At 44.0% G+C, this 71,914-nt stretch overlaps 1 protein-coding gene across 4 annotated transcripts; it reads right to left on the minus strand.

Moving 5' to 3' along the window:
• Positions 1-10,167: 10,167 nt before the first annotated feature.
• Positions 10,168-48,415, minus strand: TMEM192 (transmembrane protein 192). Of its 4 annotated transcripts, XM_009448512.4 has the most exons (7): positions 48,237-48,388; positions 47,142-47,172; positions 38,459-38,605; positions 36,140-36,404; positions 23,670-23,804; positions 20,773-20,875; positions 13,611-14,990 (listed from the first exon to the last, which is right to left on the minus strand). In XM_009448512.4, the coding sequence occupies exons 3-7, from the start codon at positions 38,480-38,482 to the stop codon at positions 14,852-14,854; spliced, it is 666 nt and encodes a 221-aa protein (XP_009446787.1). In that variant the 5' UTR covers positions 38,483-38,605; positions 47,142-47,172; positions 48,237-48,388; the 3' UTR covers positions 13,611-14,851. The 4 variants fall into 4 exon arrangements, with proteins under 4 accessions (XP_526719.3, XP_009446787.1, XP_063666057.1 ...); XM_526719.9 differs by lacking the exon at positions 47,142-47,172 and having other exon boundaries at positions 10,168-14,990; positions 48,237-48,415; XM_063809987.1 differs by lacking the exon at positions 47,142-47,172 and having other exon boundaries at positions 20,762-20,875; positions 48,237-48,376.
• Positions 48,416-71,914: the final 23,499 nt, after the last annotated feature.

Raw genomic sequence — 71,914 nt, forward strand, 5'->3', positions numbered from 1 at the left:
TCAGGGGTTCAAGACCAGCCTGGCTAATATGGTAAAACCCCACCTCTACTAAAAATACAAAAATCAGCCGGGCATAGTGGCACGCACCTGTAGCTACTCAAGAGGCTGGGGCAGGAGAATGACTTGAACCCGGGAGGCGAAGGTTGCAGTGAGCCAAGATTGAGCCACTGCACTCCAGCCTGAGCATCACAGTGAGACGCTGTCTCAAAACAACAAAAAAAGTGAAAACTACAACTTTAAAGTCCCAGAAGCAGAGAGGATGGTATACAGATCACAAGAGGAATGTTCAACCTTTGACATGTGGAGAGGTAATTCCTTGATTTTAAAAAATGTTCCTGGCTGAGGGCCGTGGCTCACACCTGTAACCCCAGCACTTTGGGAGGCCAAGGAGGGCAGATCACCTGAAGACATGAGTTCAAGACCAGCCAGGCCAACATGGTGAAACCCTGTCTCTACTAAAAATACAAAAATTAGGCCAGGCACAGTGGTTAACGCCTGTAATCCCAACACTTTGGGAGGTCGAGGTGGGCGGATCACGAGGTCAGGAGTTTGAGAGCAGCCTAGCCAACATGGTGAAACCCTGTCTCTACCAAAAGTACAAAAAAATTAGCCGGGTATGGTGGCACATGCCTGTAATCCCAGCTACTTGGGATACTGAAGCAGGAGAATCACTTGAACCTGGGAGGTGGAGGTTGCAGTGAGCCGAGATCGCGCCATTGCACTCCAGCCTGGGCAACAAGAGCGAAACTCCATCTTAAAAAAAAAAATAGCTGGGCGTGGTGGCATGGGCGTGTAGTCCCCAGCTACTGGAGAGGCTGAGGCAGGAGAATCACTTGAACCCAGGAGGTAGAAGTTGCCCCACTGCACTCCAGCCTGGGTGACAAAGCAAGACTCCATCTCAAAAAAATAAAAAATAAAATAAAAAAGGTTCCAGTGGAATTGTAAAAACATAAATAATAGAAAATTTAAAAAGGTAAGGAGGAGTGGATGGGATCAATACAGGTCTCATAAATTCCTTATGAGAAGTTGAGGGACTTCCCATCTCATGACCTCTTTTTTGTTTTTGAGACAGAGTTTCACTCTTGTTGCCCAGGCTGGAGTGCAATAGTGTGATCTCGGCTCACTGCAACCTCTGCCTCCCAGGTTCAAGCGATTCTCCTGCCTCAGCCTCCTGAGTAGCTGGGGTTACAGGTGTGCACCACCACGACCGGCTAATTTTTTTATTTTAGTAGAGACAGGGTTTCACCATGTTGGCCAGGCTGGTCTCAAACTCCTGACCTCAGGTGATCCACCCTCCTCGGCTTCCCAAAGTGCTGTGATTACAGGCGTGAGCCACCACGTCCGGCCTCATGACCTCTATTTTTAATCCTGATACACACAATTTTTTTCAATTAAAAATTTTTTCTTGGTGTAAATTACTACAAAACATTATACATATTGTGGATCTGGTTTCAAGTCATATAGAAAGTCATTTCCTATACCACGATTGTAAAAATGGTCTCCAATATTTTCTCGTATCTTCATGCTTTTTAGAAGCATGCTTTTGGATGGGCATGGTGGCTCATGCCCGTAATCCCAGCACTTTGGAAGGCCAAGACCGGAGGATCACTTGAGGCCAGGAGTTCCAGACCAGCCTGGACAACATAGTGAGACCTCATGTCTACAATAAATAAATAAATAAATTTTAAAAATAAACAGAAAAAGGACCTTTTAGATTACTGTGGGCCCAGAGAGCTGATTAAAGAAAATCTCACTATCTCTCTTGATTCCTAATTTAATCACACTGCAAATTCTCTTGCTATGTAAATTAAAATATTCACAGGTTCTTGGGATTAAGACATGAACATCTTTGGGGCCGGGACATGATTTTGTCTACTACAGTCCATCTTCTGGTCCCAAACATGCACATCTGTCTTACATGCAAAATACTTTCACCTCATCTCAACATCTCCAAAGTCTCAACCTGTTACTATTGTAATATTGGTCACACAACTTTATGACCATTTTTCAAAAATCATAGAACTATATACCAACAGTGAATTTTATTGAATATAAACATTAAAATGGGTATAGAAAAAGAGGAAACAGCAAAGGAGACTGAGAAGTCACCAATAAGGTGGGAAGAAACCAAGAGATTGTGCTGACCTGGAAGCCAAATAAAGAAAGTATATTAAGGAGGGTGTAATATGGTCGGGCAAGGTGGGTCATGACTGTAATCCCAGCATTTTTGGAGGCCGAGGTGGGCGGATCACCTGAGATGGGGAGTTCGAGACCAGCCTGACCAACATGGCGAAATCCCGTCTCTACTAAAAATACAAAATGAGCTGGGTGTGGTAGCACACACCTGTAATCCCAGCTACTTGGGAGGCTGAGGCAGGCGGATCTCCAGAGGTAGGGAGTTCACGACCAGCCTGACCAACACACAGAAACCCTGTCTCTACTAAAAATACAAAATGAGCCGGGCATGGTGGCACGTGCCTGTAATCCCAGCTGGTCAGGAGGCTGAGACAGGAGAATTGCTTGAACCCAGGAGGCAGAGGTTGCGGTGAGATGAGATCACACCATTGCACTCCAGCCAGGGCAACAAGAGCAAACTCCCTCTCCAAAAAAAAAAAAAAAAAAAAAAAAAAACACTTTTTTTTTTTTTTTTTGAGACGGAGTCTTGCTCTGTCTCCCAGGTTGGAGTGCAGTGGCGCGATCTCGGCTCACTGCAAGCTCCGCCTCCCGGGTTCACGCCATTCTCCTGCCTCAGCCTCCCAAGTAGCTGGGACTACAGGCGCCCGCCAACACGCCCGGCTAATTTTTTGTATTTTTAGTAGAAACGGGGTTTCACCGTGTTAGCCAAGATGGTCTCGATCTCCTGACCTCGTGATCCGCCCGTCTCGGCCTCCCAAAGTGCTGGGATTACAGGCGTGAGCCACCGCGCCCGGCCTGTTTTGTTTTTTTTGAGACAGAGTCTGGCTCTGTCGCCCAGGCTGGAGTGCAGTGGCGCGATCTCGGCTAACTGCAAGATCCACCTCCCGGGTTCATGCCATTCTCCTGTCTCAGCCTCCCGAGTAGCTGGGACCACAGGCGCCTGCCACCACACCCAGCTAATTTTTTGTATTTTTAGCAGAGACGGGGTTTCACCGTGTTAGCCAGGATGGTCTCAATCTCCTGACCTTGTGATCTGCCTGCCTCAGCCTCCCAAAGTGCTGGGATTACAGGCTTGAGCCACCGTGCCCGTTTTTTTTTTTTTTTTTTTTTTTTTTTTGAGGAAGAGTCTCATTCTGTCACCCAGGCTGGAGTGCAGTGGCACAATCTTGGCTCTCAGTAACCTCTGCCTCCCGGGTTCAAGCGATTCTCCTGCCTCAGCCTCCCGACTAGCTGGGACTACAGGCACGCACCACCACGCCCGGCTCATTTTTGTATTTTTAGTAGAGACGGGGTTTCACCATATTGGTCAGGCTGGTCTCAAACTCCTGACCTTGTGATCCACCCACTTTGGCCTCCCAGGGCTGAGATTACAGGTGTGAGCCACCGTGCCCAGCCTGAAACAACATCTTTTATATACTAAAGTCTCATATACACTTTGGTCTATTTCTAAATTTACTATTTTGTTTCATTGATGTAATTATTCAGGGGCAGTAGCACACTGTTTTAATTATTATATTATTATAATACACTTAATACCTTGTAGAATTAATCCTCTCATACATAGATTGAGAGAGAATTGCCATGTTTATGACGTCAAGACTTTCCATCCAAGGACACAGCATACCATTTCAAGTCTTCTTTTTATTCTTCAGTGGTGTTTTAAAGTTTTCTTCAAAAAGATCTGGGTACTTCATCTTTTTTGTTATTATTGTAAATGGGGCCTTTTCTTCAATTGTGTCTTCTAACTGGTAGTTGCTTGTATTAAAGCAACTGATTTTTACCTATTAATTTCGCACCCAGAACCTTACTGAATACTCTTATTTATATATTTTTGTGATAGTTTATCTTTTCTTTTCTTTCTTTTTTTTTTTTTTTGAGACAGTCTCGCTCTGTTGCCCAGGCTGGAGTGCAGTGGTGCAATCTCGGTTCACTGCAACCTCTGTCTCCCAGGTTCAAGCAATTCTCCTGCCTCAGCCTCCCAAGTAGCTGAGATTACAGGTGCCTGCCAACACACCCAGCTAATTTTTTTATTTCTCGTAGAGATGAGATTTCACTATGTTGGCCAGGCTTGTCTTGAAATCGTGACCTCAAGTGATCCGCCCCCCTCAGTCTCCCAAAATGCTGGGATTATAGGCGTGAGACACCACACCCAGCCTGTGATAGTTTTTCTACTTAGGTTCTTTGGAGTTAGCTGGTAGTCAATCCTTATTTGATAAGAAAATGCAATCTATATAACTCCATATACTTTTTCTTATCTAAATGTTTTGTTGGATCTTCCAGAACAATAAGAAATAGCAATAATGAGTGAATATTTTTATGAACATGTCTGGTGTTTCCTACTAACTTTATCCATTTATTTTATTTTATTTTAATATTATTTTTTAAAAGATAAAGAGATGGGGCCTCACTAAGGTGCCCAGGCTGGTCTCAAACTCCTGGGCTCAAGCAATCCTCATACCTCGTCCTCCCAAAGTGCTGGGATTATAGGCATGAGCCACCATGATTGGCCATCTGTTTTCTTTTTTTTTTTTTTTTCCTTTTTTTTTTTTTTTTTTTTTTTGAGACGGAGTCTTGCTCTGTCACCCAGGCTGGAGTGCAGTGGCACAATCTCAGCTCACTGCAAGCTCCGCCTCCCGGGTTCACGCCATTCTCCTGCCTCAGCCTCCCGAGTTGCTGGGACTACAGGCGCCCGCCACCACGTCCAGCTAATGTTTTGTATTTTTAGTAGAGGCGGGGTTTCACCATGTTAGCCAGGATGGTCTCGATCATCTGAGCTCGCGATCCACCCACCTCGTCCTCCCAAAGTGCTGGGATTACAGGCGGCCACCGCGCCCGGCCATGGCCATGTGTTTTCTAATAGGTTATTTTTATCTTATTCATTTAAATTACAAATGTGGGCTGGGCGTGGTGGCTCACGCCTGTAATCTCAGCACTTTAACAGGAGTTCCAGACCAGCCTGGCCAACCTGGTGAAACCCCGTCTCTACTAAAAATACAAAAATTAGCTGGGCGTGGTGGCAGGCACCTGTAATCCCAGCCACTAGGGAGGCTAAGGCAGGAGAATCGCTTGAACCTGGGAGGCAGAGATTACAGTAAGCAGAGTTTGTGCCACTGTACTCCAGCCTGGGCGACAGAGTGAGACTCCATCTCAAAAAAAAAAAAATTTTTTTTTCAACGGAGAGAGGGTCTTCGTATGTTTCCCAGGCTGGTCTCCAACTCCTAGGCTCAAGAGATTCTCCAGCAGTGGCCTCCCAAATTGCTGGGATTACAGAAGTGAGCCACCCTGCCCCGCCCCAATTTGAAATTTCTATCTGAACATCTAGTTCCTCTATAATAACAGAAATGTCTTAAATATTTATTAATATGGGACTGGATTAGTAGGAGCAGAGCTCTAAAAGGTTAACAAATATTCCTGAATATATGTTTATATGCAATCGGCAATGGTACCTTTCCAATTGTATTTTAAACTGGTTCTTTTTGGTATGTAAGAAAATTGTTATCTTCATGTTTTACAGTTTGCCACCCTTGCTTTCTAATGGTTTTTCTTAAATTCTCTAGATGTCTAATGGTTAATTCTTAAATTTTCTAGATATTCATATATAACCATCCCATGCACAAATTAATCCTGCTCCTTTATCCAACTGTATTGATGGGCACTTTTGGACAATAGTAAATAGCAGTGATTATAAAAACTAGCAGTCTTATCTCTTTTATTTCTGATATATTGTTATTTTTTAGTGTATCCTAGACATAAACTTTTAAACAAGACCTTAAAAAAATAATCTCTCAGTTCAGGACATCATAAACAGAAAGTGAAAACAGAGCCCAGGTTACAGCTGGATTACAGGAACAGGCTTTGAGCATGTGTGAGCATAGTTTTTCTACTACAATTCCAGTAGTGAAATCACTGAAGTTAGTGACATTAATTCATCAACGGATACTGAGTGCCTACTTTGTGCCAGACACTGTTCTATGTATGAAGGACACAGTAGTAAGCAAAAGATAGAGCTTACATTCTATCAGGAGACACAGACAAAGTAAACAAGTAAGTTACATGCAATATTTTCCCCTTATCTACAGGGGAAACATTACAAGACCTCAGGTGATGCCTGGAGCCACAGGTCTGCAGGGGAATCATTGCAAGACCTCAGGTGATGCCTGGAGCCACAGATAGTACTAAACCCTACGAACACTATATTTTTTCCTATCCACACATAACTACAATAAAGTTAAATTTATAAATTAGGCACAGAGAGTAACAACATTAATAACAAAATAGAACAATTATAACAATATACTATAATAAAAGTTATGTGTGGTGTTGTGGTGCACATCTATAATCCCAGCTACTCAGGAGGCTGACTGAAGTGGGAGGATTTTTTTTTTTGGAGGGGGGACGGATTCTCACTCTGTCACCCAGGCTGGAGTACAGCTGTGCGATCTTGGCTCACTGCAACCTCCACCTCCCAGGTTCAAGTGATTCTCCTGCCTCAGCCTCCTGAATAGCTGGGATTACAGACAGGTGCCACCACGCCTGGCTAATTTTTGTATTTTTAGTAGAGACAGGGTTTCATCGTGTTGGCCAGGCTGGTCTCCCAACTCCTGACCTCAAGTGATCCACCCACCTCAGCCTCCCAAAGTGCTGGGATTACAGGCGTTAGCCACCACACCTGGCCACAAGTGACATTTGAACAAAGATGTGAAAAAGATATATGGGAGTTGATCATTCCAGGCAGAGGGAACAGCAACCACAAAGGTCCTCAGGTAAGAATGTGCTTAGCAATCCAAAAGCCACAATGTGACTGACACAGGGTATACAAAGGAACAGTAGGAGAGAGGAGGTGGGGTGGGGTGGGAAGTGGAGATTTTCTAGGTCCCTGAAGGCCACTGTCCAGGCTTTGGCTTTTACTGAATGAAAAAGGGAACCATCAGAGTAGTGTTTTAGAAGGATATTGTTGGCTGCTTTTTGTGTGTGTGCATGGGGCTGGGGGGTCAGGGTGGAGAGGTAGTAAGAAGCAGAAAGATCACTTAAAAGACTCTTATAGGCCAGGTGTGGTGGCTCATGCCTGTAATCCCAGTACTTTGGGAGGCCAAGGAGGGAGGATCATGAGGTCAGGAGTTCCAGACCAGCCTAGTCAGCATGGTGAAACCTCGTCTCTACTAAAAATAAAAAAAGCACGCCTATAATCCCAGCTACTCAGGAGGCTGAGGAAGGAGAATTGCTTGAACCTGGGCAGTGGAGGTTGTAGTGAGCCGAGACTGCGCCACTGCACTCCAGCCTGTGCGACAGGAGTGAGACTCCATCTCAAGAAAAAAAAAAAGAAAGAAAAAGAAAAAGAAAAACACTATTATAATAGGGCCAGGCACAGTGACTCATGCCTGTAATTGCAGCACTTTGGGAGGCCAAGGCGGGTGAATGACCTGAGGTCCAGAGTTCAAGACCAGCCTGGCTAACATGGTGAAACCCCCTTTCTACTAAAAATATAAAAAAATTAGCTGGGTGTGGTGGTATGTGCCGGTAATCCCAGCTACTCAGAAGGCTGAGGCAAGAGAATCACTTGAACCTGGGAGGCGGAGGTTGCAGTGAGCCCAGATCGCGCCACTGCACTCCAGCCTGGGCAACAGAGCGAGACCCCCTCCCAAAAAAAAAAAAAAAAAACCAAAAAACCGAAAGACTATTATAATAGTCCAGGTGAAGATTATAGTGGCTGGGGAAGTAGCATTGGGGGTGCCAAGAATTGGTTGGACTCTGGGTATGTTTTAAAGGAAAAGCCAGCAGGATTTGCTGATTAATTGTCTATAGGGTTTGAGAGAAAGAGGAGCTGCCATTACAGGGGTGGAAGAGACTGTAGCAGATAGCTCAGCTGGGGACATGTTCTGTTTGAGGTGTTTTTTTATATACCCAAGTAGTGATCTAGAAGGGGCAGTTGGACACATAAGTCTGGAGTTCAGGGAGGAAGGCCTGGCTGAAGATTCACATTTGGAAATTATCAGCTCATAAATTCTATCAAAGTCATGAGATTGTGTGAGACCACCAAGAGAGTGAACGCTGATGGAGAAGCCAAGAGGCCCAGGGGTTGAGCCCTGGAGAATACCAACAAAAAGGAACTTGCAAAGCAGATAAAAGAAGAAGCTAGTGAAGTAGAAGAAAACGAGGAGAATGTAGTGTCCTGGAAGCCAAGCTGAAATAAGGAGTCAAGGAGGAAGTGATCAACTTGGGGAAAAGAGAGAGATCAGATTGTTACTGTGTCTATGTAGAAAAAGAAGACATAAGAAACTCCATTTTGATCTGTACTAAGAAAAATTGTTTCTGCTTTGAGATGCTGTTAACCTATAACTTTAGCCCCAACCCTGTGCTCACAGAAACATGTGCTGTATTGGATCAGTTTAATGGATTTAGGGCTGTGCAGGATGTGCCTTGTTAACAATATGTTTGCAGGTGGTATGCTTGGTAAAAGTCATCGCCTTTCTCCATTCTCGATTAACCAGGGACACAATGCACTGCGGAAAGCCACAGGGACCTCTGCCCAAGAAAGCCTGGGTATTGTCCAAGGTTTTCTCCCACTGAGACAGCCTGAGATACGGCCTCGTGGGAAAGGAAAGGCCTTACCATCCCCCAGCCCGACACCTGTAAAGGGTCTGTGCTGAGGAGGAGTAGTGAAAGAGGGAGGCCTCTTTGCAGTTGAGATAAGAGGAAGGCTTCTGTCTCCTGCTCGTCCCTGGGAATGGAATGTCTCGGTGTAAAGCTGACCATTCCCATTCGTTCTATTCTGAGATAGGAGAAAATTGCCCTGTGGCTGGAGGCGAGATATGCTGGCAGCAATACTGCTCTGTTACTCTTTGCTACACTGAAATGTTTGTGTAAAGAGAAACATAAATCTAGCCTACATGCACATCCGGACACAGTACCTTTCCTTGAACTTATTCATGATACAGATTCCTTTGCTCACGTTTCCCTGCTGACCTTCTCCCCACCTGTTGCCCTGCTACACTCCCCTCGTCAAGATATTAAAAATAATGATCAATAAATACTAACGGAACTCAGAGACCGGCGCCGGTGCCGGTCCCCTGGGCCCACTGTTCTTTCTTTATACTTTGTCTCTGTGTCTTATTTCTTTTCTCAGTCTCTCGTCCCACCTGACGAGAAATACCCACAGGTGTGGAGGGGCAGACCCCCCCTCAATCGACTGAGCCAAGTGTTGCTGATAAGTTAAAAGAGGAGACCTATGCATTCATCTCCAATTTAAGCAATGTGGAAGGAAGCTATTGGTGACCTTGCCAAGAACAGTTTCAGTAGAGTAGTAGAGTGAAAGGTGAGACTGGATAGAGAGGAGGGGAGAAGAATTAGAGATAGGCTTCCCTGGTTTACGAATGAAACAATTTTCCTTAGGAAACCTAGAGAATGTTTTGAGATCTCAAATTTGTGATTGTCACATATTCAAAGTTTGATTCTTCAAGAACTCAAGAGCTTACCAGATGTGAGTTTTGTATTCAAGATTTATTTATTTATTTATTTATTTATTGAGACAGAGTCTCGCTCTGTCACCCAGGCCGGAGTGTAGTGCTGCGATCTCGGCTCACTGCAACCTCCGCCTCCCGGGTTCAAGCAATTCTCCTGCCTCAGCCTCCTGAGTAGCTGGGATTACAGGTGCACTTCACTGCACCTGGCTATTTTGTATTTTTAGTAGAGACGGGGTTTCTCCATGTTGGTCAGGCTGGTCTCGAACTCCTGACCTCATGATCCGCCCGCCTTGGCCTCCCAAAGTGCTGGAATTCCAGGTGTGAGCCACTGCGCCCAGCCTTAATTTTGTATTTTTAGTAGAAATGGGGTTTCTCCATGTTGGTCAGGCTGGTCTCGAACTCCTGACCTCAAGTGATCTGCCTGCCTCGGCCTCCCAAAGTGCTGGGATTACAGGCAGGAGCCACCACGCCCAGCCAGAAGATTCTATTTGTTAAGAAAAAGAATATCCTGGGACAATAATAAGCAAAGGACTTGAATATACATGTCATAAAAGATTTATAAAAGACCATATAATTTGGAAAAAATGTTTAACACTGCATTAGTATCCAAAGAAATACAATTTGAAACAATGACACACTCATCAGATGGGTCAAGACTTAAATAAGGTAACACCCACTATTGGTAAGGGTATGGAGACCAGGTGAGCTGGCTCATGCCTATAATCCCAGCATTTTGGGAGGCCAAAGCAGGTGGATCACCTGAGGTAAGGAATTCAAGATCAGCCTGGCCAACATGGTGAATCCCCGTCTCTACTAGAAATATAATTTTTTTTCTTTTCTTTCTTTCTTTTTTTTTTTTTTTTTGTGATGGAGTCTCGCTCTGCTCTGTCGCCAGGCTGGAGTGCAGTGGCACCATCTTGGCTTACTGCAATCTCTGCCTCCCAGGCTCAAGCAATTCTCCTGCCTCAGCCTCCTGAGTAGCTGGGATTACAGGCGCACACCACCACACCCAGCTAATGTTGCTAATATTTTTGTATTTTTTGTAGAGATAGGGTTTCACCATGCTGGCCAGGATGGCCTCGATCTGCTGACCTCGTGATCTGTCCGCCTCGGCCTCCCAAAGTGCTGAGATTACAGGTGTGAGCCACCGTGCCCAGCCGAAATACAAAATTTTTAGTATTTTTTTTTTTTTTTTTTGAGATGGAGCCTGCTCTGTGGCCCAGGCTAGAGTACAGTGGCGTGATCTTGCCTCACTGCAACCTCCACCTGCTGGGTTCAAGCAATTCTCCTGCCTTAGCCTCCAGAGTAGCTGGGATTACAGGCACCCTGCACCACACCCGGCTGATATTTGTATTCTTAGTAGAGATGGGGTTTCACCATCTTGGCCAGGCTGGTCTCTAACTCCTGATCTTGTGATCCACCCACCTTGGCCTCCCAAAGTGCTGGGATTACAGGCGTAAGCTACCACACCCGGCCCAAATTTTTAATATTTTTGTACTAAAAAATAGTGGCATGCATCTGTAGTACTAGCTACTTGGGAGGCTGAGGCAGGAGAATTGCTTGAACCCGGTAGAAGGAGGTTGCAGTGAGCCCAGATCACACCACTGCACTCCAGCCTGGGAGACAGAGTGAGACTAAAAACAAAAAACAAAACAAAAAAAGTGTACATTGGTATAATCCCTTGGTAGTGAGATTTCAAATAATTGTTTTGCTTTATATTTTTCCATATTGCCATTTTTAAAAAAATGAGCTTTTAACTTTATAGTAAGTCGTGATACTGTTGTCATTTGGAATACATATACATACATATATACCTATATCTATCTATATACCTATACACATACATACTTATAATAAAAGGTTTACTATACCTGCCCTAGTTCAGGGCCATATCTTTCTGCCACACATATTTCCTCCATATTGAACTACCATCTGATCCTGCTGAAACTAAAACTGACGTTGTCACTTCCTTGCTTGAAATGCTTCAGAGGATCCCATTATCAACAAGATAAAGTGCAGTCTTCCAGCATAGTATCAAGGCCCTCCAAGCTCTGACCCTGTCTACCTCTCCACCCAGGTCCTGCCTCACACTTTTGGTTCCAGCTATACACAGTGCTTGTGATATTTTGTAGCTATTTGCCTTCCTACTTTACTCATTGTTTTGTCTGGCATTCTTAAAACCCTCTACCCTCCTGCCCCCAGGGTACCCCCTGACGTGGAGCTCCTACAGCACGTTGGGCCTACTGTCATTACTGCACTTAGCACAGAGTCTGGAAATCTATTCCTCGCTCTCTTTAGAATGTAAGCTGCCAACCAGAGTCTTTAATTTTTGTATCCTCAGTGCTAGCACAATTACCAGCCTGGTGAATAGAATGTTTAACATTTAAATTGTTTTGTTCATTTTTCTGTTTTGTTACTTCTTTTTTTTTTGAGATCGAGTCTAGCTCTGTTGCCCAAGCTGGAATGCAGTGATGCAATTTCAGCTCACTGCAACCTCTGCCTCCTGTGTTCAAGTGATTCTCCTGCCTCAGCCTCCTGAGTAGTTGGGATTACAGATGCGTGCCACCATGCCTGGCTTATTTTGTATTTTTAGTAAAGATGGGGTTTTACTATGTTGGCCAGGCTGGTCTTGAGCTCCTAACCTCAGGTGATCCACCTGCCTCAGCCTCCCGAAGTGCTGGGATTACAGGCGTGAGCCACTGCATCAGCTGTTTTGCTACTTCTGATACTTAGTTTCATTTTCATTTATTGTTTGAAATGTTCATCATTGCATTCAGAAAAATGTTGATGATTATACAACAAACATGTTGATGATTACATAAGAACATAGGCACCCTAACTTTTTAACTACACTGTTCCTTGTAAACCAAAGTTCATCCTATAAATCTCAGATACTGACTATAGATCCAAATTAAATTTTAAAAATAAATAAGAGTTAATCATCTACCACTGGTGTTCCCTTTTGAAAGGAAAACAACTGAAGGCAAAGTTTATAGGCTCTTCCAGAACAGAGAAACAGATTTCTAGAGAAGGCAATGGCTTTGAGATACATACACTTATTAAAAAGAAAGGAAGGCCGGGCACAGTGGCTCATGCCTGTAATCCCAACACTTTGGGAGGCCAAGGAAGGCGGATCAAAAGGTCAGGAGTTTGAGACCAGCCTGGCCAGCATGGTGAAACCCCGCCTGTACTAAAAATACAAAAATTAGCCAGGCATGGTGGCATGTGCCTGTAATCCCAGCTACTCAGCAGGCTGAGGTAGGAGAATTTCTTAATCCCGGGAGGCGGAGGTTGCAGTGAGCCGAGATCATGCTACTGCGCTCCAGCCTGGGCAACAGAGCGAGACTCCGTCTGAAAAAAAAAGAAAGAAAGAAAGAAAGGCACCATTGCACTCCAGCCTGGGCGACAGGGTGAGACTCTGTCTCAAAAACAACAACAACAAAAAAAACCCCAAAAAACAAAAAAAAAACGGAAGGGAGAAAGGAAATTTTAAAAATACAATTTGGCTTTAGTTTGTGAATGTTGTGTGCAGGTGACACACCATCTTTTTTTTTTTTTTTTTGAGAGACAGTGTCTCATTGTTGCCCAGGCTGGTCTCAAACTCCTGGCCTCGAGTGATCCTCCTGCCTCAGCCTCCCAAAGTACTAAGATTACAGGCATGAGCAACTGCTCCCAGCCATACACAATCATCTTTATCTTAGTAGAAAACTTTTAGAATGCCCCGGCAATGCTGTATCTAAAAGAAACAGGTATTTGCCCTCCATAAATCAAATAGATGTGGCCAAATCAATATATCCCTTGCCTATATAGTTATATCGAACACATCCCTATATGGTTACATATCAAATATTGAATATTCAGCTAATGATCAAAAAAGATTAACACAGTCACAAATATCCCCTCCCCTCATATTCAGCCTTCAACCAAAAGTCTTTCTAAGGCAGCATATAACAGTGCTAACAGCAAATTGACAAATTAAAGGGGCATACTAGGAAAAATGGAGAAATAATGCCATTTGCTCTGAAAAATACTTCATTTTTATCTTCAGAATCAGATGTTTAATATCTGCATATAACTTAATATGCATTTCTTCCATTACAATTTTTAAGTATAATCCAAGGCTTTAAAAGGTATCTTTTTTTTACAGTAATTTAAAATTATAGAAGATGCCTTTCCTATAATTGAAGTTATTGATCAATTGAAGGTATAACCAGACTGAAATATACAGCAACTTCTTGAAGAATGGCAAAAATAAAGTGAAAGTTCTAAATTCTTCTCTGAATTTTTCAGCTATTGCTAATGGAAGGTGCTGCCAATATAATAGGCAACACAGGTTTGTCTAACACAGGTCGGTCTAACACTGGTCCAAGTAATCAATCATCATATCTTATTTCTTTTCTTTTTCTTTTTTTTTTTTTTTTGAGACGGAGTCTCGCTCTGTCGCCCAGGCTGGAGTGCAGTGGCGTGATCTTGGCTCACTGCAAGCTCCGCCTCCCGGGTCCACACCATTCTCCTGCCTCAGCCTCCCAGGTGGCTGGGACTACAGGCGCCCGCCACCATGCTCGGCTAATTTTTTTTGTATTTTTAGTAGAGACAGGGTTTCACCGTGTTAGCCAGGATGGTCTCGATTTCCTGACCTCATGATCCGCCGTGCCCGGCCCTTATTACTTAAGAATAGAAAACTGTAGGAGTTTGCATAGTAGATCACCTGGTGAGACCTCAGTCCTATGGTGAGAAAAATTCTCTATAAAAGCTATATGGTTCATGATGTCATCCAACACCACATAAGCATATAAAATACATGATAAGGCTCTCCAGGAAAAAACATTCACAAGAAATAATGACTTCTTTCATCAGCTTAAAAGTGGGAAGAACTTATTTGATTAAAACCCCGTTTAAAATCGATTGTCTTGTTAGACTTCCCCTATCCATAATGAAATCATTACAGGGTTCTAATGTCAGGTGGAAAAGTGTTGACTATGGAGTTCTTTAGCCTCTGATCCTAGGATAAACCAAGCAGTTAAATAATTTCCAAAAGTACAAAACAGACATTCCCCTCAAGTTATCCAGGCTTCTACAGGTACTTTTCAAATGACCCATAAGCCACAGAAGTCAGAACCAAATTCAGGTTTCCAACAAACACTGTAAAATGCTATTCAGCAAAAGCTGCAGTTCCCCGTGGCAGCTTGTCAGGTGGTCAGTCAGTCTCAATTACTCTGGGTTCCTCTGCAATTGCTGTCATGACCGTGAGCCTCTCACGTTCTACTTGGCTGACAGCCCAGGTCTGAGGAAGTGAGAGCCAACAATCGCTTACTCAGCAGCGCATTGTGTCGCTTCAGGTATTCAATGGTGTCTCCTTGCTTTTCAACAATTTCTTCTAGGCTTGAAATAGTTCTGCAAATAATCAAGATATAAATGGGTTACACATATTCACCAATACTCATTAGTGTCTTTGCAAATGAGTACCTACTAGTTTTTAGTAAAGCATATTGTATTTGTCACCTTTTCTTAGATGTCAGAAGCCAGGGTAATATTGCCAAATAAGATTATTTTCATAAATCATTTTAGTAACTTCTACTCTTGAAATAAATTTAAAATGCTATAAACTTTCACACCTCTATGTTTTAAAAAAGGCCATCATTGCTTTAAGAAGGATCCTAATTTGTTAGAGTAAGATAATTGAGTATAAGTAATCAACTTAAATGGCGTTTAAAGATAAATAAAGGCAAAATTCATTCAATATCAGATGACGATTAAAATAGACTACTCTGACCATGGGAAACAATTTTTTAAATGTATGGCATTTGTTTATTTTTGCATTTCTCCTTTTTTCTCCCATACCACAAAAATGTACCTTTTTGCACCTGACACAAATAAAAATATTATATAAGTATATAAAACAAACAAAAAAAATCTAACTCCTTCCTACACTACTGCCCCAACCCACTTTGGTCTCACTGCTCAGAAGTAATAGCTATAAAGTGTTTTTAATTTCCTTCCACTAATTTAAGATATTAGCACTAGGAATAGTGATGATGATAATGATAATGACAATAATATGCCAGATGAATTTTAATGTTGACTAAAAATTGCCTATTCAAGAAATAAAATGTTATTGGATGTGTTTTACTCAGATATTCTATATGTGCTAAAAGGGAACTATTTCAAGGGATGGTAAGTGAGAAATTCAGCATGAAAAATATCACATGGGAATGGTCCCATGTGAACAAAAAAGATTTATTCTTAGAAATAAATAGTTATGCTTATAAATAATGTGGTTACAGGAATGGGCTATGTAACCACATTACTATTATTATTATTTTTTGAGACAGAGTCTAGCTCTGTTGCCCAGGCTGGAGTGCAGTGGCATGATCTCTGCTCACTGCAACCTGCACCTCCTGGGTTTAAGCGATTCTCCTGCCTCAGCCTCCCAAGTAGCTGAGATTACAGGCGCCTGCCACCATGCCCAGCTAATTTTTGTATTTTTAGTAGAGACAGGGTTTTACCATGTTGGCCAGGCTGGTTTCAAACTCCTGACCTCAGGTGATCTGCCCGCCTCAGCTTCCCAAAGTGCTGGGATTACAGGTGTGAGCCACCGCGCCCAGCCAATAACCACATTATTTATAAGCATAACATGAAAAAAACTTTGAATATGCTATTATTTATAAGTATATTCGGAAAAAGACTATCTGAATTCTAATCCTGACTTTGTCACCCACAGACTGTGTGAACTTAATAAGTTACCTAAACTCTCTGGTCTTCAGAGGTTAACACAACAAACATTTAGCACTTAATATGTATAAACCACCTAGGAACCTCCCACTCTTTTTTTTTTTTTTTTTCTGAGCTGGGCTATTCACTGAAAAAATACTCTTTATATAAAGGTTTTCAAGTTATCTTGATGGAACTGAGAAGGGATATGCTCTGAGTAGAGTCAACTCTTGTATATACTGACTTTTTTTTTGAGACCGAGTCTCTATTTTTTTTTTTTTTGAGACGGAATCTTGCTCTGTTGCCCAGGCTGGAGCACAGTGGTGCAATCTCAGCTCACTGCAAACTCCGCCTCATGGGTTCATGCCATTCTCCTGCCTCAGCCTCCTGAGTAGCTGGGACTATAAGCGCCCATCATCACGCCCGGCTAATTTTTTTTGTGTGTGTATTTTTCAGTAGAGATGGGGTTTCACCGTATTAGCTAGGATGGTCTCGATATCCTGACCCCATGATCCACCCGCCTCGGCCTCCCAAAGTGCTGGGATTACAGGCGTGAGCCACCGCGTCCGGCAGAGACCAAGTCTTGCTCTGTGGCCCAGGCTGGAGTGCAATGGCGCAATCTCGGCTCACTGCAACCTCTGCCTCCCGGGTTCAAGCTATTCTTCTGCCTCAGCCTCTAGGATTACAGGCATGTACCACCATGCCCGGCTAATTTTTGTATTTTTAGTAGAGACAGGGTTTCACCATGTTGACCAGGCTGGTCTCAAACTGCTGACCTCAAGTGATCTGCCCTCCTTGGCCTCCTATAGTGCTGGGATTACAGGCGTGAGCCACCATGACTGACCATCTTCTTTTTTTTTTTTTTTTTTCAACACAGAGTCTCACTCCATTGCCCAGGCTGGAGTGCAGTGGCATGATCTCGGCTCACAGCAACCTCCGCCTCCAGGGTTCCCGTGATTCTCCTGCCTCACCCTCCCGAGTAGCTGGGACTACAGGCGTGCACCACCACACCCAGCTAATTTTTATATTTTTAGTAGAGATGGGGTTTCAGCACGTTGACCAGGCTGGTCTTAAACTCCTGACCCCAAGTGATCCACCCGCCTCAGCCTCCCAACGTGCTGGGATTACAGGCCTAAGCCACCACACCCAGACCTGGACATCGTCTATATACAGTAGACTTTCAATTAACATCCCTGTTCCCTGCCCTATGTTCCACTCCTGGGCATCCTATTCATTTCTGAGTTCCAAGTCTCTCTGGGGCTACACAAAAAGAGTGGCTGCCTCCTTGGCTTTATTTCTCCCCGTGTCCTCTAAATGTAGCCTCTCTGCCCTGTGGTATTGTTTACCGCTCCTTCATCTGTATTCTGTAGCCCACACATTTTCAGAAATCACTCAACCATCGATGGTCCCTTTCTCCTCCAGTTTTTCTGCTAGTGTAGGTAGGGTGGTCTTTTTTAATCCTTCACTATCCTTTTGGAAGGATCTGGGGAGGGTGAAGGGATAAACATGTGGCTAGATTTACCTTCTTTCATTGGAAGTTGATTCAAATTTTCAAACTGAGATGCATTTTCAAAGAAGCATTCCATACAAATTTTAAAAGTAAAAGAGGAATATAAACTGAATTTTTTTTTTTTTTTGGAACAAAGTTTCACTCTCATTGCCCAGGCTGGAGTGCAATGGCGCAATCTCAGCTCACTGCAACCTCTGCCTCCCGGGTCCAAGCGATTCTCCTGCCTCAGCCTCCTGAGTAGCTGGGATTACAGGTGCGCGCCACCACGCCCGGCTAATTTTTGTATACTCAGTAGAGACAGGGTTTCACCATGCTGACCAGGCTGGTCTGAACTTCTGACCTCAGGTGATGCACCCGCCTCGGCCTCACAAAGTGCTGGGATTACAGGCGTGAGCCACCACGTCTGGCATAAACTGAATTTCATTGCCCCAAAGTTAACCCCATGAGGTGAAGGGAATACATTTTAAAAAGCTTTCCATTAAGTCATAAGAGAGCAATATTAGGTAAACTCTTCAGTGCTCAGGGGGAACAAGATGAAATATGAAAAGGGTCAAGGTCAGGAAGAACAGTCTCTGAATTTAATAAGCCCAAAAGTCAACAAAGAGATAATCAACAATTGATACTAAAGTTATTCCTCTATTTAGGTTAGAATGAAGAAAAAGAGTAAACAAAATAAGAAGGCAGATCTTGGTAAGTGAAAAGTGACAAAAAAAGTTGTATTTTCTAGGGGAAAGAATCTATTTCACTAAAGACACCTCCGTTTTCATAGTTCTGTACGTATTGAGAATTATAGACAGTATAATCCAGGCTTCAAGAAACCGAGGGTAAAGGATTCTAGAACTATCAAGATATCATCAGTTTACACTGTGGGACAGAGATAACGATCCCAAGATGAAGAACCTTGGACTTGCTGCTCATTAAGTGTTTGTTTTTGTTTTTTGTTCTTTTTTCTTTTTATTCATTAAGTATTTATATTCCACACTATAATAAAAAGCAATGTGCATCCTGATTCAACACTGTCACACCTGTGTTGTCACTTCACACCTGTGCCTAACAACAGTTCAGTTTATAAAAGCTAATTTAAAAATGACACTAATTCAAAAATTGGCCTTACTAAAAGCCAATACATTAAACTATATTTATTTCAACAACTGTTTTTAAAAGTATCTCTTTCCTTTATCTATAAAGTTTTTTATTGTTGTTGTTTTGTTTCGAGACAGAGTCTTGCTCTGTTATCCAGGCTGGAGTGCAGTGGCGCAATCTTAGCTCACTGCAACCTCCGCCTCACAGGTTCAAGCGATTCTCCTGCCTCAGCCTCCTGAGTAGCTGGGACTACAGGTGTGCATCACTTTGCCCAGCTAATTTTTGTATATTTAGTAGAGATGGGGTTTCACCATATTGGTCAGGCTGGACTCAAACTCCTGACCTCGTGATCTGCCCACCTCAGCCTCTTAAAAGTGCTAGGATTACAGGCATGAGCCACCGTGCCCAGTCATGTTTTTTTCTTTTTCTTTTTTTAACTAGTACATCAGTAATGGCACTGAGTCCATTTCTTAAGCCCCTAAGTAATACACTTTCTTTTTTTTGTTTGAGATGGAGTCTCGCTCTGTTGCCCAGGCTGGAGCACAGTGGCGCCATCTTGGCTCACTGCAACCTCTGTCTCCCGGGTTCAAGCGATTCTCCTGCCTCAGCCTCTCACGTAGCCGGGATTACAGGTATGCGCCACTGTGCCTGGCTAGTTTTTGTATTTTTAGTAGAGATGGGGTTTCATCATGTTGGCCAGGCTGGTCTTGAACTCCTGACCTCAGGTGATCTACCCACCTCGGCCTCCGAAAGTGCTGGGATTACAGGCGTGAGCTGCCCCACCTGGCCCACACTTTCTTTATATATACTGACTATATTCTTATGTCTGTTGCTATCCACTTCAGATGATGTTAAGGAATAACTTGTGTCCCAGATTATATAGATCCAAAAGCAGGATGAGAAGAACCACAGACATGGCCAGGAGTGGTGTAATCATGCCTGTAATCCCAGCACTTTGGGAGGCCAAGGTGGATGGATCACTTGAGGTCAGGAGTTTGAGACCAGCCTGGCCAACATGGTGAAACCTTGTCGCTACTAAAAATACAAAAATTAGCTGGGCATGTATAGTTTTTTACATCTACTTTAGCCCCAAGATCTCCAACAGATATGAATGATATTTTAATTACCATGGAAGTCACTTAGGGAGAGACTGGATAGAAACAAGGGTGGGCAGACCGGGCTGGCTGTTTGGGAGGCTAAAATGGGAGGATTGCTTGAGCCCAGGAGTTTGAGGCCAGCCTGGGCAATACAGAGAGCCTCTATCCCTTAAAAAGAAAATAACAGGCTGGGCGAGGTGGCTCACGCCTGTGATCCCAGCACTTTGGGAGGCTGAGGCGGGCGGATCACCTGAGGTCAGGAGTTCAAGACCAGCCTGACCAACATGGAGAAACCCCATCTCTACTAAAAATACAAAATTAGCCAGGCGTGGTGGTGCATGCCTGTAATCCCAGCTACTGGGAGGCTGAGGCAGAAGAATCGCTTGAAACTGGGAGGTGGAGACTACGGTGAGCCAAGATCATGCCACTGCACTCCAGCCTGGGCAACAAGAGCAAAACTCCATCTCAAAAAAAAAAAAAAAAGACACCTATAAAAAAAGGTGCTTCAAGGAGGGAGTAACCAGTTAATGATGTCAAAAGCTCTTGAGAGGTTAAATAGGTTGGCTAAGTGGTTAATTTTTTGCATCAAATATATGGCCTATTTAATACATTTACACATCCTGATTTAGACTTGATTTCACCACAGCTGAAAGGAAATAAACAAATCAAACAAATGTAAAAGTACAAATACACAATCATAAATTCCAAGCATCAGAATGGTTTCTAGCTTTCTAGGGGAAAAAACTCAATTATTTTATTCTCACCTAAATCTTACCTGAATCCAGTCTCCGAGGTAATATTGCTGGGGTAAGCATAGATTTTTTCTTCTTCAAGTATATCAGGCTCTGGTTTAGCTTTATTAAATCTCCGGATTTTCACTAAAATAATAAAGTCATTATTAGATCGAATTCTGAAAGACAAGTCTAGTTTCATTTTTTCAAATTATGCTAATTTGCTGTTCTTATTAACGTCCTTGAGTATTTCAAATTCTACTATGTGCCAGGCCTGTTCTAAGCCCTGGGAATGTAGGGATTACATTAGTATTGAAATAGCAATAATAGCTGACATTTATTGTGTACTTAGAACACATGAGGCACAGTTTAAATGTTTTACATGGATGCCCTTATTCAGTTCTCATAAACACCTGCATGAAGTGGATGCTCCTCTTACCCCGCAGTGAAGCCCAGAGAAGTTGAGCAACCAGCCAGCCATCTAATTCAGAAATCATGACTTCCTCTGGTCCAGGGGAAAATACAGATAATAATCCTACATTCTAAGACAGTATGGAAAGTACCTTCAATAGAAGCTTGTGCAAGAGGCTTGCACAAGGAGTTGTCAAGCTGCTTTTTGGCCTGGAAAGCAGTGCCTAACTCAACAGGAGGTATCAGAGAGGGGAAAAGAGGAGAGAGTTTGAGCCCATCCTTGAGAGAAACACAGGAATTAATCACACAGACTAGGAGAATAAAGAAGGGTGCTTCAGGTGCAGGAGGAGTCTGAACAAATGCTATGGTCTTGAGGAGCTACACGTATGTATGGGTGTGAGGGTGTATGGACAAGGGGTGGGGTTGGGAAGATAGGCAGAGAATGCATCAGGAGTGGCTGGTGTGTCATGCAAGGCATTTACACTTTTTTTTTTTTTTTGAGACGGAGTCTTGCTCTGTCGCTCAGGCTGGAGTGCAGTGGCACAACCTTGGCTCACTGCAACCTCTGTCTCTGCCTCCTAGGTTCAAGCAATTCTCCCACCTCAGCCTCCCGACTGGGATTACAGGCGTGCACCACCACACCCAGCTAATTTTTTTGTATTTTCAGTAGAGACGGTGTTTCACCATGTTGGCCAGGCTGTTCTCAAACTCCTGGCCTCAAGTGATCCACCCGCTGCGGCCTCCCAAAGTGCTGGGATTACAGGCGTGAGTCACCAGGCCCGGCCTAAGACATTTAGATTTTATCCTCAGAGCAACTGGCAGTCTTTGAAAGGATCTCACCATCATCCCTGAAGAGCAGGCTAGGTAGAGGCCATTCAAGGAGAACCTTTCAGGCTGGGCGTGGTGGCTCATGTCTGTAATCCCAGCACTTTGGGAGGCCGAGGCGGATAGATGACCTGACATCCGGAGTTTGAGACCAGCCTGGCGAACATGATGAGATGCTGTCTTTACTAAAAACACAAAAATTAGCTGGGTGTGGTGGTAGGCGCCTATAATCCCAGCCACTCAGGAGGCTGAGGCAGGAGAATCGCTTAAACCCAGGAGGCGGAGGTTGCAGTAAGCTGAGATCACGCCATTGCACTCCAGCCTGGGTGACGAGAGTGAAACTCCAACTCAAAAAAAAAAATAAAGAAAATGCCTTTTATGCCACATGAAAACGTTAGATTTTTTTTCCTTCAGCTATTAGAAAACTCTGGGCAGGGAAGCTGTTAACAATCAGAGTTAAGTATAAACAAGATCATGTTGGCAGGAATAAGAAATATGAATCAGTGGACAGAGGGAAAGAGACCTGTTATGTGTCTCCTGGATGTAGCCATGCAAGAGATGATGAGTACCTAACCAAGGCAGTGGCAGGGACCAAAGAAAAGAGACAGAGCTGAAAGACAGGTAGACTGAATAAGACTGATGACTGACTGATCACCAATCCTATCCAGTTCTTGGGGAGTGAGGTAGAAGGAAGAAGGTAGATGACTCCTACGTTTCTAGGATTCTGATTTATCAAGTGGATGCAGGCTGGTATTGTTAACTGAGCTAGAAGAGGACGGTTAGGATGGAGGGAAATTTTGAAGAAAATTATGTTCTGTTCAATTCTGATCTTGTTGGTGCCTGTGGGACATGTGGATGAAAACTTCATTAAGCAGATGAATATATAAAATTTGGGGCTGGGTGCGGTGGGTCATGCCTGTAATCCCAGCACTTTGGGAGGCCAAGGCGGGCGGATCACCTGAGGTCAGGAGTTAGAGACCATCCTGGCCAACATGACGAAACCCCATCTCTATTAAAGTGCTAGCCTCCTAAAGTGCTAGGATTACAGACATGAGCCACTGTGCGTGGCCTATTTCTTAATTTTTAATTTTAAATGGCAAGCTGACATTTCAGCTGCCTTCAGAGAAGCAAAAGTTTGTGGATGTTTTTGTTGTTGTTGTTTTAGGAGACAGGGTCTTACTCTGTCACCCAGGCTGGAGTGCAGGCACGTGATCTTGGCTCACTGCAACCTCTGTCTCCCAGGCTCTAGTGATCCTCCCACATCAGCCTCCCGAGGGGCTGGGACCACATTTGTGCACCACCATACCTGGCTAATTTTTTGTATTTTTTGTAGAGATGGAGTTTCATCATGTTGTCCAGGCTGGTCTTGAACTCCAGAGCTCAAGTGATCCTCCTGCCTCATCCTCCCAAAGAGCTGGGATTACAGGCTTGAGCCACCATTCCCAGCCCAAAAAGTTTGTGTCTTGTTTTAATGGAAAAGTTTCACTTGCGTTAACAAAAATTTATTAATGACACAATCTTAAAAGAATGGGGTCTCACTGGTGGTGGCTGTACCTTCCTGCTGGTTTGAAATTAAAGAAGTCTGCATGTGGTCACCACTCAGATACACAGAGAACTTCCTTGTCGCTAATGGGCTATACTTTAAACTGGGAGGAAAGGAAGCAGTTCGAGGTTCCTATAAGAACAGGCTCATTGTAATTCTCACCTGTGTAAATGAGGAGACATATCAGGGAACAGATGAGTTCCAGTGCCAAGATGGCCAGAATGAGGTCAAGATACAATCTGCCAGGCTCTGGGAAGGAGTGCTGCATGCATAGTATGAGGAGAAGCACTGTGTTGCCTGAGGAGGAGAAACATAAAACACAGCATGTGATGAGAAAGACATATATGGTCTTTGTCCAATAGATAGTTGGTCTTTGTCTGGTTCCTTACACAGAGCTCCTAAAACACTTGTAATTTCCTGAGTGATCAGAGCCTTCAGAAATGAAGACCCAGGCCAGGTGCAGTGGCTCACACCTGTAATTTCAGCATTTTGGGAAGTCAAGACAAGAGGATTGCTTGAGCCCAGGTGGTCGAGACCAGCTTAGGCAACATAGCAAGACCCCATCTCTACAAAAAAATATAAAAAATTAGCCAGGCATGGTGGCACACATCTGTAGTTCCAGCTACCTGGGAGGCTAAGGTGGGAGGATTGCTTGAGCCTGGGAGGTTGAGGCTGCAGTGAGCTGAGGTCGTGCCACCGCACTCCAGCCTGGGCAACAGAGCAAGACCCTATTGCAAAAAAAAAAAAAAAAAAAGAAAAGAAAAGAAATGAAAGACCCAGAGAAAACTATTCTTATGCTTAGGTTTGATGAAGAATGGACAGCCATGTAGAAATGTGAGTGGACAAAGTATGATCTACTGGGAATAGACTGAAGGGGCAAACCCAGCAAGGCCTGTCTATTCAGGTTCTTCTCGGCCTCTCTGTGTAGACTCCTCACCCCCAACCCTCCTGCCATATAGGGCAGGACCCCTCTGAAATAAGGGTCTTCAAGGGAAAAGGGTAAAGGGAGAAAGTGTTCTTTTTTTTTTTTTGGAGACGGAGTCTCACTCTGTCGCCCAGGCTGGAGTGCAGTGGCGCTATCTCGGCTCACTGCAAGCTCCGCCTCCCGGGTTCATGCCATTCTTCTGCCTCAGCCTCCCAAGTAGCTGGGACTACAGGCGCCCGCCACCATGCCCGGCTAATTTTTAAAATATTTTTAGTAGAGACAGGGTTTCACCGTGTTAGCCAGGATAGTCTTGATCTCCTGACCTTGTCATCTGCCCACCTCGGCCTCCCAAAGTGCTAGGATTACAGGCGTGAGCCACCGCGCCCAGCCGAAAGTGACCTTTCTAGATTTTATGGCCTGCTTTGGGAGAGAGGAATCTAGTTTCTATGGCCTGCCTTTGGGAAGAAGAGTTCTGGTTTCTATGACTGGCCAGGGGAGAAAGAAGGACAAGAAACAGGAGGGCAGGAAGGCAGAGAGACTTTGCTTCTGAGCCCCTCCCAATCTCCTTTAGTTTGGAGTACTCAGCATGCCAAAGCCCTGCACTTTGGAGTACGGTGTTCTGAATCCCAACAAGTATATTTGGTTTTTGTATAGAGTTCCTAAAACCCTTGGAATTTCCTGATAGAAGTGTCTTTTAGGCCAGGCGTGGTGGCTCACGCCTGTAATCCCAACACTTTGGGAGGCCAAGGTGGGCAGATCACCTGAGGTTGGGAGTTCGAGACCAGCCTGACCAACATGAAGAAACCCCGTCTCTACTAAAAATACAAAATTAGCTGGGCGTGCTGGTGTATGCCCATAATCCTAGCTACTTGGGAGGCTGAGGCAGGAGAATCACTTGAACCCGGGAGGTTGCGGTGAGCCAAGATCGTGGCACTGCACTCCAGCCTGGGCAACAAGAGTGAAACTCCGTCTCAAAAAAAAAAAAAAAAACCCAAAAAGGCATGGTGGCAGGACATGCCTGTAGTCCCATCCACTTGAGAGTTTGAGGTGGAAGAATTGCTTGAACCCAGGAGGCAGAGTTTGCAGTGAGCCGAGATCACACCACTGCACTCCAGCCTGGTGACAGAGTGAGACTCCATTTCAAAAAAAAAAAAAATCTATTGAACAATGAGTTCTGACAAACTTCTGGGTTGCCAGGAGGGTGGTGCACCCCAACTCCATGTGGACAGAAGCTCCTGTACTTGGGACCCTGCTGGATCTCATGCAATGTACCTCTTCATCTGGCTGTTCATCTATCTCCTTTACAACAAACCATAAAACATAAAAGTGTTTCCCTGAGTTTTGTGAACCATTCTAGCAAATTACAGAACTCAAGAAGAGAGGGGCCAGGTGTGGTGGCTCACACCTGTAATCCCAACACTTTGGGAGGCTGAGGCAGGTGGATCACTTGAGGTCAGGAGTTCAAGAGCAGTATGGCCAATATGGCGAAACCCTGTCTCCACTAAAAATACAAAAACTAGCCGGTGTGGTGGTGCACATCTGTAATCCCAGCTATTTGGGAGGCTGACGCAGGAGAATCACTTGATCCTGGAAGGCAGAGGTTGCAGTGAGCTGAGATCGTGCCACTGCACTCCAGACTCCAGACTGGACGACAGAGAGACTCTGTCTCAAAAAAAAAAAAAAAAAAAAAAAAAAAAAGAGGTCATAGAAACCCTAGTATACAGCTGGTAGGTCAGAAGTATGGGAAGCATAGCGGCCAGGCGCGGTGGCTCAAGCCTGTAATCCCAGCACTTTGGGAGGCCAAGGCGGGCGGATCACAAGGTCAGGAGATTGAGACCATCCTGGCTAACACAGTGAAACCCCGTCTCTACTAAAAATATGAAAAAAATTAGCCAGGCATGGTGGCGGGCACCTGTAGTCTCAGCTACTCAGGAGGCTGAGGCAGGAGAATGGCGTGAACCCGGGAGGCGGAGCTTGCAGTGAGCCGAGATAGCGCCACTGCACTCCAGCCTGGGTGACAGAGTGAGACTCCATTTCAAAAAAAAAAAAAAAAAAAAAATACAGAAGTATGGGAAGCATGGTCTTTCAATTGACATCTGAAATAGGGAGAGTCTTGTGGGATTGAGCCCTTTAATTTGTGGGATCTAAGACTATCTGAGGATAGATGGTGCTATAATTGGATTAAGTTGAAGGACACCCAGGTGGTTTCTGCTGAAGAACTGAATTAAACTGTTGTAGGGAAAACTCCACACATCTAGTTTAGTAAGAAGTGTTCCGTGTAGGAATGTAGAAAAGCAGTTTTTTCAGACAACATGTTAGAGCTCAGCACTGACACCCACAAGGGCATACCCACACACAAAACTATTTATTCTTAGCAGCAAAGGAAGTTAAAGGATAAAAACAAAATACTGCTAAATTTGGGGGAAAATGGAAAAAAAAGTCTACACATCTAAGAGTTAATAATGGCCCATAATACAACTATATAAAAACCTGGACTTTCTTAAAAACTTAGGAATGATTTTTTGCTTTATAGAATTATTGACAATTACTTCCTTTAGGTACCCAATGCAAGTAAAAAGTGATGCCATTTTTAGAAGTTTGCATTTAAGACACAAAAAAGAAAAAAAAAGTTTCCATTAGACCAGTTCTTCAGGACCCACATGGTGGGAATCCTAGGAGCCCATTCTGGTCACCTGGTACAGCAACAGCAGAACTAAAGAATGATTAAGAGTACGCCCATGATCCAGACTACCTGGATGAAAATCCAGGACAAGTTACCTAGTATCTCTGCTCTTCGGTGTCCCCATCTAAAAAACGGGGATAACAGTACCTTTCTCACAATGCTGTTCTTTCTTAATGCTGTTCTTTTATTTTATTTTATTTTATTTTGAGATGGAGTCTTGCTGTGCTGCCCAGGCTGGAGTGCAAAGGTGCAATCTCAGCTCACTGCAACCTCTGCCTCCTGGGTTCAAGTGATTATCCTGCCTCAGCCTCCTGAGCAGCTGGGATTACTGGCGTGTGCCATCACGTCCAGCTAATTTTTGTATTTTCAGTAGAAACGGGGTTTCACCATGTTAGGCAGACTGATCTTGAACTTCTGACCGCAAGTGATCCGCGAGCCTCGGCCTCCCAAAGTGCTGGGATTACAGGCGTAAGCCACCGCACCCGGCCCACAGTGCTGTTCTAGGGAGTGAGTTAATATGTCAAAAATACTTAGAACAGTGCCTGGCCTGTAAATATTCAATAAATATTACCTGTTTGCACCCCCTACCACACACTCAGCATATCTATTATTTACTTATGAGGACCATTTTAACCTCTTTTTGCACTTTTATTCTGACAAATATCAAAGAGACGTTTAGGGGCAGACTCTGTAGCATCTTATCTTAGATTTTTCTAAAGCTTATTTAACATATTTATGTGAGTCTGATCCTGAGAGGGAAAATGCTTTTTTCATTTATCTTCTATTGCTTGATACAAAGGAATGATTGTGAGCCAAAGAGCCTTGCTGAAAGAACCCCCAGCCAAACTAACTACACAAGCCTAGGAGTTTGAGGCTACACTGAGCTATGACAGCACAAATGACATAGCTACACTGAGCTATGACAGCACTCTAGCCTAGGCAACAGAGCGAGACCTTGTCTCTTAAAAAAAAAAAATAAATAAATAAAAAAAGTTTTGACAAAATATCACTGGATTAAAAAAAAAAGTAACAACACAAAGCTACCTTCTAGCAAGCCCACTCACCCAATGACCTGCCACAGTATATTAGCATATTGACAGATTCTTTGTAAATCAATTTTGTGAACAAGATAAATACAGTTTTATGGTTTTTTTCTTCTTCTTTTTTTTTTTTTTTTTTTGAGATGGAGTTTTGCTCTGTCACCAAGGCTGGAGTGCGGTGGCACAATCTCGGCTCACTGCAACCTCTGCCTCCGGGGTTCAAGTGATTCTCCTGCCGCGGCCTCCTGAGTAGCTGGGATTACAGATGCCCGCCATCACGCCTGGCTAATTTTTGTGGTTTTAGTAGAGACGGGGTTTCACCATGTTGGCCAGACTGGTCTCGAACTCCTGACCTCGTGATTCGCCCGCCTCGGCCTCCCAAAGTGCTGGGATTACAGGCGTGAGCCACCGCTCCCGGCCAATACAGTTTTACAACATTTAGGAAAGAAATACACGCTAGGAAAAAAAACTTCAGCAGAGAAATGAAAGAGTTTTCAAAGGATTTTCAAGGTACTGGGCAAATCCTATGTACTAGCAAGTTTGCAGTCTGGTGGGAAAGCCATACTGAAATAAAACATTCCTTATAATGGTATGTGCTGTGGACATTACACAAGTACCCTCCTTGAAGAAGACCACCCCATGCAATATCTTAGTTCAGATGAAAGTCACTTCACCTCTGGGTTACCACACCAGCCTCCTTATCAGTTTTGTGCTAACCAAATACACTCTCCAGTTATACAGTTATACAGTAATAGTCTAATAATGGTGACTTTTTTTTTTTTTTGAAACAGTCTTACTCTGTTGCCCAGGCTGGTGAGATCTCAGCTCACTGCAACTTCTGCCTCCCCAGTTCAAGCAATTCTTGGCCTCCCTAGTAGCTGGAATTACAGGCGCCCGCCACGCCACCATGCCCAGCTAATTTTTGTATTTGTTTTGTTTTGTTTTTTTGAGTCGGAGTTTTGCTCTTATTGCCCAGTTGGGAGTGCAATGACACGATCTTGGCTGACTGTAACCTCCGCCTCCCAGGTTCAAGCGATTCTTCTGTCTCAGCCTCCTGAGTAGCTGGGATTACAGATGCCCGCCACCACACCTCTCTAATTTTTTGTATTTTTAGTAGAGAGGGGGTTTCACCATGTTGGCCAGGCTGGTCTCGAACTCCTGACCTCAGGTGATCTGCCCGCCTTGGCCTCCCAAAGTGCTGGGATTACAGGAGTGAGCCACAGCACCTGGCCTAATTTTCGTATTTTTAATAGAGACAGGTTTTCACCATGTTGGCCAACCTGGTCTGGAACTCCTGGCCTCAAGTGACCCACCTGCCTTAGCCTCCCAAAGTGCTGGGATTACAGGTGTGAGCCACCATGCCCGGCCTAGTTTGGTGTTTTTTAAATGATTTTATAACCATAGACATAGTCTAAGTGTTTTTTGTTTTACATCACTCACCGTTTTAAAGATTCTAGGCTGGCGGCGGCTCCTGAGGTCGAAAGTTCAAGACCAGCCTGACCAACAGGGAGAAACCCCATATCTACTAAAAAAACAAAATTAGACGGGTGTGGCGGTGCATGCCTGTAATCCCAGCTACTCAGGAGGCTGAGGCAGAAGAATCGCTTGAACCCGGGAGGTGGTGGCTGCGGTGAGCTGAGATCGTGCCATTGCACTCCAGCCTGCCAGCCTGGGTGACAGAGCGAGACTCTGTCTCAAAAAAAAAAAAAAAAAGAAAAAGAAAAAAGAACATTCTAGGCCAGGTGCAGTGGCTCACGCCTGTAATCCCAACATTTTGGGAGGTCAAGGCAGGTGGATCAGTCGAGGTCGGGAGTTCAAGACCAGCCTGACCAACACGGTGAAACCCTGTGTCTACTAAAAGTACAAAATTAGCTGGGCATGGTAGCGCACACCTGTAATCCCAGCTACTCGGGAGGCTGAAGCAGTAGTATCACTTGAACCCAGGAGGTGGAGGTTGCAGTGAGCCAAGATCGCACCATTGCTTTCCAGCCTGGGCAACAAGAGTGAAACTCAGTCTCAAAGAAAAAAAAAAAGATTCTAAGGTTAATGCTTGCTATTCATTAAGAATATTTGGAAGAAATAAGTTCCTGTGGGCTGGGCGGTCCTGTAATGACCACAGGCTGAGAGCTACCATGCCTGGGCTCCAGTGTAGGATCTGCTGCCTCCTAGAAACGAAACCCATGATCTCACCCAGACCTGGACTCCTACACTATAAGATGGGGGAAATAATGCTTATCACACAGGGTTCTGGTAGGAAGAAATGGACTAACAATGCCTAAGTAGACATGTAGTAAATGCCATATATCATTATTATTATTAAAACAAGAATTCTGATTTTCAATTCCAGGCACATGCTATGCAGCCCCTCCTCTAAACAAAACTCACAGGGGACTTGCAGTCAGATGCTATGCTATAGGAGAGACCCAGCTGCTCTGGCTCACCCCAGGGCACCAGGCCCAGATATCAGTGAGGACTCCAGCAGGCATTTCTACAAGTCAACTAAGACAGTCTCTGGCCCTCCCAAAGAATGTGGGCCATGAGAACTAGAGGTGAGCAGGAAGGACACAATCACTATGCCCTCGGGTCCTACAATTCCTGCCAGGAATTCCTTCCAGAATTTACCTTCAAGAGCAGTTTCCTGGCCGGGCGCGGTGGCTCACGCCTGTAATCCCAGCACTTTGGGAGGCCGAGGCGGGCGGATCACGAGGTCAGGAGATCGAGACCATCCTGGCTAACACGGTGAAACCCCGTCTCTACTAAAAATACAAAAAATTAGCCGGGCGTGGTAGCGGGCGCCTGTAGTCCCAGCTACTCGGGAGGCTGAGGCAGGAGAATGGCGTGAACCCGGGAGGCGGAGCTTGCAGTGAGCCGAGATCGCGCCACTGCACTCCAGCCTGGGCGACAGAGCGAGACTCCGTCTCAAAAAAAAAAAAAAAAAAAAAAAAAAAAAAAAAAAAGAGCAGTTTCCTTGAACTGCACTTTTGCATGTCCTCAGCCTCTGGCTTTACACTTTTAGGCCCCAGAGAGACTGACTGGACCCACATGATGGGTTGAAAATTACTATTTTCAGTGAAGGACCAAGTTTTCATTTCAATGTGAAAAAAGCCCCAAATATGCAACTTGGCTATGTAACTAATAATAATTGATTTTTTTTAATTTTTTTTAAAAATGGAGTCTCACTCTGTCGCTCAGGCTGGAGTGCAGTGGCGCCATCTTCGCCCACTGCAACCTCCACCTCCCAGGTTCAAGCAATTCTCCTGCCTCAGCCTCCTGAGTAGCTGGGATTATAGGCGCCCACCACCACCCCAGTCATGCCCAGCTAATTTTTTTTTTTTTGTATTTTTAGTACAGAGGGGTTTCACCATGTTGGCCAGGCCTGTCTTGGACTCCTGACATCAGGTGATCTGCCTGCCTCGACCTCCCAAAGTGCTAGTGTTACAGGCGTGAGCCACTGCACCTGGCCCAAATACATTTTGAACTCAAATATTATTAGGCTGGGCACAGTGGCTCATGCCTGTAATGCCAGCACTATGGGAGGCCAAGGGGAGCGGATCACCTGAGGTCAGGAGTTCGAGACCAGCCTGGCCAACATGGTGAAGCCTCGTCTCTACTAAAAATATAAAAATTAGCTGTGTGTGGTGGTGCGTGCCTGTAGTCTAGCCTGGAGAGGCTGAGGCAGGAGAATCAGTTGAACCTGGGAAGCAGAGGTTGCAGTTAGCTGAGTTCATACCACTGCACTCCAGCCTGGACAACAGAGCAAGACTCCCAAAAAAAAATTTTATATATATATATATATATATATTTGGATCTAAGGAAGGAGAACAGATTAATCAGGTAAATATTTTCACTTGGTAGGAAAGCAAAGCCCTTTCTCCCATCTCCACCCAAAGGTAAATAATTTTTTTTCTTCTCTGGAAAATAACAAAATATATCAGGCTGAAGTTAATATTATCAGTACTGTTATCTGTAAGTCCTACATCCTACATCTCCATAGATTTATCTTGTCTTTTTTTTTTTTTGCAAATAAGAAAAAATATTTTTAAAAATAGAAATAAGGTAAGTACCTGCTCCATTCCGTTTGATTTTCTGGGTTTTCACATGAGCCACATAAACGTGATATCACCTGTGATTCTAAAGGTCCAAGTGTTCAGAAATAGATTATGATTACGGCTCACATGTTTAACAAAAATTTGAAAGGCAGATTTTGGAAAGGTAAAGATCAAATAATCTCCTTGTGAGCTTCCAAAATACTATTTCCAGACCATCACTTGAGAAACTGAGTATTATTTTGGTCACAGATCATATAAGATCTTTTGTAGTTTAAAAATAAGTTTTTTCTTTTTTTTTAATCTTTGTGTTACCCTGACATCTTCTGGCCGAAAGAGAGAGCTGCACATCAACAGTTGAACATTCTCAAGCTCATTCTCACAAGAGGCAGGGAGCAATAAATGCTCCCCCTTCAAGAGCAGTCAGGATCACCCAACTCTATAAACTGCTTCACGCTGATATAGCATAGCCCTTCAGCTTCCACTGAGAATTTCACTGAGTAGATGAACTTGCAGCATGCCCTTTAAGAAAATGCACTAACAGGCCGGGCGCGGTGGCTCACGCCTGTAATCCCAGCACTTTGGGAGGCCGAGGCCGGCGGATCACAAGGTCAGGAGATCAAGATCATCCTGGCTAACACGGTGAAACCCCGTCTCTACTAAAAATACAAAAAATTAGCCGGGCGTGGTGGCGGGCGCCTGCAGTCCCAGCTACTCGGGAGGCTGAGGCAGGAGAATGGCCTGAACCCGGGAGGCGGAGCTTGCAGTGAGCCGAGATAGCGCCACTGCACTCCAGCCTGGGTGACAGAGCGAGACTCCATCTCAAAAAAAAAAAAAAAAAAAAAAGAGAAAATGCACTAACAGAACAGAAGAAAAATAAAAGTTAAATTCTGTAGAGCCTTTTTTTTTTGATCCAATATTTTTTTCTTTTTTTATAGAGGGGGGTGTCACTCTTTCACCTAGGCTGGAGTGTGGTGCATAATCATAGCTCACTGCAGCCTCAAACTCCTGGGCTCAAGTGGATCCTCCCACCTCAGCCTCCCAAGTAGCTAGGACTACAGGCACAGGCTACCGCACATGACTAATTTATTTATTTTATTTTATTTTACTTATTTATTTATTTATTTTGAGATAGAGATTTATTTATTTAGAGATGGGGTCTCACTCTGTCACCCAGGTTGGAGTGGCACGATCTCAGCTTACTGCAATCTTGATCTCCCAGGTTCAAGCGATTCTCAGTCTCCTGAGTAGCTGGAATTACAGCCACCTACCATCACACCCAGCTAATTTTTGTATTTTTAGTAGAGATGGGGTTTCATCATGTTGACCAGGCTGGTCTCAAACTCCTGACCTCAAGTGATCCTCCCGCCTCAGCCTCCCAAAGTGCTGAGGTGTTAGCATTACAGGCATGAGCCACCGTGCCCGGCCTTAATTTTTTTTTTAGACAGAGTTTCGCTCTTGTCACCCAGGCTGCAATGCAATGGTATGATTGCAGCTCACTGCAACCTCTGCCTCCCGGATTCAAGCAATTCTCCTGCCTCAGCCTCCTGAGTACCTGGGATTACAGTTGCCTGCCACCACGCTCAGCTAATTTTTGTATTTTTAGTAGAGACAGGGTTTCACCATGTTGGCCAAGCTGGTCTCGAACTCCTGACCTCAGGGAATCCACCCGCCTCGGCCTCCCAAAGTGCTGGGATTATAGGCGTGAGCCACCACGCCCAAGAATTTTTTTTTTTTTTTTAAACTTAACTTGGTGCTCATTTGTTATAGCACTAAATTTCTCATTTTTGGTAGAGATGGGGGAACTCACTATGTTGCCCAGGCTGGTCGCGAACTCCTGGCCTCAAGCAATCCTCCTACCTTGGCCTCCCAAAGCTCTGTGATTATAGGCATGAGCCACCATGCCCAGCCTGGATTCAAAAAAATATTTTTTTTCTTTTTCCCTCTTTTTCTTTTTCTCGCCGCCTCCTCCAAGTAGGAAGACTACATATGGATTCAAGTTTTTTTTTCTTTTGAGACAGTGTTCCGCTCTTATTGCCCAGGCTGGAGTGCAGCGGCATGACTTCGGCTCACTGTAACCTCTGCCTCCCAGGTTCAAGCGATTCTCCTGCCTCAGCCTCCCAAGTAGCTGGGACTACAGGCGCGTGCCACCACACCCGGCTAATTTTCGTTTGTATTTTTAGTAGAGACGAGGTTTCACCATGTTGGCCAGGCTGGTCTCGAACTCCTGACGTCAGGTGATCCTTCCACTTCGGCCTCCCAAAGTGCTGGGATTACAGGCATGAGCCACCGAGCCTGGCCTGGATTCAAAAATTTTTAAGATTTATTCTGGACTCAAATTGAAAAACAGGATCTTTTTAAAAGGTAGAAACTAAGTTATTTACTACAACTTTTTCTTTTTCTTTTTCTTTTTTTTTTTTTTTTGAGATGGGGTCTCACTCTGTCACCCAGGCTGGAGTCTGGAGTGCAGTGGCATGATCTCGGCTCAAGCAATTCTCCCACCTCAGCTTCCAGAGTAGCTGGGACCACAGGGGCACACCACCACACTTGGCTAATTTTTGTGTTTTTAGTAGAGAGGGGGTTTCTCCATGTTGCCCAGGGTGGTCTCAAACTCCTGACCTCAAGGGATCTGCCCACCTCAGCCTCCCAAAGTGCTGGGATTATAGGCATGAGCTACTGTGCCCGGCCATTTACTATAACTGAATGCCAAATTTACCTAAAGAAGTTCAATTTAATTCCATTAAATCTTTAAAATGTCTGCAATGATAAAAAAAAAAAAAAAAGCAAGTACTCATGCATTCTAAGTCTCATGTGGACCTTCTGATCTTGCCTTCATAAATTAGGACCTGTGTGTTTTCCAAGTTTTCTGTTTGATATAATGCATCTCACTGCATAACAGTCCTCTATCCTAGGAACTAACCATTACTGTCTCCTACTGCAAGAAAAGCACTGAGCTTCATTTTTAAAAAGTTCCCACCAGGACTGGCTCACACCTGTAATCCTAGAGCTTTGGGAGCCTGAGGCAGGAGGATTGTTTGAGGCCAGGAGTTCCAGTGACCAACCTGGGCAACACAGTGAGAACCTGCTTCTACATAAAATGTTTAAAAAAATTAGCCGGGTGTGGTGGCATGCACCTGTAGTCTCAGCTACTCAGGAGGCTGAGGTGGAGGATTGCTTAAGCCCAGGAATTCCAGGCTACAGTGAGCCATGAAGGCCCCACTGCCTTTCAGTCTTGGGTGACAGAGCAAGGCCCTGCCTCAGAGAAAATAAAATAAAAATTAAAAATTCCCTCTCCCTATCCTCAGAAATATCAAATAGCAACAGCATTTCTATCTTTATGAGATGAGTAAACCACCTGGTAACAAAAGAGGGTATAATTCCACACTTCACACATGCTATGAGGACACCATGTTCATAACAAATAACAGATTTCAAATGAAAATTAAGGCTATATATTTCATAATAAAAGTTCTTTTTTTTTTTTTTTTTGAGATGGAGTCTCGCTGTGTTGCCAGGCTGGAGTGCAGTGGCACAGTCTCGGCTCACTGCAACCTCTGACTCCCTGGTTCAAGCAATTCTCCTGCCTCAGCCTCCTGAGTAGCTGGGATTACAGACATGCACCACCACGCCCAGCTAATTTTTGTATTTTTAGTAGAGACGGGGTTTCACCATGTTGGCCAGGATGGTCTCGATCTCCTGACCTCGTGATCTGCCCACCTCAGCATTCCAAAGTGCTGGGATTACAGGCGTGAGCCACCGCGCCTGGCCAAGAAAAGCTTTAAGACATTAAGGTGATCCAAATTTTAGTGGTCAGAACACACATCAACCTTACAAAAATGAGAGAATATATTTGATTCTAAAATCAAACTTCATATATTCTTTCTGCTGTCATTTTTGTCCCTCAAGCACCCAAGTAGCTGAGAGAAAATTGGACATACCAGAGGACTGTATCATCAACGCAAGTCTCTTGAGATGCCTTGTCGATCGGTAGATCAAGTTATAGCCTCGGTTTCTGATTTTGCTGTGGTGATACTGGATGTAGCATTCAAGGAGTAAATGGAGAATCCACAAAATAACTTTCCCAAGGATTATAACCGTCTGAACTTTCAATGGGTTTGTGTAATTTCCTGGGCACTTGTCCTCATTTGGATTAGGATAAGAACAAAGCACACCTGTTAAAAATGCTAAAACAACAAACACAAGCTGGGGGAAAGGAGAGCAGAAAGATTAATATTCAATATTTGTAATTAGGAAGCAATAACTACCATCCCAGCATATATTCTTTTTTTTTTTTTTTTTTCTGAGACGGAGTCTCACTCTGTCGCCCAGGCTGGAGTGCAGTGGCGCAATCTCGGCTCACTGCAAGCTCCACCTCCCGGGTTCACGCCATTCTCCTGCCTCAGCCTCCCGAGTAGCTGGGACTACAGGCGCCCGCCACCACGCCCGGCTAAGTTTTTGCATTTTTAGTAGAGACGGGGTTTCACCATGTTAGCCAGGATGATATCGATCTCCTGACCTCATGATCCACCCGCCTCAGCCTCCCAAAGTGCTGGAATTACAGGTGTGAGCCACCGCACCCGGCTTCCCAGCATACATTCTTATACCTACAGCTTCCCCTATCCTATTTTTATAAATGAGTTTTTAAATGTATTTTCGTTTTGTTTTGTTTAAATGTATTTTTGTTTTCTGTGTGAGATACGGTCTTGCCCTGTTGCCCAGGCTGGAGTGCAGTGGTGCCATCTCTGCTCACTGCAGCCTCAACCTCCTGGGCTCAAGCGATCCTCCTACCTCAGTCTCTGGAGTAGCTGGAACTACAGGCCTGTGCCACCATGCCTGGCCAATTTTAAAAAGTTTTTATAGAGACAGGTTCTTGCTATGGTACCCAGGCTGGTACAGAGTATATTACACAAAAAGTAAAAGGAAAGAAGAAAAAGAGGTCACCATCTGGAAACCACAAGGCCACCCCTGCACATGGTGGTACCAAGAAGAAAGCGCTTCAGCTGGGATCTGGGGATCAGGAAGCCATGGTGGAGCCATACCACAGCTACTAGTTCCCTCAAGGAAAGGGGATACCACCTCTCTCCCCAGTGATTCAGTTCTGAACTCAAGTCTCCCACAGTGCACTTCACTGGAGAGGAATCCCAGCTGCAGGGGAAGCCAGGAAATGTGCTGGGGGATACGGTCCCTGCAGACAGGCAAACCTATCAGTAGGAGGCTGAGCAGAGGCTGAGCAAGTCAATCAACTCCATTCACAGTCCTCATAAATACTCAAGGAGTGGTGAGAATGAGCCCTCTTGATTTTTCACATTGCAGCAGAGAACAACTATAACCCCTAGTGCTTCTGACTGCAATCGTCGAAAGGGAGGAACTGATTAAACAGACTGGCAGTGGAGTCACCACCAGTGAGGCCTGCGATAAGACCTTTTTGCACATGTGTTTTTATAAACTCCAGATAGTTGTAATTTTGTCATCATACAAAAATTGTACATATTATTCCACTGCAACTTGATTTGTCTGCTAAACATTATTCCCTAGGTATAAGTAAATTGATAAATTCCTGTGTCAACATATGTAGACTTTTCTGCATCTTTTCTGTAACTGAAAAAGTAATACAAGCACATGGTTAAAAAATCAAGTAGTATTCAAAAGTAAACAGTAAATTATATTAGTGTCTCTTCCCCCAAGACCCTCAGTCCTCATTTCAGAGGCAACTAGGTCTGTGAATGCTTCTAGAAATATTCTATTATATACAGGAAAACAGGTCCACAACAGCCCTCTCAACTCCCTTTTAAAAACTGCAGATAGGAACATTCTGTACACAAGGTTGAAAACTTGATTTTTTTTCACTCGACAATGTAATCATGAAGGCTATTCTATGTTAATAAACTGTATACCTATCTACCCCATTCTTAACAGTTGCATAGCATTTCCTTATATGAATGGGACACACAGTGTCTTCTGGATGCCAAGTAGCCAGGTAGTTTGTAGTCTCTTGATATGACAGACAACATGGCTATTATCAACAATATCTTTACATGTGTGCAAATATATCCACAATGAATTATTTGAAGATATAAGTAAAAGTGTACGTACTTTTTTTTTTTTTTTTTGCCCATGACACAGCCCTCAGGATGTCCTAAGAACATGTGCCCTACATTTTAAATGTTGATAGATACAGCACAACTGCCCTCTGAAACACTTATGTAATTTTTACAAACATCACCTCTGGATAGGTCCCCTTCTTGCAGCCAACTTACATGAATAAACCACAGAAGATTCATTATGATGACTGTAGGAAGAGGATGGAATCGGGGTCTAAAGTGAGCTTGTAATGAGTGGTGTGGGAGAAGCTGGGCATCCAGAAGTGGGTCGTCTTCAATACTCTGGGTGATATCCAAGGAACCCTGGGGTGCAGAAAAACAAGCAAGCTATAATCACCACTTTCTAGATTATGTTTCTAAGACAAATCTACTAAACTATAGAGCTTTTTAACCACATACAAATTAAAGGCAAGAGAACACATTGCCTACCTGAATCCAATTTTTAAAAAATTAATTAATTTAATTTAATTAATTAAAAAATTAATTTTTAAAAAACTGTAGCGACATGGTCTCACTATGTTGCCCAGGCTGGTCTTGTTTGTTTGTGTTTTGTTTTTTGTTTTTGAGACAGAGTCTCGCTCTGTTGCCCAGGCTGGAGTGCAGCGGCGCAATCTTGGCTCACTGCAACCTCTGCCTCCCAGGTTCGAGCAATTCTCCTGCCTCAGCCTCCTGAGTAGCTGGGACTACAGGTGTGCACCACCACACCCAGCTAATTTTTTTTTTTTTTTTTTGAGATAGAGTTTCACTCTTGTTGCCCAGGCTGGAGTGCAGTGGCACAACCTTGGCTCGCCGAAACCTCCACCTCCCGGGTTCCTGCAATTCTCCTGCCTCAGCCTCCTGGGTAGCTGGGATTACAGGCATGCGCCACCACACCCGGCTAATTTTTTATTTTTAATTTTTAGTAAAGATGGTGTTTCTCTATGTTGGTCAGGCTGGTCGCGAACTCCTGACCTCAGGTGATCTGCCTGCCTCGGCCTCCCAAAGTGCTGGGATTACAGGCATGAGCCACCGTGCCCGGCACACATCCAGCTAATTTTTGTATTTTCAGTAGAGGCAGGGTTTCACTGTGTTGGCCATGCTGGTCTCAAACTCCTGACCTCAGGTGATCTACCCACCTCGGCCTCCCAAAGTGGTGGGATTACAGGCATCAGCCACAGTGCCCGGCCCCAGGCTAGTCTTGAACTCTTGGCCGCAAGCTGTAATTCCAACTACTCGGGAGGCTGAGGCAGGAGAATCACTTGGACCCAGGAGATGGAGGTTGCAGTGAGCCAAGATCGCGCCACTGCACTCCAGCCTGGGCGACAGAGAGACTTCGTCTCAAAAATATGGATATATACTGCATTGTATATACTTTAATTTGCTAAGAGTGTAGCTCTTAAGTGTTCTCATCACATGTTAAAAAAAAAGAAAAAAAAGAATATGGTTCATGGGAAGCACATAACAAGTCAGCAAATGAAAAGCATAGAAGACAATGCCAAAAAATTTAGGTCAGCTAATTGCACTACAATGAGTCAGAAATGAAGGATTCATGAATAGGTTTTGGCTACACAGAATGAGAGCTCTTTATTTTGGAAGTAGGTAGTAGGACAAATGATGTAAGAGATGGCTGTTGATTGCTAAGATTACAAAGATAAGGACAGTAATCTAGGGTGTAACCTAGCTCTGGAGTGGGCTCCTCAATTTCCAGTAGCAGGTATTCAACACTGCTCTGCAACTGTTTTTGTTGTTGTTGTTTTGTTTGTTTGTTTGTTTGTTTTTGAGATGGAATCTTGCTCTGTCGCCCAGGCTGGAGTGCAGTGGCTCAATCTCGGCTCATTGCAACTTCTGCCTCCTGGGTTCAAGCGATTCTCCTGTCTCAGCCTCCTGAGTAGCTAGGATTAAAGGCACGCACCACCATGCCCGGCTAATTTTTGTATTTTTAGTAGAGATGGGGTTTCGCCATGTTAGCCAAACTGGTCTCAAACTCCCGACCTCAGGTGATCCGCCTGCCTCAGCCTCCCAAAGTACTGGGATTACAGGCATGAGCCACCGCGCCTGGCCAAGTCTTTTATTCAATGCCTAGATTGCTTCCTGTGTAGTTTACCATAACTCATGGTACAATTCAGATTACTCCTGTTCTCTTCAAGACCCCTCTGCCTCTAGCTCATTCTCAGTCAGCAGATGTTGGAGCCTCGAGATCTGCTCTTCCCTTAGCTAATGTCTGTGCATTCTTTCATGCTCAGAAGGGGCAATTCCCACCACAGGGCCTTTCTGGATACCCCTAATCTGGATTGTGCCACCCTCCATGTTTTTCAAAGCATTCTGTGCTTGCCTCTTCTGTCAAACTATCCTGTGATGGTCTCTTACTTATCTCTTCCCCACTAGACGTCATTGGACCCATTACCTTTACACCTCTTGTCTTTGTAATCCCAGCACTCAACACTATCTCATGGTTGTCACTCAGCAAACATTTGCTAGATGAATGAATGAGTGCCCCAAACCTGTTTCTGCAGTATTTTCTAATTCAATTATGGGCATCATCAAAGACCTGGGCTAATTAGAAGAGATTATCAGGACATACGGGGGATCAACTGTGACCAAAGGCAGTAAGAGCTGTGGTTAAGGTCAGGCTCGTAAGGGCAAACTGCCTGGATTCAAGCACAAGTTCTACTGCTTTCTAGCTGAGAGCAAGTTACTTCTACTCTCATGCCTCAGTTTCCACAACTAAAAAGGAGACTAATAATAGCACCTGCTTCGTAGCTCTGTCAGGAATACTAAATGAGTCACTACACATGCAAGTCCTCATGACACTGCCTGATGCACAGAGAGCACTCAATAAGTATTAGCCACTATTATTTCTTTATTAACTCTTTTCTCTTTTTAATATTTTTTAAATTTTAAAATAAAAATCAACAGGGTCTCACTATGTTGGCCAGGTTGGTCTTGAACTCTTAGCCCCAAGCAATCCTCCCAAGTGGACTCCCAATGTGCTAGGATTACAGGTGTGAGCCACCACACTTGGCCTTTTTATTAACTCTTACTTTTGACTTGCACCCTGCTATGGTCTAAATGTTGGTGTCCCCCAATAGTTCCCTGCTTTCCTTTGGGAAGTAATTAAGCAATGAGGGTTCCCCTCCTCATAAATGAGATCAGTGCCCTTATAAAAGAGGCTTGAATGAGCTCCCTTCCACCTTCCACCACGTGAGGATGCAGCAAGAAGGCGCCATCTTTGAAGCAGAGAGCAACCCCTCCCCAGGGCTCTTGGCACCTTGATCTTGGGCTTCCTGAATCTGTGGCTGCCTTAATCTTGGATTTCCTGTCCTCTAGAACTGTGGTCAATACATTTCTATTTGTAAATTACCCTATTTGCATTTTATTATAGCAACCCAAACAAAGACACTACCCCTATAATCATTACCATTCTATCCACTCAGTGCTGGGGCATGATAAAAAGAGAAAAAATCATTACTATTCTAACTCCTAAACCTGTTATTTCCTCTCTATTCTCACTATCTTAGTCCAGGCCCTCCCATTTCTCATGGCCTTTTATTAGAAGCTTCCAGTCTTCTGGTCTTGGCAATCTCTTTCACTGCTCCAAGACAAACATTCGTGTTTCTCTCCTCAAAAACTTTGGGTAGCTCCCTATGACGGTCAATATTAAGTGTCAAATGGATGGCAAAGTATTGTCTGTAAGGAGCCAAACATTTGAGTCAGTGGACTGGGAGAGGAAGACCCACCCTCAATATGGGCAAGCACCATCCAATCAGCTGCCAATGCAGCTAGAACAAAGCACAGAATAGGCATATAAGCAGCTTGCTGAGTTTCCTGGCTCTCTCTTTCCTGCGTCAGATGCTTGCCTCCTTAATTCCTGCCTTTGGACATCAGACTCCAGATTCTTCGGCCTTTGGACTCTGAAATCTGCACCAGCAGCTTGCCTGGGGCTCTCAGGCCTTCGGCTGCCGACTGAAGGCTGCGCTGTTGGCTTCCCTGGTTTTGAGGCTTTTGAACTTGGACTGAGCCACTACCGCCTTCCCTTTCCCCAGCTTGCAGGTGGCCTATCGTGGGACTTCACTGTGTAATCTTGTGAGCTAATTCTCCCTAATAAACCCCCTTTTTATATATACATATATCCTATTGGTTCTGTCCCTCTGGATAATCCTAATATGATCCCCAAATCCTCAGGACAAAGTCCAAATTCTTAGTCTATCGCTTTACAATCTGTCCCCAAGTAACTTCTCAGGATTTTTTTTCTCTCTTTTTTTTTTTCTTTTTTTGAGACAGAGTCTTGCTCTGTTCCCCAGGCTGGAGTGCAATGGCATGATCTCAGCTCACTGCAACCTCTGCCTCCTGGGTTCAAACAATTCTCCTGCCTCAGCCTCCCAAGTAGCTGGAACTACAAGTGCCCGACACCTTGTCCAGCTAGTTTTTGTATTTTTAATAGAGGCGGGGTTTCACCATGTTGGCCATGCTGGTGTCAAACTCCTGACCTCAAGTGGTCCACCCTCAGCCTCCCAAAGTGCTGGGATTACAGATGTGAGCCACTGTACCCAACCTTTTTTTTTTTTTTTCTTAAAAAAAAAACCAAAAACAAAACAGGGTCTCACTCTGTCACCCAGGCTGGAGAACAGTGGCACGATCTCGGCTCACTGCAGCCTCCGTGCCCCCCTCCCCAGGCTGAAGAAATCCTCCTACCTCAGTCTCACGAGTAGCTGGGACCAGAGGCACACTCCACTATGCTCGGCTAATTTTTGTATTTTTAGTAAAGATGAGATTTCACCATGTTGCCCAGGCTGGTCTTGAACTCCAAAACTCAAGCAATCCACCCACCTTGGCCTCCCAAAGTGCTGGGATTACAGGCATGAGCCACCGCGCTTGGCCAAGGATTTGCCTCTCACCATTTCCCTCCCTCCTGGTGCCGTCTACTTATGATACCCATCTTTCATGAAACACTTTCCATCTCTACTTATTCTTCCCCACCTGTCAAATGCTTGTCCCAGCAAAACTGCCTTCTCTGTGATGCCTTTTTAGCATTCCCAGCCCCAGCATCATTCCTACTGCACTCTTAATCTGACATTGTAGTTTTCATCTGTACAAGTTTGAGCTGGGTCTACTTTGTATCTTCCATGTCTCTATTTAACTTCTAAATATATAGAAGACATTTATAATAATGTTTAATGTTCACATGCTATTTCTAGCATATGTCATGTCTGAATCAGTTTCAGTGGACTCAGTACAGCTCACATTTTCCTGCCTCTTAGCATGCCTTGTCATTTTTCAATGGATGCCAGATATTGCAAATTTTACCTCTGTGGGTGCTGGGTATTTTCTGTATTCCTTTTTTTTTTTTTTTTTTTTTTTTCTGAGATGTAGTCTTGCTCTGTCACCCAGGTTGGAGTGCAGTGGCATGATCTCGGCTCACTGCAAGCTCTGCCTCCTGCGTTCACACCATTCTCCTGCCTCAGCCTCCCAAGTAGCTGGGATACAGGCACCCAGCACCACGCCCGGCTAATTTTTTGTACTTTTAGTAGAGACAGGGTTCCACCATGTTAGCCAGGATGGTCTCGATCTCCTGACCTCATGATCTGCTCGCCTCAGCCTCCCAAAGTGCCGGGATTACAGGCGTGAGCCACCGCGCCCGGCCATTTTCTGTAATCCTATATTCGTGAACTTTGTTCTGGAGTGCAGTCAAGTTACTTGGAAACAGTCTTGCTGTTAAGAAATTAGGTGGGCTTCATCTAAGGCTAATTATACTCCACTACTGAGGCAAGACCTTTCTGAGTACTCTACCTACATGCTCTGTGAATTATGAGGGTTCCGTCTGGCTTGTGGGTGAAATAGGCAGTATTCTTGGCCCTGTATGGAGAAACTGTTCCTTCCAATCCTTTTAGGTGGTTCTTTATGAGGCCTCCAAGGGCTTCCTCATGCCCTGATTAGCACTCTACTGGATGCCTGGTAGGGGCAGGGCCGGGGGGCTCCCCCTGCATATCTTCAGAGTTCTCCCTCTTTGTAGCTCTCTCCTCTCTGGGTGCTCTGTCTTGTGAACTCCAGTTACCTCGATCTCCTAGACCCTCAACTCCATCTCCTCAACTCAGAAGTCTGCTGGGCTCTGCCTGGCTTCCCCCTTCCCTGTCACAGCCTGCACACTCTTTCAAGGCAGTAAGCCGGGGCAGTGATAGGGTTCACAGCATTTGTTTCCCATCTCTGAGATTGCTACCCTTCATTGTCTGATGTCCGGTATCTCACAAAGTGTTGTATCATACGTTATATCTAGTTTTTTGGTTGTTTCAGGCAGAATGGTATATCTATTCCCAGTTACTCCATGTTGGCTGGGAATGGAAGTCCCTACTGAACTCTCTTACATCTGTATCATAACCTACCATACTAAGCACAGGGCATTGAAATTGTCAGAATAAAATATGCTTTACAAGGGCAGAGACTCTTTTATATTATGTCCTTTGTGCTTTTAACACTTGATACACAGCAGATGCTAAGGTGTTCAATATGCGTGTTGAGAGAAAGAAAGACTGCTCAACTTCTTGTATGCTTCAGACCTGGGAAATTTTTATTTATTTATTTATTTATTTACTTTTGAGACAGAATTTCGCTCTTGTTGCCCAGGTTGGAATGCAATGGTGTGATCTTGGCTCACTGCAACCTCTGCCTCCCAGGTTCAAGCAATTCTCCTGCCTCAGCCTCCTGACCACAGGCTGGGATTACAGGCATGTGCCACCATGCCCGGGTAATTTTTATATTTTTAGTAGATACCGGGTTTCGCCATGTTGGCCAGGCTGGTCTCAAACTTCTGACCTCAGGTGATCCACCCGCCTCAGCCTCCCAAAGTGCTGGGATTACAGGCGTGAGCCACCGCACCTGGCCAGACCTGGGACATTTAAACAAAGCTAGCATTGAAACCTTCACTATAAGACAATAATCTACTTTATCTCCTAATATGTCACTTTCATGCACCTTCTTCTCTCGCCTAAATGAGCTTTCCATAGAGCCCTACAAATATCCTCCCTTACCTTTTTCAGAATTCTATGCATCTTTCAAGGTCCTAACCAAGTTTATGTTCTCTATAAAACTGGCCTTGTTAAGTGTTTTCCTTCTGCTTTAAAATCCTATAAAACTTATTGCCCATAATATTCATTTGGAATATTTCTTATGCTGCCTTGTATTGTTTTCCTTTTCATGGGTGTATCTTTTGTTTTTCCTAACTACACTGAAGGAGTTGGGGACTATAATATGGTTCTTCTCTATGTCACTTAGGAGTATTTACTTTCCATTGAATCCTATAGGAAATATGCAGTGTAACCATACAAACAGCACCCAGCCATTCTATTAACTCACCATCTGCAAGTGAAGGGTGAGGGGAAGAGGACTCCTGAATCCAAATGATTTTTTCATTTCCATTATTAACTACATTACCACCTGTAGAAGATGTCTGTTGTTTTTGCCCACATGGTATCTCTTCCCTCTTCTGTGACAGTAACTCTATTTCCTTTGAGGACCCACTGTCTACTTCTGCATTAAGTCTTAGTGGAACCATCCTTCAATACCCTTCCTCCTCCTCTGCTCTAGGAGTGGTCATGGAACAAAAAACAGTTGGGTGAATCCAACTCTTTCCATGAGCAGTAAAAGAAAGATCATGAGGCCGGGCACGGTGGCTCACGCCTGTAATCCCAGCACTTTGGGAGGCCAAGGCAGATGGATCACCTGAGACCAGCCTGACCAAAATGGAGAAATCCCGTCTCTACTAAAAATACAAAATTAGCCAGGTGTGGTGGTGCATGCCTGTAATCCCAGCTATTTGGGAGGCTGAGGCAGGAGAATCACTTGAACCCGGGAGGCAGAGGTTGCAGTGAGCCGAGATCGTACCATTGCACTCCAACCTGGGCAACAAGGGTGAAACTCCATCACAAAAAAAGAAGAAAGATCATGATTTAGGCAGATTCATTCCAGGGTAGACCCTGAAAGGACTCCTGTCACTTCAATGCCTTGAGATGCCCTTGTTTGGGTCCTTTCAGAGGCCTTGGCATATACTCACCCTATAGCCTTTCGAATAAATCTTTTTCTTAAATTAGCCAGAGTTGGTTTCACTGCCTGCAAACAATGAATCCTTACTAACACAAAGTCTTTGACTCAACTCATTTAAGTGTCTGTAACTAAGGCATGGTCCAAAATTTTTAGCTTTTTCCTGAAGGCTAGAAATCATGTTTACAAAATACCAAAAGCAGGCAACTTACTCAGATCTAAAGTGACTCCAATATGTGGTTGGTAGCAAAACATTAATCTCTAATTAATTTTTATTTATTTTTATTTTTGAGACAGAGTCTCGCTCTGTCGCTCTGTTGCCCCAGCTGGAGTGCAATGATGCGATCTTGGCTCACTGCAACCTCTGCCTTCCGGGTTCAAGCGATTCTCCTGCCTCCCCAGTATCTGGGATTACATGCCCCCACCACCCCACCTGGCTAATTTTTGTATTTTTAGTGGAGACGGGGTCCTGCCATGTTGGCCAGGCTGGTCTCAAACTCCTGACCTCAGGTTATCTGCCTGCCTCGGCCTCCCAAAGTGCTGGGATTACAGGCATGAGCCTCCCAGACCATCCCCAGGCTCCAGTGTTTGAGGAAGCAGATTTCTAGTACTATATGCATCCTAAAGCTAAAAGCTACAGATCCAAGAACGCCAGAGCAGCTTAGCATCAACCAAGAAGCACTTACTGCACGTGTTTTTCTAAGAGACTCTCATTTCCCTCTTACATATTCGTTTTTTTCCGTACATTGTCAGCTCATGAAGCTCAGCCTTAAAAACTCAGAAACAATGAATTTTGCTTTAAATATATATGAGTCTCAAATCTACTTACAGGTCTTACAGTTAATTTTCCATTTTCTCAACTGGAAAAAATAGAAAATTTTAGTTTCATTAGAAATTGTTTGGTCTTTATTTCATCAAGATTATTTAACTGGTTACTGCACAAGAATCTAAGCTACCGTAATGCTGGAACTGTTTCATGTTTCTCTTCCTTTTCCTGATGCAGTTCATTCAGTGATAGGATCACAGTAATATTTCTACTAACTTATTAACCCAAATTAGTGCTTTAATGTAACTGTCAACTTTGCATTTCTCAAGAGCAAAAATTTTATTACTTGCCAGTGGAAAATCCAGTTAATTCTCAGCATACATACATGGTTCCCCTAAAAACATCTTACGATACTGAAGCAAAGAAATAAGGTTTTTGTAATTATGCTACCATTCTGTACTATACACGCTGTAAACTAGGCCACTGGTTTTTTGTTTTGTTTTGTTTTGTTTTTTTGGTAATCTGGTTTGAATCTATCAAAGATTTAAAAACCTTTGCATTCCTACCATGCTAGATTCAAAACAACACATGACACTTTTTCTCTCGTGTGGGTTTCCAGGCCATGATAGCGACAGGTCTGCGGGACGCTGGCGCCCGGCCCGAGCGTCGTTGTCACTCCAAGTCCACAGCCTCTAGAGCCAAGGCAAGGGACCTCACCAGGAAGGGAGATTCGCCCCCTGTGCCCCTGGGACATCCGAGCGGAACCCATCGGCCCGGCTCCCGGAGACTCGCGGGGAGGAAGGGTTGTCAGGCCAGGCGCGCATCACGTGAAGCTGCCAGTTCCGGGATCAAAGACGTACCCCGCGCGTGGGCTGGGCGCCAGCCTGGGACACCCGGGGGCCGCGCGCCCACCGCCCAGGAGCCCACCCCAGCCTCCACTGGGAAAATTAGCCCGGAGCCAACGTGTCGCGGATCCCACAGCCGCCTGGCGCCCTCCCACAGCCCCGCGCCCAGGCCTCCCCGGCACAGGCGGCGCCCCCTTCGGCCGCGGCCGCAGTCGCCAAGGGTGGCTTCCCTCTCTGAGTCTCCGCCCCGTGCGCCCCGGCACAAGAAAAAGCGGATTCCGGGGCCAACCGCCCGCCGCCTCCGTGCACTCACGTCCTCCATCCTGCCCCCCGCCGCCATTTCCCGACGCCGGAGGCCGAAGCCCTGGCCAGCCCGGCCTCTCCACCTGGACCTGTAAGCCTCTGGCCGCGAAACTCGCCACCTTCTGGGACCTGCCAGGCCCCTCCCCAGACACACCCCCTCCTGCGTCCGCCCCGCCTCCGGCTGGCCCGATCCCCGCCCCCTTAGCTCCGATTGGCTGGGATGGTGGGAGGGGTGTGCCGGCCCAGAAGACCTGGACTGTGGGCGGTGGCTACCGCCTGAACCACCTCGGTTCCTGGGGCTTCTGGCCGCAGCCGCTCGGTGCGCTCTTACCCAGAGACTTGAGCATTTAAGGATGCCTTCCTAGTCCAAGAATTTAACTATTTTCAGGCTCCACTTGCATATTTTAAGAACATTAACTTTTTTCGGTCTTGCCTGGTTGTTTGCAGACACAGCTCTACGCCTAGGTAGAACCAGCGGTAAAATCCTACTCCGCCAGCAGAGGGACAGGAGCAGAATAAAGATTCCAATTTCCATGACATATTTACAGATTTCTCCAATGGGAAACAAAGCAGTTCGGAATGCTTACGGCGTTTGTTTATTAAGACAGAGTCTCGCTCTGTCGCCCACGCTGGAGTGCCCTAGCACGACCTCGGCTCACTGCAGCCTCGAACTCTTGGCCTCCTGGCCAGTTCTCCCACCTCAGCCTCTCAAAGTACTGAGATTACAGGCGTGAGCCACTGGGCCCTTGTTTCTTTTAAAATTGAATTTCAAAAAGAGAAAACTTCAATGACATTTTCTAAAAAGCTCATGATTGTAAAAATGTAAGCAAACAAGGAAAGAAATTTTCTGTTACCAGCTCCCGGAGAGAACTTTGATATCAGTTAGAATATATACACTCATACATTTTTTTGGTGGGGCGGCGGAGACGGAGTCTCTCTCTGTCGCCCAGGCTGGAATGCAGTGGTGCAATCTCGGCTCCCAGGTTCAAGCCATTCTCCTGCCTCAGCCCCCTGAGTAGCTAGGATTACAGGCGCGTGCCACCATGCCTGACTATTTTTGTATTTTTAGTAGAGACAGGGTTTAGCCATGTTGGTCAGGCTGGTCTGGAACTCCTGAGGTCAGGTGACTCGCCCGCCTCGGCCTCCCAAAGTGCTGGGATTACAAGTTTAGCCACCGCGTCTTGCCCACTTTCATACATTCTAATGCTTATTTGTACATTGAGTATAGTGTGATCCAGTTTAGGATGTGTGAGATAAAACTACTCAAATGTTAGTGAAGGAAGAGATGGTCTAAGACTCCACGTGATCTTCTTTTTTCTTTTTCTTTTTTTTCTCGTAGAGACAAGGTCTCACTATGTTGCCCAGGCTGGTCTCATAATCCTGAGATTCTATGAATTATTTATCACAAGGCTTTTCTAGACGTGCAAATTTTCTTCTCTGCATTTTATTTTGAAAAATTTCAAGCCTACAGAAATGTTGAAAGATTAATACAATGAACATCCATGTACCCCTCACACTTGATTCATTAGTTGTTCATTTTTTGTCTTGGTTGCTCTGTGTGTGGGTGTGTGTGTTCGCATACTTTTTTTTTGAGATGGAGTCCCGCTCTGTCTTCAGGCTGGATGGAGTGCAGTGGCGCTATCTCGGCTCACTGCAAGCTCTGCGTCCTGGGTTCACGCCATTCTCCTGCCTCAGTCTCCCCAGTGTCTGGGACTACAGGCGCCCGCCACCACACCCAGCTAATTTTTGTATTTTTAGTAGAGACGGGGTTTCACTGTGTTAGCCAGGATGGTCTCGATCTCCTGACCTTGTGATCCGCCTGCCTTGGCCTCCCAAAGTGCTGGGATTACAGGTGTGAGCCACCGTGCCTGGCCATTTTTTAACTGAACCACTTGAGAGTAAATTGAAGACAATATGAAGCTTCATTCCTAGATACTTTGTTGCCTAAAATAAGGATATTTTATATTTTCTTTCATAACCACAATATCAATATTACACACAACTAATAGTAATTCCATGTTTACTAATAACCAATCTATGGCAAAAAGTTGTTTCCAAAATGTCTTTTTTAGCTGCTTTTTTTGTTTTATTTTGTTTTGTTTTGTTTTTGAGATGGAGTCTTGCTATGTTGCCCAGGCTGGATTCACACTCCTGAGTTCAAGCAATCCTCCCACCTCAGCCTCCCAGGTAGCTTGGATAACAGGCATACACCACTGTGCCTGGCCCAGCTGCTGCTTTTTCTTTTTCAGTAACCAGAATCCAATCAAGGTTCACACATTTCATTTCATTATTATGTCAGGACATGCTTTTCTGTTGTTGTTTTCGACACAGGATCTCACTCTGTTAACCAGGCTGGAGTACAGGGGCGCTATCATAGCTCACTGCAGCCTCAACCTCCTGGGCTCAAACAATCCTCCCTCTTCAGCCTCCCAAGCATCTGGGACTATATGTTCACACAACCATACCAGGCTAATTTTTAAGATTTTTCTTTTTGTAAAGATGGGACTTTGTTATGTTGCCCACGCTGGTCTCAAAACTCCTGGTCTCAAGCCACCCTCCTGCCTCAGTCTCCCAAAGTACGGGGATTACAGGTGTGAGCCACTGCACCTGGCCAAGACATGTACTTTCACAGGGACAGCACACTGGTTAAGACCAGGGCTCCAGAATTAGTCATGGAGGTTTGAGTTCTGCATCTTACTAAGCATGTGATATTGGGCACTTAGCTTAAGTTCTTAGGAGCTGACTGGGCAAGGTGGCTCATGCCTATGGCCCCTAGCATGTTGAGACACCAAGGCAGGAGGATTGTTTGGTGCCTGGAGTACGGGACTAGCCTGGGCAACATGGTGAGTCTCTGTCTCTACAAAAGATTAGAACATTAGCTAGGTGTGGTGACGTGCACCTGTAGTAGCAGCTACTTTGGAGGCTGAGGTGGGGAAGTTTTAGTTTCCCTTTTACAGAAATTTTCTTTCCTTTTGTTTTGTTTTGTTTTGTTTTGTTTTGAGATAGAGTTTCACTCTTGTCGCTCAGGCTGGTGTGCAATGGCGTGATCTTGGCTCAGTAAAACCTCTGCCTCCCAGATTCAAGTCATTCTCCTGCCTCAGCCTCCCAAGTAGCTGGGATTACAGGCGTCAGCCACCATGCCTGGCTAATTTTTGCATTTTTAGTAGAGACAGCGTTTCACCATGTTGGCCAGGCTGGTCTTGAACTCCTGACCTCAAGTGATCTGCCCACCTCAGCCTCCCAAAGTGCTGGGATTACAGGCGTGAGCCACTATGCCCAGCCAGAGATTTTCTATTAAATAAAATAATGCATGTAATGCTCTTTATACAATGTTGTCTCTACAAAGCACTAAGCAAATGTTAGTCATTTTTTGTCTAAATCAGATTTATTAAGGCATTATTAACATACATAATCATTTTTGTTTGTTTTTTGTTTGTAAAGACAGAGTCTCACTATAGGCTGGTCTTGAACTCCTGGTCTCAAGTGATTCTTCTGCCTCGGCTTCCCAAAGTGCTGGGATTACAGGCAAGAGCCACCATGCCAGACCCATTGTTTTAATAATATATTAAAAATATGTTATGCAAGTAGTTCAGCATTTTTTTTTTCTTTTGAGACACAGTCTTACTTTGTGGTCCAGGCTGGAGTGCAGTGGCATGGTCTCAGCTCACTGCTACCTCCAACTCCCAGGTTCAAGCGATTCTCCTGCCTCAGCCTCTGGAGTAGCTGGGATTACAGGCACCCACCACCACACCTGGCTAATTTTTGTATTTTTAGTAAAGGCGACGTTCCACCATGTTGGCCAGGCTGGTCTCAAACTCCTGACCTCAAGTGATCTGCCCACCTCTACCTTCAAAAATGCTGGGATTACAGGCATGAGCCACCACTCCTGGCCAGCAATTTTTTTCTTCTGCAGTTTGAAACTTTTCAAAATAAAGTCAAAAGGGAAAAGATAGGCTAAAGAGCTTGCTTACACTTTAGGGTAGGAATAATCTGTGATTGCCTGGTATAAGCCAGAAGAAAGAAATGGTATCAGGAAATAGAATTCTGAACTTTACAAGGTTTAATAGAAGGAGATTGGTGGAGCTGGAGAGTGAGGTTGTCAGACGGAGAGGTGCAATTCAGTAGGAGACCTTGACCACTGGGAAAAATGATGAGTGGGAGAAAAGGATGTTCTCTGAAAAATCATGGGTGACTCGACAGAAGGAAGAAGGGGAGCAAGATCCACCTTGTCTTACCATTTGGTTTAGACCTTGTCTTGCAAGAGTAGGTGCTATTTCATGTTTAGTGTGTTCAGGTGAAAAGTTAAAGGAAAGTATATAATTGCCACTAAAAGTCATCCATATTCTTTCTCAGGGAATATATGCAGAAACAATGGGTTAGGTGCAGGAATAGGATTCTGTGGAACTCTGTCCAAAATGTACCCCTCCTTGCAATGTATTTGTATAGTACTTCAGGCATAGATAATATACAGGAATTAAAACTTAGTCCACACAGGGAAATAGTATTAAAATCTCAGCCCATATAATGCTCTAATGACTGTTAAAGCAATTTATATAAGCATAGCCCTGTAAATAAGTTATATTTAAAAAGTATCTGACACTTCATTTTTGTATGACTAAAGATCTTTTGGTGAAGATTCTTGCGTTTATTTACTTATGAGGAGTAAGGAGAGGAGGAGAGAAGCTGTTTTCCTAGTGTTGGGGCTCAGAAGATAATATCGGCTAGGCGCAGTGGCTCACGCCTGTAATCCCAGCACTTTGGGGGGCCAAGGCGGGCGAATCACCTGACATTGAGACTTCAAGACCAGCCTGGCCAACAGACGAAACCCCATTTCTACTAAAAATACAAAAATTAGCCAGGCATGGTGGCATGCGCCTGTAATCCCAGCTACTCGGGAGGCTGAGGCAGGAGAATGGTTTGAACCCAGAAGCGGAGATTGCACCACTGCACTCCAGCCTGGGCAACAGAGCAAGACACTTTTCAGATTTAAAAGTTTAAAAATGCAACTAGCCTGGCCAAAATGGTGAAACCCCGTCTCTATCAAAAATACAAAAATTAACCAGGTGTGGTGGTGCGTGCCTGTAGTTTCAGCCACTCAGGAGGCTGAGGCACAAGAATTGCTTGAACCTGGGAGGCAGAGGTTGCAGTGAGCCGAGATCATGCCAGTGCACTCCAGCCTGTGTGACAGAGCAAGACCCTGTCTCAACAACAACAACAACAAAAAAGAAGAGGATAATATCACAAGTATAGTGCTTTTGCATGCTGAGTACTTGAAGTGAAGGACACATTGGCAGGCCTCGAAAGCCAAGTTTCTCTATGACTTTTGAACAAACAGGCCTTGCTGACCCTGGTACTAAGCATTAAAGTAGATGCTTGTAAATTCTTATCCCTACTCAGTCTATTGTCATTAGATCACCTGTAATCCCAGCTACTCAGGAGGCTGAGGCAGGAGAATTGCTTGAACCCGGGAGGCAGAGGTTGCAGTGAGCTGAGATCGCGCCACTGCACTCCAGCCTGGGTGACAGAGCGAGACTCCCTCTTAAATAAATAAATAAATAAATCTGTTATGCTTTTCTCTTGTTAATCTGGCTTTTGTTATAGGAGTGTCAGCCATGACCCTGTGATGGGGAGAAAAGGTATCACACCTTTCCACCTCTATGCTACCAAACAGTTCACCATTAGAAGATTCTGGACTGAAGCCCCATCTTTCCTGTGTTGTCACCATCAGCATTGTTCCAGGCACCGTGCTCATTCCTGATCACAAATATTAAAATGTTAATAATATCTCATTGATTTTTTTTCAACATCAAAATCTGTCCTTTATTCACTATGATTTCTATTATTCAGCCTAGCATAACGTAACATGCATACAAACAATAGGTACTTAATTGATATTTTTGTTAATTTTAAAGCAGGATCTCTTTACTGATATTGATTTTAATCTGCCTTTGAAATGGATTTATTTATTTATTTATTGAATAAAGATGGGGTCGCACTATGTTGCCAAGGCTGGTCTTGATCTCCTGGGCTCAAGAAGTCCTCCCACCTCGGTCTCCCAAAGTGCTGGGATTATAGGCATAAGCCACTGTGCTCAGCCTACATTTATTTTTAATCAATAAATAAAAGTTATATATATTTATGATGTTCAACATGATGTTTTGGTATATGGATACATTGCAGAATGATTGAATCAAGCTAATTAATGTATTTACCACCTCCCATACTTATTTTTTTTTTTTCTTAACTTGCCTTTTAAATAAAATTTTAGAACAAGTTGATCCTAGCTAAATATTTCTACAATTCTCTTAGGCTGCCCTATACCATTGTCAGAAATGAAGATATCCAAAATTCTGTCTTTGGATAATGTTTTGTAGCTAAATCTCTCTTAGGTACTTAGAGAGATGCCATTGAAAAATTCCCTTTCAATGAACAGACAAAAAAAGGAGGTCAATAGTTATTTTAGCATATCAAATTATATTTAGTTTATGCACTTTTTTCTAGAAAAATTTTTTTTCTAGAAAGAAATTTAAGGATATTGTAAGCAATTGGAAACATTCCAGTTTCCATTTATTTGTTTCATAAATGTTTATATCTTTCAAAGCACCTGTACCACAAATAGAGTCCCGTTGTAACCAAACATTTCACATTTGAGTGATAATGGACTCTGTTAGAGGTCTCAGGGCTTGTAAAGTTTCAGGCTTGATATCCAGTACTTGCCCTCTCATTATTGTTTGTTTTCTCCTAAAGTTCTTATGATCTCAAATCCTGGCATTTAAAAACACACTTATTTTTGAAGGCAGAATTTTGTTTGTTTGTTTGTTTCACTGACTCATTCAGGAGCAGAAAAAAAAGTTTGCTAAAAATCCCAAAAGTAATTTATGTTTGGATAGACACCAAATATGTGAAGTTTCAGACCAAAACCACAATTTCTCTGAAAGGTTTTAGAAAACACACACTGAAACTCAGGGTGAAAATGAATTTTGTAACCTTCATGAAATTCAAGGCTACTACTTAGTGATTATAGAGCTGAGCTTGTCTAATCTCCACTCACTCCTGATTCTTCTTTAATGCCAAGTACCAGGCTCAGGCATCCAGCCCAAGCAGTCGGCAGCATTCTCATGGGAGGAACTCCTTATTTCAGAAATAATCAGAAGATGGGGCTTTAAGTGCTTTGTAGTGATATCTCTTTTAATTAAGTTCTAGACAGTTAAGAAGTAAAACTTTTCTTTTACAATACAATTCATAATTCTGTGTGTTGAGGTCTAAAAGAATATTTGAAGGTATCCCCAAATAACTTATAAAATAATTATTTTGATTCTCCACACTGAGCTGAGCAGTAGCTCCCTAATCTGGCTCTGATTCAGTTCCAAACTGTATGAGGCTTTACCCTCTTTCAGGAAGCTCACTCTGCTGAGTCTTGTACAACCGTTCTAGGAATCAAAGGTGCCTAGTTCCTTTCCAACTTGACTTTTATATTTCTTTTAAAAGTAATCCCCAGTTGATGGATTATTTATTTATTTATTTATTTTGAGATGGAGTCTCACTCTGTTGCTGGAGTCCGATGGCAGGATCTCGTCTCACTGCAACCTCCGCCTGCCAGGTTCAAGCGATTCTCCTGCCTCATCCTTCCAAGTCGCTGGGACTATGGGCACCTGCCACCACGCCCAACTAATTTTTTATATTTTTAGTGGAGATGGAGTTTCGCCATGATGGCCAGGCTGACCTCAAACTCCTGACCTCAGGTGGATCTGACTGCCTCGGTCTCCCAAAGAGCTGGGATTACAGGTGTGAGCCACCGTGCCCGACCTGATGGATAGTTTAATAATGATGTTGAGAAAACCCACCAGCCACTTGGAAGAAAAAAAAGCTGAATCACTCCCCATTTCTTTTTCTTTATTTTTTTCTATTTCTTTTTTTTTGAGACAGAGTCTCGCTCTGTCACCCAGGCTGGAGTGCAGTGGTGCAATCTTGGCTCACTGCAACCTCCGCCTCCTGGATTCAAGCAATTCTCCTGCCTCAGCCTCCAGAGTAGCTGGGATTACAGCTGCGCACCATCACGCCTGGCTAATTTTTGTATTTTTAGTAGAGACGGGTTTCACCATGTTGGCCAGGCTGGTCTCAAACTCCTAACCTCAAGTGATCCGCCCACCTTGGCCTCCCAAAATGCTGGGATTACAGGTATGAGCCATCGCGCCCAGTCTACTCCTCATTTCTTAAACCAAAATTAATTACTAATGATTCAGACTAAAACATAAAAAATAAGTAGTTGGCTGTGATAGCTCATGCTTGTAATCCCAGCACTTGGGAGGCTGAGGCAGGAGGATCACTGGAGCCCTGGAGTTCAAGGCTGCAGTGAGCAATGATTACAACACTGCACTCCAGCCTGGGTGACAGAGCAAGACCCTGTCTCAAAAAAAAAAAAAAAAAAATTAAAAGAAAAAAAGATGAAATCAAACCAACAGAATTTCTAGAAAAAATATTTTAATGTGGTCTTACAATACTTTCCATGCATTACCCCGAATACAAAACAATAAAGAAAAAGATTCAAGAAATTTGACTACATAAAAAGTTTGAAACTTTTGCATAAGAAAAAAGAAAATGTAAAGTTAAAATACAAATGACAAATAACTAAAAGCAACATAAATATCCATTATTTAAGGAATGAATAAAAAAACTATGATATCTAAACTTAAAAGACTATTCAACCATTTGAAAAATAAGGTAGATCTACATACACTGGCAAAATAAATAGGCCTTTAATATAATATGTTACAAAAGCAGGTTGCAAAATAATAGCTATGCTATAATTTTATCCATGAAAAAAGAATACAAATATAATGCAAAACCCAACTATTTTCATAGGCAAATATATGCTATGAAAGTTTACGGAGCCAGAAAAATTAAGCAAGAAAAAGAAACAAATGGTATTCAAATTAAAAAGAAAGTTCTAAATCAAGGACCAGAGGAAACAAAATGGGAAGATGTGAAACTATTTCTATTCATAGAAGACATAATATTAAATCTAAAAAACTCTGGCTGGGCACATTGGCTCACACCTGTAATCCCAGCACTTTGAGAGGCTGAGGAGGGTGGATTGCTTGAGGCCAGGAGTTTGAAACCAGTCTGGGCAACATGGCATAACCCCGTCTCTACTAAAAATACAAAAATCAGCGAGATGTGGTGGCACATGCCTGTAATTCCAGCTGCTCAGGAGGCTGAGGCACGAGAATTATTTGAATCCAGGAGGCAGAGGCGGAGGATGCAGTAAGCCAAGATTGTGCACTGCACTCCAACCTGGACAACAGAAAGAGACTCCTTTTCAAAAAAAATAAAAATTAAAAATTAAGAAAATAAAAAACCTGAAAGAATTCATGAAAAAACTATTACAGCTAATCAATCAATTCAGAAAAGTTTCAGGATATATAATCAACACAAAACTTGGAAGACTCCTACTTCCTGATTTCAAAACGTACTACAAAGCTACAGTAAGCAAAACAGTATGGTACTGGTGTAAAGATAGACATATAGAACAATAAAATCAATCACAGAAGTAAAACCACTCATCTGTGGTCAATTGATTTTCAACAGGGATACAAAGATCATTCAATGGAGAAAGAATAGTCTTCAAGAAGTAGGACTGGGCATGGTGGCTCATGCCTGTAATCCCAGCACTTTGGGAAGCCAAGGCAGGTGGATCACCTGAGGTCAGGAGTTCAAGACCAGCCTGGTCAACATAGTGAAACCCCATCTCTACTAAAGAATATATACAAAAATTAGCTGGGCATGGTGGTGCATGCCTGTAGTCCCAGCTACTCAGGAGGCTGAGGCACGAGAATTGCTTGAACCCAGGAGACAGAGGCTGCAGTTAGCTGAGATCACACCACTGCACTCCAGCCTGGGCAACAGAGCTAGAATCCACCAAAAAAAGAAAGAAAGAAAAGAAGAAAGAAAGAGAGAAAGAGAGGAAAGGAAAGGAAAGGAAAAAGAAAAATAAAAAAAAGAAATGGTGCTGATAAAACTGGAGATTCACCGGCAAAAGAATGAAGTTGGACCCTATCTTTATACTTTATACAAAAAGGACTCAAACTGGATTAGATATCTAAATTTAAGAGCTAAAACTATAAAGCTGTTAGCAGAAAATATAAGGACAAATCTGCATGACCTTGGATTTGGCAATAGTTTCTTAAATATGACACCAAAAGAACAGACCAAAAAAAAATAAGTAAATTGGACTTAATTAAAATTAAAAGGCCAGGCACAGTGCCTCACACCTGTAATCCCAACATTTTCAGAGGCAGGAGGATCACTTGAGGCCAGGAGTTCAAGACCAGCCTGGTCAACATAGAGAGACCCTCATCGAAAAATAAAAAATTTATAAAAACTTATTTATCTACAAAAAAAAATTTTAAATTAGCCAGGCATGGTGGTACACACCTGTAGTCCCAGCTACTCAGGAGGCTGAAGTGGGAGGATTGCTTGAGTCCAGCAGATGGAAACTAATAAGCTATGATTACACCACTGCACTCCAGCCTGAGTGACAGAGTAAGATCCTGTCTCAAAAAGTTGCATATTATATAATTATATATATAATATTATATATAATTTATATGTATATTTTGGAGCTACGTATATAGTAACAATGAAGCTTGTCATTAAAAAGCATGGGAATTAAAAAAAAAAAAACAGGAATAGGCCAGGTGCAGTGGCTCACGCCTGTAATCCCAACACTTTGGGAGGCCAAGGTGTGTGGATCACCTGAGGTCAGGAGTTCGAAACCAGCCTGACTAATATGGTGAAACCCCATCTCTACTAAAAATACAAAAACTACCTGGGCATGGTGGCACACACCTGTAATCCCAGCTACTCGGGAGGCTGAGGCATGAGAATCACTTGAACCCTGGAGGCAGAGGCCATAATGAGTCAAGATTGTGCCACTGCACTCCAGCTGGGTGACAGAGTGAGACTTTAACAACAACAACAACAACAACAACAGAAAACACAGGAATAGATTTATATCCATTGATTTATATGTGCTGCAAAAAGATATAGCTAAGTTAAAAAAATTAATTTGTAGTTATATATATTTGCTTTTGTATACTTGTGAAAATTTTCTGCAAGAATATATAAAAACCATTAAAGGTTATCTCTACTGAGTAGGACTGAAAATGTAGAAAAATATTTTCATTCCAGTTTAAATTTTTCTGCACTCTGAGATTGTTACCATGTGTGACTTTTCAAACTTTGTTTAAAAAATTTTAATTATACACATAAATCACGATTACACAGTAAGCAGTTTGGTGTGTGTATTCCTCCAGACTTTTTTCTGTATACTTTTATAGCATATAGTTTCATGTTAAAATATTTGATTTTTCTATTACACATACATTTTTTCATGAATAAAATTATATCATAGCTGTTTTTGTATACACACACACACACACACACACACACACATATATATATACATGTATATATATTTATTTATTTTTGTAGACAAGGGCTTGCTCCGTCACCCAGGCTGGAGTTCAGTGGCATGATCTTGGCTCACTGTAGCCTTAAGCTCCCAGGTTCAAACAATCCTCCCACCTCAGCCTCCTGAGTCGCTGAGTCTACAGGAGTGCACCAAGGTTTCACCAAGTTTCCCAGACTGATCTCCAATTTCTGGGCTCAAGGGATCTTCCTGCCCCAACCTCCCAAAGTGCTAGGATTATGGTCATGAGCCACCATGCCCAACCTTATTTTTTCCTATATTGTAGAGCTGGTTTTTTGCTAATGTATATAGATCCACCTCATTTTTTAAAACTGCTGAATAGTGATTAAATTATGAATACTATAGTTAAATCAGTCCTCAAATAATGGATATTTAGGCTGCTCAGCCACTTGATATTTCAATAAATGCTATAAATGAATGCACTTTTACTTCCTTCCTTGTATACACTTACCCCTCTTGGTGCATATGGAGAGGTATTTTTCTAGAATAGGTATATTATTTTACAATTAAAAATACTTCGAAAAAGAAGAATGCTTTGGGAAGTTAGTAGAAAAATTTCTTTGAGATATAAGTAACCAAAAATATAAATAGAATATGTATTTAAAAGATTAAGATGTCTCTCTACATGTCATTGGAAAGTAGCCAAAGAAAATAAAATAAAACAAAATAAAAAGACAAAAATCCACCCCATAAACCATGTGCCTGACACTTGCTATTTTTTAATTTTTTAATTTTTTAGATAGAGTCTTGCTCTGTTGCCCAGGCTGGAGTGCAGTGATATGATCTCGGCTCACTGCAACCTTCACCTTCTGGGCTCAGGTGATTCTCCTGCCTCAGTCTCCCAAGTAGCTGGGACTGCAGGCATGCACCACCACACCTGGCTAATTTTTGTACTTTTAGTAGAGATGAGGTTTCACCATGTTGGCCAGGATAGTCTCAAACTCCTGACCTCATGTGATCGGTCTGCCTCAGCCTCCCAAAGTGCTGGGATTACAGGCGTGAGCCACCGTGTCCAGCCAATTTTTGAATTTTACATATATATAATCAAACTTGGGGATTTGTAACAGAAGAAATAAATTAAATGAACATAAACAGGAATATGGAGTGGAATCCTCAGGGACCCCAAACAAAGTGGAGTTGGAGAGTGAAGGTTTCCTCAGTCTTGAGCAGGTCGTGGATCAGGGAGACTGGCCGAACTTGTTCATCAGAAACCATGCCGGTCCACACACTCACAGGCAGCTGCAAAATGCCGACTCCCCATTTTGTCCTAATGGTAACCTTTCTCCAAGCACTTGAAAGTAACTGGGTAAGTGGCACCACTCACTATGACCCCTAGTGACCCACTAGCAAAATTTTTGCTTCCTGTTCCGGTGACATTACATTCTGCTGGCCTAGAGGTCTTAGGTCCAGAGGGAGGAACCAGGAGACACAACAATGATTCCGTTATACAGGAAGTCAAGATTGCCACCTGGCCACTTCAGGCTCCTCCTGCCTTTAAGTCAACAGACTAAGAAGGGAGTTACAGTGTTCTACAGAGTTACAGTGTTGTAAAGAGTTACAGTGTTGATTGTCCAGGTGATTGACCCCATCTATCAAAATGAAATCAGTCTACTACTCCACAGTTGAGGTAAGGAAGAGTATGCATGGAATACAGGAGATTCCTTACAGTGTCTCTTGGTATTACCATGCCCTGTGATTGTGTCCAGAATTGGTGGGTTCTTGGACTCACTGACTTCAAGAATGAAGCCGCGGACCCTCGCGGTGAGTGTTACAGCTCTTAAGGTGGCGCGTCTGGAGTTTGTTCCTTCTGATGTTCGGATGTGTTCGGAGTTTCTTCCTTCTGGTGGGTTCGTGGTCTCGCTGGCTCAGGAGTGAAGCTGCAGACCTTTGCAGTGAGTGTTACAGCTCTTAAGGCTGCGAGTTTCTTCCTTCTGGTAGGTTCGTGGTCTCGCTGGCTCAGGAGTGAAGCTGCAGACCTTCGTGGTGAGTGTTACAGCTCTTAAGGCAGCGCGTCTGGAGTTGTTCGTTCCTCCCGGTGGGCTCATGGTCTCGCTGGCTTCAGGAGTGAAGCTGCAGACTTTCGTGGTGAGTGTTACAGCTCATAAAAGCAGTGTGGACCCAAAGCGTGAGCAATAGCAAGATTCATTGCAAAGAGCGAAAGAACAAAGCTTCCACAGCCTGAAAGGGGACCCCAGCGGGTTGCCACTGCAGTTTCCAGCAGCCTGCTTTTATTCTCTTATCTGGGCCCACCCACATCCTGCTGATTGGTAGAGCAGAGTGGTCTGTTTTGACAGGGCACTGATTGGTGCGTTTACAATCCCTGAGCTAGACACAAAGGTTCTCCACGTCCCCACTAGATTAGCTAGATACAGTGTGTGGACACAAAGGTTCTCCAAGGCCCCACCAGAGTAGCTAGATACAGAGTGTCCATTGGTGCATTCACAAACCCTGAGCTAGACACAGGGTGTTGATTGGTGTGTTTACAAACCTTGAGCTAGATACAGAGTGCCGATTGGTGTATTTACAATCCCTGAGCTAGACATAAAGGTTCTCCACGTCCCCACCAGACTCAGGAGCCCAGCTGGCTTCACCCAGTGGATCCCACACTGCGGCTGCAGGTGGAGCTGCCTGCCATTCCTGCGCCGTGCGCCCGCACTCCTCAGCCCTTGGGAGGTCGATGGGAGTGGGTGCCGTGGAGCAGGGGGCGGCGCTCGTTGGGGAGGCTCCGGCTGCACAGGAGCCCATGGCTGGGGGGAGGCTCAGGCGTGGCGGGCTGCAGGTCCCGAGCTCTGCCCCACAGGAAGGCAGCTAAGGCCCCGCGAGAAATTGAGCGCAGTGCCGGTGGGCTGGCATTGCTGGAGGACCCAGTACACCATCCGCAGCCGCTAGCCTGGATGCTAAGCCCTTCATTGCCCGGGGCTGGCAGGGCCGGCCGGCTGCTCCGAGTGCAGGGCCCGCCGAGCCCACGCCCACCCGGAACTCCAGCTGGCCCGCAAGCGCCGCGCGCAGCACCGGTTCCCGCTTGCGCCTCTCCCTCCACACCTCCCTGCAATCTGAGGGAGCGGGGTCCGGCCTTGGCCAACCCAGGAAGGGGCTCCCACAGTGCAGCGGTGGGCTGAAGTGTTCCTCAAGTGCCGCCAAAGTGGGAGCCCAGGCAGAGGAGGCGCGGAGAGCGAGCGAGGGCTGTGAGGACTGCCAGCATGCTGTCACCTCTCATGATGAAGGTCAATGGAAAATTACAACAACCCAATCAAGGCAGAACTACAAATGGCCCAGACCCTTCAGAAATGAAAGTTTGGGTCACTCCACCAGGTAAGAAAACACAACCAGCCCAGGTGCTTGCTGAAGACAAAGGGAATACATGATGGGCAGTAGAGGAAAGTAGTCATCAATACCAGCTACGACCATGTGACCAACTGCAGAAACAGGGACTGTAATTGTCATATTTCCTCCTTATTTATATATTTATTTAGAGACAAAGTTTCGCTCTTTTTGCCCAGGCTGGAGTGCAATGGTGCGATCTCAGCTCACCGCAACCTCCGCCTCCCTGGTTCAAGAGATTCTCCTGCCTCAGTCTCCCGAGTAGCTGGGATTACAGGCATGCACCACTACGCCTGGCTAATTTTATATTTTTAGTAAAGACGGAATTTCCTCATGTTCGTCAGGCTGGTCTCAAACTCCGGACCTCAGTTGAACCGCCCACCTCGGCTTCCCAAATTGCTGGGATTACAGGTGTGAGCCACCATGCTGGCCTCCTGCTTATTTTGTTAAGAACATGTTTGTGCATATATACACTTGTACAAAGGAAATATCTTCATTTTATTTCCTTTCTTTTTCCTTTATCATGTTACATAAGATTTATTGACTTCATATCAGCATTTAAGTGTTGTTAACTTTATATAATAGCATTTAGGTTAAGCATTAGCGTGCTTCCAGTTGTACAAAGGATAGCTGTATTACGTTAGGCATAATTACAACCTTAGTATTGTCTGTATTTGGAGACTAAGTATGATTTCAGGAGATGTGTATGGGTTCAAGCTGATAAGGGGTGGACTTGTAATGGTTAATATTAGGTGTCAACTGGATTGGATTGAAGGATGCCTAGATAGCTGGTAAAGTATTGTTTCTGGGTGTGTCTGTGAGGCTGTTGCCAGAGGAGCTTAACATTTGAGTCAGTGGACTGGGAGGGGAAGACTAACCCTTAGTGTGGGTGGGCTCCATCCAATCCGCTGCTGGCACGACTAGAACAAAGCAGGTGGAACAAGATGGGATAAGCTGGCTTGCTGAGTCTTCTGATTTTCATCTTTCTCCTGTGCTGGTTGCTACCTGCCCTTGGACATCAGACTCCAGTTTTTTAGCTTTTGGACTCCTGGATTTACATCAGTGGTTTGCCAAGGACTCTCAGGCCTTTGGCCACAGACTGAAGGCTGCACTGTTGGCTTCTCTACTTTTGAGGCTTTCAGACCCAGACTGAGCCACTGCTGGCTGCTTTCTTCCCCAGCTTGCAGGTGGCCTAATGTGGGACTTTGCCTTGTGATCAAGTGAGTCAATTCTTCCTAATGAACTCTCTTTCATATATATATATAGCCTATTAGTTCTGTTCCTGTGGAGAAACTGACTAGTGAAGTAACAATCATAAATTCTTTGAAAGCATTTTTTCAGTCAGGCATGGTGGCTCACACCAGCCTCACAGGCTGAGGCGGGTGGATCACCTGAGGTCGGGAGTTTGAGAACAGCCTGACCAACATGGTGAAACCCCGTCTCTACTAAAAATATAAAATTAGCCAGACGTGGTGGTGGGCGCCTGTAATTCCAGCTACTCAGGAGGCCGAGGCAGGAAAACTGCTTGAACCCGGGAGGCAGAGGATGCAGTGAGCTGAGATCATGCCATTGTACTCCAGCCTGGGCAACACAAGTGAAACTCCGTATCAAAATAAGAAAGTATTTTTTCTCACACGTTACACATTTTTAACTGATGTTTATCTTTTAATGAGAAATCAATAATGTTTAAGCTAGAGATTCAGAGTTTACATGGTCTAAAAGAAGACCTTTAAAACTTTAAGAGTTTTTCTCATCTATTTAAACCCTAGTTTGCAACATTTTTTCTGTCTGGCCCCTAATAATAATTATTTCCTGCAATCACCAAGACTTTCATCATTCTGCCTCATCCCCCTCAACCAAACTGTAGATACTCTAAGGTGTAACCCATCACGCACAACCCAGCATTGAACACACAACGAATGGTGTTGAATTGGACTCAAAGAAAAACAAGGGAAAAGGTGTAAAAATAAGATACTAATGGAAGATAGGAAGTGAAATCAAACAAAGCAAGAAGGATAGTTTAGAAAGAGAGATATGGCCAGATGCAGTGACTCACACTTGTAATCACAATGCTTTGGGAGGCCAAGGCAAGAGGACTGCTTGAGGCCAGGAGTTTGAGACCAGCCTTGTCAACATAGTGAGACTCTGTCTCTACAAAACATTTTTTAAAGTTAGTCGGATGTGGTGGCTGTTACTGTAGTCCTAGCTACTCGGGAGGCTGAGGTGGGAGGATCTCTTGAGCCTAGGAGTTTGAAGTTTGCAGTGATTTATGATTGTGTCACCATACTACAGCCTAGGTGACAGAGCAAGACCCTGTCTCTAATAATACATAAATACATAAATAGGAGAGAGAGAGAAAGAAAGAGACAGATGGAAAGAAGAGGTGTGGAGGAACAGTGAGGAGAAGGCTGAGGGGCAGTGAAGGGCCAGCACTCATGGTCTTCATGAGTTAGATCAATATGTCCACAGGAGGATCTGTGTGAAACACCAACAGGGCTGGTAGGAAAATGAATATCGCAGCATGCCCAAGGCAAGGCAGGGGAGGACAAGCCACATCCTCAAACATCCATGCTGACAGTGAGTGGCACGCTGATTCCAGGAGGTGTGCATGTGGCCACGTGGGTGATGGGCTCCTGTCATGTTACTAGAGCACCAACAGCAGTGGATTCATATTTGAGCAGGTTTGCTCTGGTTCTTGTCAGAGCCTTGCCACTTTACTCTCATGACACCCCTGGGTCTGTGGATGATTTCCCATCCATGGCACAAGCATTCAATCCCAACAGCAATCTCTGAATTTCATAAATCGTCTAGAGGGAAGAGAGAAAAACAGCTTCTCAGGCCACTACTTGATGGTATACCTCAAGCCTGAGATAATAAGCAAAACAAAATGTTTTCACCCCAAATTTTAGGGTCTGAATAAAAAAGTCCTTTTTAAGCTAGATGCAATGGATCACACCTGTAATCCCAGTGCTTTGAGAGGCCAAGCACTTTGAGAGTCTGAAGCGGGACAATCACTTGAGGCCAGGAGTTTGAGACCAGAGTAGGCAACATAGTGAGATCTCATCTCTTAAAAAGAACAACAAAAAATGTAAATCCTTTTCAGAATGTCTACAGAACATACTTTCTTTGATCCCAAATTATATGATATAGATATCTCTGCTTTCCATCTCTAAATGCTTGGACATCACTTATTATTTTAGGGGGTCCTTTTATTCTGAGCACATTTGCCCATAATGGCCTGTCTTTCTCCCAGAGACGATGTGGTATCAGGGAAACAGCATGGAGTCAGAAAACTTAGCTTGAGTCCCAGCTCCTATAACTTACTCCTCTGAGCCTCACTTTCCTTATCTGTACAATGGACAAAATGAGACTTATCTCAAAAGGTGATGGTAAGGATTAAATCCCTTACTCTAGGAACTCATGAAATTTTACCTTCCTTCCTGTCTCCAACCCTCCCACATCTGCATATTGTAAACCACAGAAGAGAAGAGGTCAGGCAAACACAGTTCTCTCTGTGGGTATCCATCACAGCACTGCATGTAATTAAATACTTGATAAGTGCTTTTTGATTAAGTTCAGCAGCATCATAGCAGGCAAAAAGCACCTTGCTCAATCGCTCTGATTAGATGTTTTTCCTTGGCAGAGGCTCAGATGGCACCAATGCTAAATTCAGAGTGTTGTTTTGGCAAATCATATAACGATGCTTCAATTCATTTTTTCCCCAAGATAATTCTCTCTCTTTTAGTTTTTTGTTTTTCTAATTTTGGGAGGATAATTCTCACACCTGTCTTACAACTCTGCTTCTGTGCCTCTGGACAGTCAGATGTCTTGAATTTGAGGGCCTTTGGTCAATAACATAGTTATGGAACATAGAAACAGGGAAGTGTTGAAGCTGGGGTTAGTCAGAGAGCCTGAAGAAGTAGTGTGTCACTCATTACTGTCACCTGCCACCTCACAGGACAGGAAGAGAGGGGCAGCTATGAAGGTGAGGCTTTCAGAAGGAACCAAGATGGTAGCTGTGATCTTCTCGCCCTTCTCCCTTCCCTGATTTCCACAGGAAACAGTTTACACCAGGTATTTGTAGATTCTGCAGGATTTTCTGAGAACTTGGGCCTTCTTCTTTCCTGGTGGCTTAGCTTTTTTTTATTTATTTATTTATGTTATTTTTGAGAGAGAGACAGAGAGTGTCTCACTCCGTTGCCCAGACTTCAGTGATCTTGGCTCACTGCAATCTTGACTTCTTGGGCTCAAGTCATCTTTCTACCTCAGTCTCCTGAGTAGCTGGGACTACAGGCATGCACCACCATGCATGGCTGATTTTTAAATTTTTTATAGGGAGTCTCACTGTGTTGCCCAGTGTGGTCTTGAACTCCTGGGTTCAAGCGATCTTCCCACCTCAGCCTCCCGAGTAGCTGGGAATACAGGCGTGTGCTACCATGTCTGGCTAATGCTTATCTTTTGTTACCTGAGCAGGCCCTGGACGACCTATACCCTTTTCCCCAAGCAGATTATCAAAATGTTTATTTCAAGCAAGCTCAGAGATGTCCCTAGGAGAAAGTATTCTGTGGCATGAAACTTTCTCCATCTCTTTGCTCCTTCCTTCTCCTCTGCTCCACACCACATCCCCTGCACCACTCTAGCAGCTGCTTCCTAGAGTAAGCAATGAGGTTTGGGCAGGATGCAATGCCCGTCCCTATGCTTTTGGGGGCTGCAAACTATCTAGAAGCCTTAGGAGCTGACTTACCTCATGCTAGCTGAACAGCTTGATTGTGAGGTCCCCCAAACCATGTTTACATTCAGAGGTGCAGTTCTCCTCAGACTTCCCACTGGGTAGCGCTGTTTCTCTTTTTTTGCTTCAGCTATTTGTCAGAGGGAGACAGCGGACTCTGTCATCTTTTCTCATCAAATAGGACAAATATTGGCTAAACGCTTGGAGATAGATGTTCATGTTTCCTTTTAGTGACATATTGGAAAAGGCTTTATAGCGAGTACGAAAGAAGCGAAGTGAGGTATTATTTGAATAGCACTTAGTATGTTTCAGGTATTGTGCTAGGAGGTTGATACATCTAAACATCCAAAGACTGAATTTAAAATATGAGACCTCGACTAATGTACCTCAACTATCATCATCATCGTCGTCCTCCTCCTCCTCCTTCTCCTCCCTAATGCCAGATCTTTGAGTGCAACATGAAGCTTTTGCTGTATACCTGCATACAGTCCTCTTTGGGCAGGGAATAGGAGAATGAAGCCACATTGCATAACCAAAATTCTTTAACTGTGAATTTGAAAAGAGACATTCTAGGTGCCTTTATTTTCTCTTTCTCAAGAAGGAGAGCAGGGAAAGGATATTAATATTTATTAAATACCTACATGCCCACCATATATCAGATATTATGCTGCTGCTTTATAAAGGTTATCTCATTAAGCAATGGCTCACGCCTGTAATCCCAACACTTTGGGAGGCCAAGGCAGGTGGATCACTTGAGGTCAGGAGTTCGAGATCAGCCCGGCCAAATGGCGAAATCCCGTCTCTGCCAAAAAATACAAAAATTAGCCGGGCATGGTGGTGGACGCCTGTAATCCCAGCTACTCGGGAGGCTGACGCAGGAGAATTGCCTGAACCTGGGAGGTGGAGGTTGCAGTGAGCTGAGATTGTGCCATTGCACTCCAGCCTGGGCAACAGAGTGAGACTTTGTTTCAAAGACAACAACAACAACAAGAAAGCAGATGTTTCTGGTGGGAAATAGTTTTTCTGTTTTCTGAAATTATTTTAAAATTACAAGATTGGGAAACTCAAATAAGATTGCTGTGTTGTCAAAAAAATTGATGTTATATGTTCACACTTTTTAAAACCATTTTCTTTAATATTGCCTTTATAGAAATGTTAGATCACTGGAAATTTTAAACTAAATGGGAGGCAACAATAAAACTGTTTCATTGCAGAGTTTGAGTCAGTTCATCTAATTTTTCAGCAGATATCATATTCAGTGAGTCTGCAGATTTTAGGGAGTTTCGTTTTTTGCTCCAAGGAAAGAGATTAAATGACCTTTACATGCTTACATAACAGCATAATAGAGATAGGAGAATAATTTCTCTTTTTTTTTTTGAAATGAAAGTTATTGCTTTATTTGTTTTTGTAGTACTATAACATTTTAAGCTTCGCCAATATGAAAAATAAATAATTTTCTGAGCTACCTTTCACTGCTACATCTGAGAATTCTGTGCTCAATTCCTACCTACACTGTGAAGGAATCATTTCATTTGGTTCTCTGCTTTAGGTTTTCTTCAGCCTATCAACAGAAGGTTAAGGAGGGAGTGAAACTTGTTTCCTCAAGAGAGTCTGTCTGATTATCGGAATATTTCCTTCTCCTCCACTATTTTCATGCTAAATTTGGGCACCTGACAAACTTGAGGGTATCTAACGCCTGGTTACAGATATCCCTAGCAATTCAGATGACCTTTTCAAGTACCTACTCCTATTAACTCAATAACAGTGATGAAATCAACCAGAAACAAAGTCCCTTAGAATATAGGTATTGTAAATATTCTAATTTTGCTTCAGCTATTTATGAAACAACTTTTAAGATTTCCTACCATCTGTTTCTAAAAGGGGAAGGAAAGGGAAATGATTTGCAAGCATTTGAAACATGGTGTCTATATTTAGATTTTGGTTTAATCTCACATTTCTGCAGTATCTTTAGTTGGGGAAGGAAGGCTTAGTTAGTTAGTGTTGCTCCAATTCGTTAGGACATTTCCTCATGGTATTGGAGGAACATGGGATGATTCACTTTCATGAATCAAGGATTTTTGAGTTCCTCTTGTTTGCGAGGCATCATGCTAGACATCTTCTAGTGTATTGGTATGTTCATTTGCTAGGGTTGCCATTAGAAACTACCAAAGACTGGGTGGCTTACACAACAGAAATGGATTTTTCTACAGTTCTAAAAGTTGGAAGTTTGAGATCAAGGGGATGGCAGAGTTGATTTCTTCTTATTCTTTTCTTGGTTTACAGATGGCATCTTCTGTCTTCACATGATCTTCTGTGTGTGCAAATGTCTGGGCACAAACACTCTCTTCTTATAAGGATGCCAGTTATATTGGGTTAGGACCCACCCCAAAGACCTCATTTTAGCTTTTTTTTTTTTTTGAAACAGAGTCTCACTCTTACTTCATCACACAGGCTGGAGTGCAGTGGCACGATCTTGGCTCACTGCAGCCTTCACTTCCCAGGTTCAAGTGATTTCCATACCTCAGCCACCCGAGTAACTGGGATTACAGGTGCGCACCACCACACTCGGTTAACTTTGTTTAGTATTTTTAGTAGAGATGGGGTTTCACCATGTTGTCCAGGCTGGTCTGAAACTTCTGACCTCAAGGGATCCACCCACCCCGGCCTCCCAAAGTGCTGGTATTACAGGCGTGAGACACCACACCCAGACTATTTCAGTTTATTCTTTATGAAGTAGATGCTATTACTATTCTTATTTTACAGATAAGAAACTGAGGCTCAGAGAAGTTACATAGGTCTCACATATAAGTGTGTGGCAGAACAGTCAGTTAGTCTAACTTCAACAAATACATGTTTGATTTCCATGCCAGGGTGAGTGAGATTGTGTATAACTAGGAAGGCAGCAAGACAAAAGGAGTGAAGGAGGAAGGTTTGAAAGGAAGGTTGAGGAGAGATAAGAAATGAATTTTGAGAGGTAAGTATGTAGTCAGGAAGGGCCTTGTCAAGTTGTAACCTGAGATTTTATCCTATAAGTGATGGGTAGTCACTGAAGTGAATTTATTTATTTATTTATTTTTAATTTCTATTTTTTTTCAGTTGGAGTCTGGCTCTCTGTCACCCAGGCTGGAGTGCAATGATGTGATCTCAGCTCACTGCAACCTCCACCCCCTAGGTTCAAGTGCTTCTCCTGCCTCAGCCTCCCAAGTAACTGGGATTACAGGCATGCACCACCATGTCCAGCTAATTTTTGTATTTTTAGTAGAGACGGGGTTTTGCCATGTTGGCCAGACTGGTCTCGAACTCCTGACCTCAAGTAATCCTTCTGCCTCAGCCTCCCAAAGTGCTGTAATTACAGGCATGAGCCACCACACCCGGCCCGAAGTGAATAAATTTAATATAGAAAGATCTCTCTGGATTTACTCTGATGAGTAGATTTTGCATGTGTGTGCATGGGGTAGTAGGCTATGGGTGGGGTGTGGCAGGAAATACAACAGTGTGTTCAGGGAAATCAGATAGAAGTCTATGGCCAAAGTGCAAATGCGAGAAAGTGGTGGCTGACCTACTGGGATGAGTACCATTGGTTGGATGGGGGAGGGATGGGTAAAAGGGAGGTAAAAGGATATTCAGGTATCTGACTGGAGCCATTGATGGTGTCAGTCATGAAGAAAGAGATCAAAAGAAGACGAATAGTTTTGAGAAGGGTGGAAATGACTTCAGTTTTGGACCTGTTGAATTTGGTTACTGGTGAGAAAATCAAGAAGAGATGAATAGTAAGCCGTTGGATATATGCTTCTGGAGCTCAGGAAGAGTGATCTGGGCTAGAGATTTAGGTTAGGCAGGCATCAGCCTATAGATGTCAACTAAAACCATTAGAAACGATCAGATGGGCCAGGCACAGTGGCTCATGCCTGTAATCCCAGCACTTTGGGAGACCAAGGTGGGTGGATCACCTGAGGTCAGGAGTTCGAGACCAGCCTGGCCAACATGGTGAAACACCATCCTACTAAATATACAAAAAAATTATCTGGCCATGATGGCGGGCACCTGTAATCCCAGCTACTTGGGAGGCTGAGGCAGGAGAATTGCTTGAACCCAAGAGGTGGAGGTTGCAGTGAGCCAAGATTGCACCATTGCACTCCAGCCTGGG

Source organism: Pan troglodytes, chromosome 3 (assembly GCF_028858775.2).
Source record: "Pan troglodytes isolate AG18354 chromosome 3, NHGRI_mPanTro3-v2.0_pri, whole genome shotgun sequence".
Classification (NCBI taxonomy): Eukaryota; Metazoa; Chordata; class Mammalia; order Primates; family Hominidae; genus Pan; species Pan troglodytes.

Bases quoted from the DNA above. Each gene is read 5' to 3' on its own strand.
- TMEM192 (XM_526719.9), bottom strand. From the start codon at position 48,263: ATGGCGGCGGGGGGCAGGATGGAGGAC. The intron at 38,606-48,236 runs GTGAGTGCACGG...TCTGCACCCCAG, and splicing joins CGGGGGGCAGGATGGAGGAC to GGTTCCTTGGATATCACCCA. The intron at 36,405-38,458 runs GTAAGTTGGCTG...CCTTTCCCCCAG, and splicing joins ATCTTCTGTGGTTTATTCAT to CTTGTGTTTGTTGTTTTAGC.